This window comes from Lontra canadensis, unplaced genomic scaffold (genome assembly GCF_010015895.1).
Source record: "Lontra canadensis isolate GAN:19392208 unplaced genomic scaffold, GSC_riverotter_1.0 scaffold17, whole genome shotgun sequence".
Classification (NCBI taxonomy): domain Eukaryota; kingdom Metazoa; phylum Chordata; class Mammalia; order Carnivora; family Mustelidae; genus Lontra; species Lontra canadensis.
The window spans coordinates 6,200,963-6,273,051 of NW_022631011.1; positions in this window are offsets into that span (position 1 = coordinate 6,200,963).

Consider the following 72,089-nt stretch of genomic DNA (forward strand, 5'->3'; position numbering starts at 1 on the left):
CCTTTGAGCTATTTATTGCTGTAGCCTAACCATTAATATACAAATACAAATTCTTTTTTTTTTTTTTTAAAGATCTTACTTATTGGAGAGAGAGAGAGAGAGAGAGAGGATTAAAGGGGAGAGGGTCAGAGGGAGAAGCAGACTCCCTGCTGCGCAGGGAGCCCAACGTGGGACTTGATCCCAGAACCCTAGGATCATGACCTGAGCCGAAGGTGGTGGCGTAACCAGCTGAGCCACCCAGGCGCCCACAAATACAAATTCTAACTGGAGAAATTCCAGTCACTGTGGTAGGTTAATAGAGGATATAACTTTCAGAAAGTAGGAGATATTTTTTATTACATCAGATATATAGTGGTTTATTCTACTTGTTTATTGGGCTAGATTGGCTTCAGAAAAGGTTGTCTATTTTAAAATTTCTTTAGACTGAAATAGAAATTTCTCCCACTCTGTAACTTAGTTCTCCTCTATTTCCTCTGCTGCTTCTCAGTTTAAGGAGTAAGACTGGTTGAGATATAGGTTGGTAGAAGGCAACAAAAGAGTTTCAACACGTTTGCTTATTTTTTCCACATTTGATGAAATAGGACTGTATCTCCCTACCCAGTAGGTATTCAATGCAAGTGTAACAGCTGTTACATTTTTACTGCAGAAGTTGTTGGATACTGTACTTTCAGCATTATTATATTTTTGCAAATTCAGTTTATCTTTAAATTTCATAATGGTCTTGATATAAGGATTTGGGTAACCATTTGAACTTTAGATTAAAGGTGATTTCACATCCATTTTTGTCATTTAAATAATTAGATTTTCTGCATGATATTAGCAAGGAAGATATTCCTTCTACTTTGTTTTAATATAAATACCTATAATTAATGTATTAGTTATCACTGCGTATAAATTCAGGGTGTTTGGCTTCTGAAATACCTCACTGGTGAGATGGTTCTATGGGTCAGAGTGGTACACAGGTACCTAATTTCAACACTTGCCACATCATATCACACCTGTTATTCTCAATGGAATAATTAATCGATATGCTGTTCTTGCCAACATCTGGACTAGAGCTTTTCAACATGATGATTCACACCTTCCTATTATTTGGCATTGATTATAAATCACATCTTTAATGTATAATCAGTTAAGCCATTAGGAAGATAATCAGTTAGACACTTATTAACTCAAAATGGCTTAATTTTATCTATAAAGGTATTTCTTTATGGCATAATTTTAACACCTCCTTTTAGAAGATGATCTAATTTAATGTGCTTACCTCTTTACGGTTGGGAGATTTTACCTTTACTGCTATTGCTTTTCCAAAGATTCGACATTATTTATGATTCTGTTAAAGTTCACCAGATTTGAGATCTTTAGAAACTTCACACAGGATCCTGGGATCTACTGTTTTGATTTGGGCAATTTGAGCACATTAAGAGAGTCAGGAAAATGAAGGGGGTTGACATCTCTGACTGGAGACTACATGTCAAACACAATGTTAAGATGTACCATGTTGTTTAAGTTTTAAGTTTTATAATGCCTGGAGTGTACTATTATGTTTTTCAGGTGAAGAAGCTGCAGGTATAAGTTTTAGTGATTTGCATGAGGGAGCTATGGTAGTAAGGATTTTTACCCATGGCTGTTGGACTGGCTCAGGCATATGCTTTAACATCAAAGAGTTAAACTTTCACTTTTGGAATTCACTTCATTCTTCCCAATGTCTCTGATTATCTTTTTTATGTGCTTATCTGCCATTCATGTATCTTCTTTGGTAAAGGAAAGTAAATGCTAAATATTTTGTGCATTTAAAAAATTGTCATGTTTTCTCATTAAGTTTTGAGAATTCTGTATTTACTTTGGATACAAGTCCATTTTCAGGTATATGATTTCAAGTATTTTTCCATGTCTATTGCTTATCTTTTTATTCTTGTAACCATACCCTTTGGAGAGACGTTTCATGTCCTGAAAAGTCTCTCAAAGCAATAAGCTAAGGCAATCATAGTGTTCATTTCACTTACACGGTTTCTGTTTCTTAGTCATCACTTGTTGCTTATTGCTTGATAACCAGGGTCCTGAAAACCAGCGTTTCATATGTTTTGTTTGCTTCTTTCACTGTTTCATTTGGGAGGGTAAATCCCATTCCTGTTTCTTCTTGAACAGAAGGTAAAAATGCCCTGATCAAATAAATGTTTTTAGAGACTTTTTCATCAGCAGGATTTGCAAGTATTTTATCAGAATTTAATCTCTGTAAGACAAACCCTTACAATGTATCCTTCCTTTTGTCTCTTTTCCATCACCATTGGAAACTCAACTTTAGCCTAAAGCAAAACTAGAAGTTAAATGTCACCTTATGATCCAAGTGAGATTTTTCCTTCTCCGTAAATGCTGCAGCCCACTAATTTTAGAGGACTTCTCTATGCTGGGAAGTTCATGCCCAATACCGAGGTTCACACAGCATCTTAAGCTTCTTTTTGCCCAGCTTCTCAGAAATATTTGATACAATTGCCCCTCTTAGGAAAAAAAGATATTTTCCTCTATCTATCTACCTATGTCTACGTTTCTAAATATTTCTAATTTTTTTTTTTAAGTCAGACTTCTTTTTCTATACAATGTCTTCCAGTTTATTTTATCCAGATCCATTTCTATGAAGGTACTCTAAAATTATTTCTCTCTCTTTGGTCTTTCTCTGACAATCAGTCACCTACCCAGTGCTGACTTAATTTTTCTATTTGACTATCTACATCTCAACTTAATTTCAATGCTTCATTCTTTTTTTTTTTTTTAAGATTTATTTATCTATTTATTTGACAGAGAGAAAGAGAGATAGATCACAAGTAGGCAGAGAGGCAGGCAGAGAGAGAGGAAGAAGCAGGCTCCCCGCTGAGCAGAGAGCCCAATGTGGGGCTCGATCCCAGGATCCTTGGATCATGACCTGAGCCGAAGGCAGAGGCTTTAACCCACTAAGCCACCCAGGCGCCCCTCAGTCCTTCATTCTTAACACTAGTTTTTCCTCTCAGCACGCCACACCACTGGTCAGTTAGCAAACCTAGCTCTACTCTAAAATAGTTCAAGAATCTGACCACTACTTTCCTCCTCACAAAGTCTAACTGCAGCCTGTGCCACCACCAACTCTCACCATAGATTATAGAACTAGTTCCTTAGTGGCCTTTCTTTTATTATTCTTGCCCATCCTGTACTTCTATAACAGTCTTTCCACTTCCACTTTGCCTCTTTATTAATTCAACCTCATAATAACCAAATGTTCTTTTAAAATCCTTTTTGACCTGATAACAATGTTTTAATGGATTCTTGTTACACTTAGAGCAAAAGCCAAAGGCTTTACCTCATTCCCAAGACCATGGCTGTTTTCACCTTTCCCTCTTTTACTGCCTCACTATACCAAAAATGGGGCACCTACCATTCCACTGTCCTCCTTGATTTCTAGCAGTATCTAAAATTATCTCATCTATATTAATAACTTTTTTGTAAAAAAAAATAGAGGAAAAACTTTACTTCTCTTTTTCTTCTCATATACCCTATGCTTAAAACAAGGCTTGGCTCAATACATATTTTTATTTATTTTTATTTATTTATTTTTTGTACAAGTCAGTGACTTTTGTTTTTTTCACAAGATTGTGCAACTGTCACCACTGCTTAATTTTAGAACATTTTCATCATTTCTCCCCCACCCCCAAGAAACCCCATACCCCTTGGCCCCCATCCTTTCCCAGTCCCTGGCAACCATTAATCTACTTTTTGTCTCCATGGATATGCCTGTTTTGGGTATGTCACACACACGGAATCACACATCGTGTGGCCTGTCATATCTGGTTCCCTCACTGACCATCGTGTGTTCAGGGTCCATCCACAGGACAGCTTGTGTTAGCACCTTGCTCCTATTTGTGGCTGATATGCCCATGTGTGGGTGGACCATATCTTGTTATCCACTCTTTCATTGGTTGACCTTTCAGTTGTTCCCACTTTCTGATTATAATAAACATTTTTAAATAGAAAAAAAAATAGATGCAATATTTTCTTACTGACTTGAATTTATTTACTAGATCCAAAACCATGTCATGACCATCATTATGCTTTTCTCTTTATTATATTTTGATGGCATGGTTCCTTCCTTCTGGTATTTCTGTCATTTTCTCTTCTTTCCTTATGTAGTAGATTTATTGCAGAGATGGCCCCAGTTCTTCCTTCTTTCGGAAACTGCTCTTTCCTATGTACCTTTGTAGTTCTTTCCATCATGATATGGTCCTTCCTTCTTCATGCTTTGAATTTGAGTTGAACTTGTGTGGTTTTGGTCAATTGAAGGCAGCTGACTGTCTTCCAGTTCTGAGCATGGAACTAAAAAGTCTTGTTTTTGCTTTTTTTGTCTCACACTCTGTTTCTGTCATTTGAACAAGACTGAGATAACTTGCTAGAGGATGAGAGACCTAAGAGGAGAGTCCAGTTTTTCCACGTGAGCCATCCTAAGTTAGCACAGAGCTAACTGTCTGCCAGACATACCAAAATTATGAGAGGTGCTTACCTGATTGATACACATTTGAAAGTAAATGAATGAACACACCCCTAATAGGAATAGATACTCATCCCACACATAGATTTGTTAACAATAATTAATGCACATTGTTTTACATGCATGAGTTTTGGGGCCATGTGTTACATAGTAATAACTAACTAATGTACTCTAATTTCTTCTTTCTCCTTCTAGTCAAAATTAAGAGTCAAATAGCGACTCATATAAACAGTTTTGTGGATTTCTATAAAGATTATACCTTCTTGATATATAAGTATTTAAAAATTGTGCTTGGTTACGTATGTTAGAACCTCAAGTTCATTTTGTTCTAATGTTTTGTATATTTTCCTTATAAGTTCCATGGTGGCAGAAACTAGATCTCTTGTTCACCCAATGCATAGTTCAGTGCTTATATCATGATGAATGTTTAGATATATCTTTATAGAAGGAATAAAAAATGAATAAATATGTGTATTTAGTCTTCTCCCCAATTATATTTTCAAATAATAATTCATATTTTAATGACAGTATGATGTTTTCCATTGTGCATAGTTTGGAATTTTTTCTTCTTCTGTATTTATTTATTTAAAAATGTTAAGTAGCACTAGTTTTTACTAATGAACAAAACGGGCATGGTTTCAGCCCTTGTGAAACTTGGAGTGGCTTGTAGAAGATTTTAAGTATATGCCCTGAGAATTATTGTAAATAATACACATTTATTAGTTTCCTTTGATAATTTTTTCTTTCATATGATACATTATTGCATATGCTAATTTAAACAGACTTCCTCTGCTGGCTTCTGAACATAATAGTTGATAGTGCTTTTTGGATTACTTTCTTCCTTTGTCCACCTCAGTTTTATATCCCAATTCATTTCTCTCTGTTCATTTGTTCACAAATCTATTTTTTTTAAAAAGCATATAGCAGACTGGTAAATGTTGTCAAATTACACAGTTGGATGGACTTCCCTTTACCTTCAGTAATACTTTTCCTTTCATCATATACATTTATACTTTCTGTCTTGAGCTACCTTGAGCAGCAACTGAGAATTCCATCAAGGAGAAAGTGGAGTAACTTTAGGCAATAGTGATCACAGAAATGTGTATGTTGGCAGAGGACTGGTAGTGACATGCCATGGTACCTTTCCTGCGATAGGCTTCCTCTAGCATATGGCCTAACATAGTAGGTCCATTTCTTCCAGCTAGAGAATTTCACTTAAGACCTCAGCAAACCCTGGAGCTTGGGGTCTGTGAAGAAAGGAACTTAACTGTTGCTGATGCTTAGGAGAATCCTGCTATAAAGAAAGGGTCTGGAAGGAAAAGGTAAGTATAACTAAGAAGGTAAGTGGTGACTGAAATCCTTTTGACCTTGGCATTCAGAGCTGGAAATTTTCCTTAAACTCAGTTTGACTCAATTGTTGGGAATTTCAAGGTGACTTCTCCTGTAGCAGTTGATCTGGTTTTAATCTCAAAGAAAGTAAAAAGAGCCCAAATCCTTTTCTTATTGTCTCAAAATCCTACTGATACATTGGCATTTATCAAAAATGGATCAGAACTTCCTTGATTTAAGAATTGGAAAGAAATATCATGATCTAAGGCTTTCCTATACCCTTAGAAATCTATGTGCTTTATTAAAAAAAATCAAGAAGCTGATATTAAAATTGGTCTTTTTCTTATAAAGTGACTTCTGCTTCAGTCCATTTGCATGGACTGTACTATTACCTCAGTAGTATTTTTATTCTTATATAAGTTTATAGTTCCTGCTTTAACCTGAAATTAAAAGTTCCAGAAAATTGGGAAGTTGTTTTTTGTTTATGGATTTTAATTTGCAGTTAGAGATTTGGGGAAGTTCTATTCTCCAGAACATTTATGGAATAAAATAGAGTGGTTGCTATTTTTGTAACACCTTTCCCTTATTTCTGACTCAGTTTCCCATCCTAATGTGACATATTTGTCTTTCTTTCTCCTTCCATCTCTTCCTTTCCCCTTCCTTCCTTCCTCCGTCCCTCCCTCCCTCTCTGCCTCTCTTTCTCCCTCTCTTCTTTTCTCCTTTCCTTTCTTTCCTTTCATTTCCTTTCTTCTTTCCTCTTTCTTGGTTTGAATCAGGCTGTGTGCTAAATATCATCAGAGTATACTAACAGACCATGCTATTGTCTGTATCCTTTTGTAGATGACAATTTAGTTGGAAATTTTCATTACTCAGTCTTAGTGATTCCTGTCAAATCACATTGCACAGGAATCTACCATTTATGATTATGGCTAGTTATATTGAAAAGATCACATGCAAGTAAAACAATGACCAGCTCACTGTAAAGAGAAGACTTTGTAGAAATAATACAGTTTTGTACCATTTTTGTTTTAAGGTTTTAAAAATGATTTCATATGTATTTTCTTTCATCAACCCAGCATCACTCTGAGTTGACAGGATGTTTTAATAGATTTGCATTATCATGTTAGCTGAGCTGAGCCTACATTTTTCAGAATTTTCTTCCCTGTGTAGTTCCGAGTTAATGTAGGACACGAGAGATAGTTTCCTTTAGAGTTGAAAGGTGGGAGTAAAGCTGTGGCCATATTCCTTTAACAATCATAAGTTTGGTACAGGAGTTCCAGGACGGTTTCAGCTCATACTGTTGATTATCTCCTGGTTCACCCTACTGGCTGGGAATAGCAGCCAGGCCCACAGCCACTTCAACTAATGTCAGATCCCATGACACCTTTTCTACCTCATAGATCTTCATGAAAAAGTACCAGCTTCCCCTGTGAGTCATCTGTATCATCAGAGTGAAGACCCAAGGGTGGTGGCCGAGACATCCACATGGGTTCCAGTATATCCTGTGGGTACCTGCTTGTCCTTGCCTGTCCTCATTTTATATCTTTCCTTCCAAACTCCCAGCATCAGTCCCCAGAACCAAAGGCACAGATAACAGTCCTGCATAGTCTGTGTAACCAGCTTCTAAGTGGTGTAAAGTTAAATTCCTCTAGAAAATCCCTTATTCTATATCACTCATAGTAGTCCTGCTTCTCTGACAGAAACCTGACAGAGAGAGATATGACTAGGCTACATTTGTAAAGAAGAAGTGGAGTCTCAGAAAAAAATTATATAGTTGTTAAGTGACAGACATGGACCCAGACCAGGTCAATATAAATCTGTGTACTATAATAACTTAATGAATTAAGAGGTGATGGTGGTGTGGAATGGACTGGGAAACTTTCTGAAGGTATGGAGTTATTACTTATATTATCAAAAGTGAAATTAGAGGTCATGTACATAAAGAAGAATTAGATCATGAATATAATTCACACTTTAGAGCTTTTGTGTTTAATATCTCCGGTGAAGTCTATTTTCTTCTATTAGATTGCTGCTACCATTTTTACTTTCCTCCAGTCATAGTCTGGGCTCTATCAGGATTTGAACTTGAATATCTACTTTGAATAGCCATTCTTCTTTGCAGTATCTTCTCAGAATTAGCTCTATTGCTCTATATTTGCTTATTGCTGAGATCTGTGATATACATATTACTAATTGCTGAAATGTGTATGTATATATATGTGTGTGTGTGTGTAATCTCATTTTAATTTTATATTATCAATTTGGACATGGAATTCAAGGTTAGGAAGTTTCATCAGAAAAAACAAAGAGATTAACTATGCAATTCCTATTGGATGCTGGTAGACTGTTTTCAAAGGAACATTTCATCCTCATTTCAAGTAGGACACAGAGACAAAAGCAATTTCTTGAAAAAGTAGAAAAAGATAGTGAATGTATTTCTTGGAAAACAGTGATTTAGCTTTTCAGTGTATTTCTAGTTTAATTTATTCCCAAATCATTGGTCTTGGATAATAAATTATTCTAAATACATTTTACAGTTTGACATAAAACTTAGAAATACTTGTTTGATGTCTCAATTTATTCTATTTATTAAATTAAATATTACAAATATTTAAAATACTGAACAATAACCAGTGTTTGCCATGGGGGAAAACAAATGTAGTAATCAGAACTTGGTAGCAATAAGTTTATAATGGGTAGTTTCTTTCCTTAAATATGGTATAGAAAGGAATAAAATACAAATTTAAGATTAAGATAAATAATTCTTCTAAATAGACCTATATGCCTTTCTGAAAGCAAATTTTATAATGAGCAAATGATTAATTAGCCTAAGAAAGTCAGCTGGATGCAAAGTCTGTACTTCCTCACTTAGCAAACATTTTTGAAACCATGTTCTATGTCAGGAATTGTCATAGGTCCTAGGAATACAAAAAAAAGTCACACATCATCCCTGGATAGGAAAGGGCTACCTAAACACTTGAGTTGTATACAGGCTATGATTGGTAGAAGTATGCTCAAATAAAGAGCTTGAGGGGTCCCGTCCATACCTCTCAAATGGACCAGGGAAGGTAAATAGGGATAAGTTTGGGCTTTGAATGTAGAAGTTAGTCCAAGCTTCAAGTCAAGTGGGATTACAACATGAGAAAAGTCAATCTATGGTGAAATGTGAATTCTAATGGTGGGAGATGGTTCCTGAACTACTGTTCTGGGAAGATGTTATTGCTGATTACTAGCTCACATTCTTAGTTCTTCTACCTTCCATCCTTTAATATCAGAGTGCCACAAACCAGTGTTAATTGAGATCCAAATTACATGAATCATACCAGAGAAGTGAAGCCTATATCCCAAAGGATTCTACCATTTTGACTGTATGGATTATGGGGAAGCATATTGAATAGTAAGGTTATCTGGTACATTGCTAATCGGGGCAGGGGCAGGGAAATTTTAAATTTCCTGTTAGTGGCAGTAAAGCCAATGCAGAGTAAATCATTTGGGATTCATTTTTTGTCAGTGAGAGTTTAGGGAACAGACATATCACATGTCTCTTTAAATGAGAGTACTCATGCTCACCTTCCCCCACCCCAACACACACACTCACAATAGTGAAACAGAATTTATTTGAATCGTATTAACTTAATGGTAGAAATGGCAATAAAATGGCATTTAAACTTTTGCCAATAGAAACTCTGGCTAGAAATGGATTTCTTTAAAAAAGAAAAACAAAAAGGACTGTGTCTTTTAGATAGTCCCTCAGTCTCCTAGTTTTGCCATACTATAAGGCAGAGCAGGGAGGGAAAGAGGGAGGGAGGTAGTCGGGGGGGAGAGAGATACGGAAATGGAGAGAAAAAGAGAGGGAGAGAGATTTTTTTTTTCTTTCTCTTTTGCTGTTTGACCTTGTAGAGTTGCAGAAGTTAAATGGAGCACAGGTTGAGAACATCCATTGTTCTTATCCCAGCTGCTCTGAACTCATAGAGCACATTGTCAGTGAAATGGAAAAGAAATTAGCAGCTCATTTTGTGCAAAGTGAACTTTCTCTCTCTGTCTCACTCATGCTTGATGGGCACACTCTCTTTGATAAATTAGTCCTTAGGCCTTATTGCCATGATGCAAGAACTGGAAGTAAGAAATGTCAACAGCACCCCCTGCTTTCATTAGAACTAACCAAGTTTTTCATTTGCCAAGGTAGCAGTTAACTTTTATTCAGATGCTGCCTGTTTTGGGGGGATCAAGTTGAGAGGGAAATTAGAAAGATAAAGGAGGACAGATTGTTCAAATGCCCCCAATGAAGCATTGAAATAGTTATATGCTCTCTATATTAGTAATGACTGTGATAAAGGGCTGATTCCGCATGCTATTGTGAGAAGGCTCTACCTCGCTGCACACCTCTGGCCTCCTTGCACACAGAATTCAATTAGCAGTTAAGGAAGAGTTCAAATAGATTTTTTAAATTAGTCATTTTTTGAGACCTTTATAGAAAAAATTAAACTTGGTCATGTTTTTAGCTAGCCAAAAAGGGAAAGAATAGAAAGTCAGCAGGAGCTAGCTGAATGTGCAGATGTGGCATCACTGGAGCATCTAGAGATGAGGGCAGACTCAGTATCTGCTGAGTAGACAGCAGTTCCAGGACCGTAAAGGCTGTTTTAAGGTCAGGAATCACTGTCAAAATGTAGTGCATTGGCAATAGCAAATATTCAGGGAAAATTGGTGTTCAACAAAGACTGAAGGTCAGCATATCTAGGAAATTTTTTAAGTGAGTATGTTTCTTTGTAAATTTGCATTCCATGAATAATGCCTTGGAAAAGGTGACCTCCTCTAGCAATCCTGTATAGGGCCACTATTCTTAGTCATTCTATTCTGGGGCTCCAGGTACATAGTCTTTAAATGTAAGAAAAGATGAATTTCTGCAGCTATGCCAAAATCTGCTTACGGCCCACTGATAAGAGAATGTTTGGCAATAAATGTTCCACAGATTTGGATGGCTCTAGAACCTGGGAGATTTAGGATATCATATGTTTCACTTCTCCTTTATTATATGTCGGTTGGGCAGACCTAAACAGGAACTTTGTTCCTCATCAGCAACATTGTGGCCATCATTTGTATCAGTTAGAAATTATATTTGAGTGCGTGTAATAGAGATCTGAATAGAAAATCTAACCTTAGGTCTTAACACTAAGCCTCCGTGGATCCAAGCTCCTTTTCTGTTTATGCCCCATATTCCTTGGCGTTCATATTTTTCCATTTGCAGACTCAGAAGATAACTAATCACATTTGTATTCCAGGCAGATAGCAGGGGAACAAGGAAAACATAAAAGTGACGTTCATGTACTTTTTAAAGATGTCTGAGTTAGAATTCAACCCTACAACTTCTGATTATATCTAGTTAGAGTTTTGTCACATGTCCAAACTTAGCTATAAGGGAGGCTAGAAAATGTAGTCTTTTGCACAGTTCATAGCTAACCTCAATAAAATAAAGGTTCATGGGATATTGGATATTGGTTCATCAAACCACAATTTCCAGCATATCATTATTCATTAAAAAAAAAACAAAACAAAACAGTAAGCCTTAAACCAAACAGCAAATTTCCTTGCTAAGAACTTATAGTCTTACAAAGTGTTAGTGGAGATACTCACCATAATAAATGAATAAATATTTAAAAACACCTATACATAAATAAAGACAGGAAATAGCAGCAACAAAGCTGATATCGAATAACAGTTAATATTCTAAGGCCTAGAATAGTTCTAAGTATAAAGTGATGAAGAAATATTTATTAAATAACTATATCACTACATATATTTATTTATTTATGTACTTTTTATAGAAAGTCTACTAATAAATGCCAGGAGCAATGCTAAAATCTTTGTGAAACAAAAACTCAAAGATGATTATGACAAAGAAGGATATTCATAATGGTAATATATTAATGCATCAGGAAGATATAATAATTATAAATGAACATAATTAATAATAGGGCCCCAAAATGTATGAAAGAAAAACTGACAGAGTTGAGAAGAGAAATAGTCCATTAAGCAATAATAGTTGGAAAATTAAATATATTATTTTTAATAATTAATAGAACAAAATAGGTAAAATTAACAAGGACATAAAAGAACAATATTATCAATCACCTAGACCTATATGACTTTTATAGAGTGTCTCACTTAACATGAGGAAAATACACATTCTCTTCAAGTGCACATGGAATATTCTTCAGGATAGATCATAATCTTAGACCATTTAACAAGTCTCAACAAATGTATAAGGATTAAAATCATACAAAGCATATTCTACTATGGTAATGGAATCAAATTAGAAATGAGAAACAGAAATTGAGAAGTATCTTAACATTTGAAAAAGTAAACAATGTACTTTTATATAACCAATGAATGTAATAAAAATCACAAGAGAAATTAGAAAATATTTTGAAATTAGTATATATGAAATAAAATTATAATATATGAGATTCAGTCAGATCAGTTCTTAGAAGAAAATTTAGAACTTACCCTACAGTCCAGACCCAAATTCATAATAAATTCTACCAAATATGAAAGAAGAAATCATATCAATCCCTTATAAACTCTTTCAGAAAATGAAGAAGGATGGAAAATTTCCAAACAAATTTTAAAATTTCAGTGCTATCCCCAACAAAACTATATAAAGACTTCAAAAGAAAACAGTAGATAAGTCTTCCTAATGAATATAGATACAAAAGCCTTCAGCTTTTATTTTGGCAAAAATATAAAATAGATTATATACCATGACCAAGTGTGATTTATATACCAGAAATGCAAGGTTGTCTTAATATCTGAAAATCAGTGTGAAGAATATTAATAAACAAAGCTCAAAAAGCATTCATCACCTCCGTAGATGCAGAAAAGTCATTTGAAAAAAAAATCCCAACACCTATATGTAACTGGGAATAAAAAGGAACATCCTCAACCGATGAAAGGTGTCTATGAAAAACCAATACCTAAGTTTATACATACTGGTGAAAAATTAATGCTTTACTCTAGAATCAAGAACAATGTAAGAATGTCCACTTTTGCCACTTTATTTTTGCCCCTTCTTTTTTTTTTTTTTAATTATTTATTTTAGAAAGAGAAGGAGAGAGACAGCAAGAGCGTGCAAATGAGAGGAGGGAGAGGGACAAACAGATTCCACAGTGACCACAGAGTCTGATGTGGGCCTTAATCCTATGACACTGAGATCATGACCTTAACTGAAATCAAAAGTCAGATGCTTAACCAACTGAGTCACCCAGGTGCCCCCACTTTTGCTACTTCTATTTAATGTTTTATTGGCTGTTTTTTGCCAAGACTAGAAAATAAATATATAAATATAGATTTAAAGGAAGTTGCAAAGATAGTACAGAAAGGTAACTGTCACCCAGTGGTAATATCTTACACATGTATAGTATAATATCAAATCAGGAAATTGACATGAACACAATCTGCAGAACTTACCATATTTCCCCAGTTGTACATGAACTTGTGTATGTGTGTATATGTTTCTATGAAGTTTTACCAAATACAGATTTTTTTTTAAAGATTTTATTTATTTATTTATTTGGCAGAAAGAGAGAGAGAGGTCACAAGTAGGCAGAGAGGCAGGCAGAGAGAGAGGAGGAAGCAGGCTCCCTGCTGAGCAGAAAGTCCAATGCGGGGCTTGATCCTACGACCCTGAAGATCATTACCTGAGGTGAAGGCAGTGGCTTAACCCACTGAACCACCCAGGCGCCCCAGATACAGATTTATTTAACTATGACCACTATTTAACTATGACCACTAAGACACAAAACTCCTCCTTACCACAAAGATCTCCCTTGTGCTGTCCTTTTATAGTCAAGTACCTCCCCCTGTTCCTACGTCCTTAACCTCTGGTCACCACTATTCTAGTCTCCATTTCTATAATTTTGTCATTTGGATAATTTATATAAGTGGAATCATACGGTATGTAACATTTTGAGATAGACCCTTTTTCCCCCATTCAGCATAATTCCCTTAAGACATATTCAATTTGTTATGTATACCAGTAGTCTGTTCTTTTATTGCTTAGTTCTATTCCATGATATGGATGTGACAGTTTGTTTAATTATTCCCCCATTGAATGATATCTGGGTAGTTTCCAATGTTTGGCTATTATAGATGAAGTAATTATGAACATTCATGTACAGGCTTTTGTGTGTATATAAGCATATACATATGTTTAAGGTGTTTTCCAAAGGAATCATATTCCTCCCCAGAAGTTGTATTCATTCCCACAAGCAATGTATGATAAATTCCGTTTGACATTCTTTCCAGCATTTAGTGTTATCATTATATTTTTTAAATCTTAGCTATTCTAAAATGTATGTATTGATATCTCTTCATGATTTCAAAATTGCATTTCCCTAATGCCAAATGATGTTGACTATATTTTAATGTGTTTGTTTGCCATATATTATACATTTTCTTTTTTTAATAAGATGGCTGTACATATCTTTTACCCATTTTCCAATTGGATATTTTTGTTGTTGCTGTTTCTTTGTTTTTACTGTTGAGTTTTGAGGATCCTTTATATAGTCTAGATATAGACTATTTGTCATTTATGAAGTTTGCAGTTATTTTTCCCAATCTTCAGCTTGATTTTTCATCCTCTTAACCAAGGCTTTGGTAAATCTAACATTTTTAATTTGATGAAGTCCAATTGAGCATATTTTTATGGGTTTTCCTTTTTATGTACTATCTAAGAACTCTTCCTAACCCTAGGTCCTAAAGATTTTTTACCTATGTTTCCTTCTAAGAGTTTATAGTTTCACATTTACATGTAAATCTATTATCCATTTTGAGTTATAGTTGGTATAATATGTGATGTTTAGGTTGGGATTCAATTGTATTTTTCTATTTTTGCTTGTAGATATCTGATTGTCTGAGCTCCATTTATTAAAAGAGTATGCTTCATCTACTGAATCGCTTTTGCATCTTTGTCAAACATAAGTTGGTTTTTATGTGGATATGCTTTATGGATTTTATCTCCTGGTTTATTAATCTTTGTGACATCTCACCAGTAATATCACCCTGTCTTGAACACTGTAGCAGTTTTATGTCTTAAAAATCTGGTAGAGTTATTCCTTCACTTTATTCTTTTTTTTCCCCAAAAATCATTTTAACTATTCTAATTCTTCTGCATTTCCACACAAATTCTAGAATAAGCTTATTTACATGAAAACTTTTACTGGGATTTTGATAGGAATTACAATAAGTTTATAGATTAATTTTAGAGAATTGTCATATGCAACATTTAAGTTTGCAAACACAGTACATCTCCATTTATTTGATTTCTTTCACCAGTGTTTTGTAATTTTGAGCATATAAGTCCTGATCATGTTTTGTTAAATCTATATCTAAGTGTTTTATTTTGAATAATTGAAAAATGAATTTTTAAAATTTCTATACTTTCATTGCTAGTTTATAGAAATATAGCTGATTTTTTTCTCTGTTAATCTTGTATCTAATAAGCTTGCTAATCTGGACTTATTGTTTTAATATTTTGAAGTATTCTACACAAACCATCATGTCAGCTGCCAAAAGGGACAACTTTATTTCTCTCCTTACAATCTATGTTTTTGTTTCCTTTTCTTGCCTTATTGCACTGGCTAGGACTTCTGATTTTTTGCTTCAGCCCATTAATGAAATGGGTTGATTGACTGACTTTTGATTCAAACTCCATTTGTTGTGATGTATTATTGCATTAGATTTAATTATTTGTTGAGAATTTTTGCATCTGTGTTCATGGGGGATACTGAGCTATAGTTGTCTTTTTTTTTTTTTTTTTAAATTTTCTTTCTTTCATTTTGGTAATACCACCTTATACAATTAAGTTTGACATCCCCCACCCCTTCTTTTTTCTGGAAGAGATAGAGTACCACTAAAAGTGTGGTGGAATTCTCCAGTGAAATAATCTGGGCTTTGAGATTTCCCTTTTAAGAGTTTATTGATTGTAATTTTACTTCTTTAATGGTTATAGGATTATAACATTCTTTAATGGTTATAGGATTATTCAGATTACCTATTTTATATTGGAATAGTTTTGGTAATTTATGCTTCTCATATAATTGGTCTATTTCATTTACATTGTCAGATTTACATGTATAATTTTGTTTATAGTATTCCTTTATTATCCTTTTTATGTTTTTGTAATCTACAGTGATGATCACTAATTAATTCCTGATATTGGTAATTTGTATTGACTCTTTTTTGTCAGTCTTACTAGTGGTTTGTCAATTTTATTGATTTTTTTTTCAAGGAACTAGCTTTTTGTTTTATTTATTTTCTTTATTGTTTTTCTGTTTTCAATTTAATTGATTTGTGCTTTATATTATTTCTTTTACTGGGGTTGCTTTGGGTTCATTTCCTTTTTTAAGAAACATTAATGTGGGAGCTTATATTATTGATTCGAGACCTGTCTTTTACAAACTGAGCACAGTATTATAAATTTTTTCTTCAGGAATGTTTTAGCTACATTCTATAAGTTTTGATTCTACATGTTATGCTTTCATTTTTATTTAGTTCAGTGTATTTTTTAAAATTTCAGTTAAGAGTTTCAGTTTCATTGAAAGATTGGTTTGAAGTGTGTTATTTAATATCCAAGTATTTGGAGATTTTCTTCTTAATTTCCTTTTATTGATCTGTAGTTTGATTTCATTGTGGTAGAGAGACCCACTCAGATAATTCCAATGATTTTAAATATGCTGAGGCTTATTTACTGGCCCAGAATACAGAAGGTGATATTCAGTTAGCAAAATTATAAACTATAAATTCTTGATTCATCTAATATGAACCATAGACATTAATTGAAGTAAGGAAATAAATGAACAGTGTAAAGAATAATGTAAGGATTGTAAGGAAAGCAAATAATGGTTCATTTTGACATTGAAACATAAAAAATAGTTTGTGAGCTTCTTGATTACCCTGGCTATAAATATCATAAATTATTTGGACAGTCTTTCTATATCACAACTATGGATGTGGATAGAAGTCTTCATTGCTAGAAGGCTGCGTTAGTTTTTCTTTTTCAACATTTTCTGCTTTTCCCTAATAGCAGCCCAGTTTTCCTGTTGAGACAGTATCTAGTCTTTATTCTCTTTATATGGGGTCAGTGAAAGAACAGTTTAGTAACTAAGTTATAGTCATCTTGCTAAAGAATTTGAATCCTGAGCAAATTTATGGAAAGATTGGGGAATATCTGGAAGCAAATCATCTGAAGCATACTTATTGATGCTTTCTTACCAGCCTATTCAAGTTGTTAAGCAATTGTCCTAATAGTCTTTTTGTGGTCCCAATTCTTGTTTAATGTTCTGTCAGAATTTTCTGGTTCTTGACCATTTCAAAGAATGGACACTTAAGTCCCCATGTGTTTTGTGGAACTGGATTCCCACACTAGTAACCTTCCACCAAAGCCCTATGTTTAGAAAGAAATAAGTTGTAGTTACACAACCAAACTTGAACGTGATGATAAGAGGAGTTTTCTTATTGAAAGTGTTGTGCTGCTGGGAATATAGTGCATTCTTGTGTTTAAAAGTCTAGGTTTTCTTTGGGGAAAGAATGTGCTATGGTGATGTGCTATGTGCTATGGTGAATGCTGTAAATTGTGTAAGACTGATGATTCACAGACCTGTACCCCTGAAGCAATACATTATATGCTAAAAACAAACAAACAAACAAAAAAAAAACCCCAAAAAACCAAAAAACAAAAAAGAAAACAAAACAAAAAAAACAAATTCTAGGTTTTGGGATGCCTGGGTGGCTCCGTTGGTTAAGTGTCTGCCTTTGGCTCAGGTCATGATCCTAGCATCCTGAGATTGAGCCCCACATCAGGCTCCTTGTCCTTTCCTTGTGCTACTCCCATTGCTTGTGCTCTCGGTTCTCTCTCTCTCTCTCAAATAAATAAAATCTTTAAAAAAAAAAAAAAAAGCCCAGGTTTTGTTACATAGTGCCTGTGAAACGTTGGGGAAGTTACGTAGACTTCTCATTTTTCAATTGGGACTGTTAATGTTACTTACCTCAATGAACTATTGTGAGGATGGAAAGAGTTACTGGTAAAGAGCTGAGAACAGTGCTGAACACTTATTAAACATTCAAAAAAATATCAGAAATCTCTTTCTATCAGTTACTTAAGGAAAGCATCACAAAAGATGCCAAATTTCACGAGATTTTTGAATGTTGGAGGGAGTAAAAGCAGTCTATTTATTATCTTGTGAGAAGTTTTGAGTAGGAAAAGATGAAAAAAGTCAAGTAACCACAAAAATAGAAGTCTGTAGAACACATATAAGAAACTAAGGTAAAGTTGAACAAGCCTTTTCACATCTTAAGAAGACAGTGCTGTGGTTCAGTGAAAATCGAGAACAGTCTTAACTTGTGAGGCCAAGGAAGTACTGAGGACCACCATGAAAACTCCCACACATCTGCCCTTAGGCATCATTCAGAATTAAGCTTAAATCTGACTTTGTTCCAGACCTTTCCCAACAACTCTACCTTCTTCTTGAACTTAATATAGCATAATTAACCTGGAAATTAATTATTATTTGCAGAAAGTTTTAATTGACTTTTAGTTCACTTTGCCTTCTCTTTTCACATTATTTAACTTGGAGTTTCTAATTCATTCTCCTTTCTTTAATCTTATTACTATTTTTGTAATGTAGACCCTCATCATCCACACCTTAACTTCACAATAGCTGCTTAACATGCCTTCCCACTCGAAACTTGATGCCTCTTTCCCAGTGACTTATGTTCATTTCTCTTTATTTTCCAATATATATACAGTCTGTCACCAGACTAATGTGTCTCAAAGTCTACAATTGCCACCTTTGAACCTAAGCCTTTTCAGATCCGTATCTCCTACTAATCAGAACTGTTATCTTCCATTTGTATCCTCTTTAGCATTTAAATAAGACCTATCACAAACTGAAAAACATTCCATTTTTCCTATCACTTTTGCCACATTTTGAGTACTGATAAAGAGTATATTTTGTTCCTATTTGTATCCCTCATATCTACAGTATATTTTTCATATGGTAGTATTGCTTAAATCCACTCTAAACTGAAATAAAGTGCTATCTAATTGTTACTTATTTGTATATCTGATCTTCTTACTTTTCTTCTTTGAGGTAAGAGAGGGAGCATACTTAACTCATTCCTTTTACAGCACCTAACAAAATACTCTGCATAAAGACTCATTAAAGTGTTAAATCAAATTGAGTTGAATTGGAATAGGAACTGGAAGAAGAGGCAACCAAGTTTGTTTTATTTGATTCTTGTTGCTTATTTATTGTACAGCTTTGGACACTTTACCTAAATACACAGTACTTTAATTTTCCTCATTCCTTAAATGTCAATAATGATACTTTCTTTCCTCCCTTGGTACCTGTGGAAATAATTAATGTATTTTGTAAGGGTTTGGAGAACGCTGGAGAAGAATGCTATTAATCATCATCAGTAGCAGCAGGAGAAAAGACTTGCTAAGTACTGATACGTGTGTGATTCTCCACGGAGCAAGATAAGTAGGCAAGTTCCTTGTCCTCTGGGAGCTGACAATCAAAAATGCATGACACATCCAGATGTAACACAGTAAAAGAAAATATACTCAAGGGCACCCAAAGACAAATGGCAAAACCAAACTGTGAATTCTTGAAGTCAGGTATAAATATATAATGCATTAAACAAATTAATAAACTGATTATGTCTTGAGAAAATAATTTCATCATTGGCATATATTAGGTAGTCTTGGTACCAACTCAAAGATGTTAGCAACAAAGGCCAAGTGAAGACAGGATACAGGCATAGAAAAAGACTTCAGACTAATAATAAATCCTAATTTGACTAGGCTGCTGGACTGTGGCTAGAATGGGGTGTTTGTGTGTGTATGCGTGTGTGTGTGTGTGTGTGCATGTGTGTGTGTGCGCATGCATGCTCACACAGAGGAATGCTCATTGGGAGGTGGGTGATGTAGAGGGCAAGGATTTAGAACAAAATGAAGAAGCAGTTTGTCCCATTAATAATTTTTTATGTGGGCCATTAGTGATTTTTTAACCTCACCAACTTGTTTTAAAAAGAAAAATGTCATAATGGTGCTAAATGTGACAGAAGAAGTTCTTTGAGAATAGAGGTACGGCATAAGTGATTTGATTTGAACAAGACTATAGAGCGATTCTGACTTCCTACTGGCTAAATAGGATGCCTGTTATCCTAGAGTAATGCCTTGGACAGATCTTCGAATTTTTAGGAAAATAAAGAATAATCAAGAAACTGAGTGTTTCACTGAAATTATTACATAATTAATTGACTGCATAGACAGAAAACAATAATGAAAAATCAGACTCAGTAGTGTGATAGAACATTCAGTTTCTGACCAGGCATTCTTGCCATGTATCGACATAGAGCTACTGCACTAGTTCCTATTAATCCTGAGTTTAAGATGGTCCATAATGATGTTAGTTCCAGAAAAATTGAATAGGACTACTTAGCCCCTGGCTGCAATGGGCAGCTCATATCCAAAGTGACTGCTTTTTGAGTCTGTATTCCAGGGGGCTGGCAGGACCCCAGGCACTTCACAACTGAATCACTTTGACCCAAAGTCATTTGTTCAATCATGGTTGACAAAAGGTAACAGAGACTTTCTACTATTTGGAAAACAAATGGATCTCTTGGCTGTTTTCATAAAGATCGACGGGGACTTAAAATAGCCTGAGGTTAATATTATAAATCTTTCTAAAAGAGATTTTCAGAACATATTCTTTATCCTAGCATTGGATCAATCTTGCAAAATGACATATTTTCAAACTACAGTAAAGCAAAACAACTTATTCTTGAAAAAGTTGAAAATATTAAGAAAGCTTTTCCTTTCTGTTTTTGTTTTGTTTTGTTTATCTTTTTATTCTTGAACATCAACCAAAGAAAGAACTTTGATAAAAATGTGTGATGAATATGGATTGACCTTTTCAATAGCGTTGTGCCTATTCATCTAATCTTTATTGGTGTCCAGGGAGTTACTTGGATGCCCACAGTGGGTATGACCCTATGGTAGGCTAGCATGCAGTGTCGGCTTTTAACACTGTATGGGATAAGAAAAACCCAAAACAGAAAAAGAATATGAGTAAGGAATCCAGTCTCTAACCCAAGTAACTATAAAGATCTGCTACAAAATTAAAATGTACTGGGAATTTGGACTAGTAAATATTTTTGGCACTGTCCTTCGCATGCCAATTAATAAAAGGAGAGTTAATAATAAAAATTAACTTTGGTCTTTGGATGAAAGGATATTTTGAGGAGATAAGAGGAGTCTAAATTAAAATCGAAATAGTGAGCATAGGGACAAGACTTCAGGGAAAGAATAAACACTAGACAAAATGGAGCAGACTATATCATATTTATACCACTTCTTGATAGGTCTTAACAGTCTTATAAGTACTAAAACATTTGCCCTGTTTTCCCCTCTTGTATATTTTATTCAAACTTGTTGACATTTTTTTTTTTCTCTTGTATTGGAAAGTTTTGGGAAGCAGAATGACCTGATTTGTAGTTGTAGCAGTATCATTTATTGGTATAACCAAAATGGATGAATGTGCAGGTTGTTCTCTGAATAACAGGAAGCCATGTTTATAGCACTGACTTCGCTTTTCCTGTTACATGGCTTACAGTCTCTGTTTATTATTCCTGACTCTGTGTGTGTGTGTGTGTGTGTGTGTGTGTGTGTGTGTGTGTATGTCTAGGGATATGTGAGAATTGTTTCTATCCCATCTCAACTGTAACTTGGGACTGAAAACAGGGTCCAATCTCTTTACCTTTGAGGTTGGAGGACACCGTAATAGTTACAGTGGTTGGTTGTTTAAGAGTGTTTTATCTGTTAGCCAGACTGTCTGACTGGGGACTGCATTATGAAAGAAGTCTGAAGGGTGTCTCCACTATCCACTATATTCTGGGCGTAAGGATATTTTAGGAAGGTAATCCTCATTTTTTTTTTTTTTAATTAGAAAAAGAAAGCTTGACCAAGAAAGCTCTCTATGAAACTGATAGACTAAAAGCCACTTTTAGTGATAGTGACAAAAATGAAGACACAGTGAAGAGGTCTACTAAGATGGTTTCTATACAGAAAATATGCAATTTAGAAAAAAAAATTAAAACTGGCATCATATTTAATGACATTTTGAATTTATGGTATGTATATATCACACACATGTGTATGTGTGTCCAAAAAATCACAAACTGACCAGTACAAATATTCTTATAAGTAAGAAATAAAGATTGATTAACATTGGAAAGTCAGTCTACCTATAGTATAAGAATATGCATAGGAAATTTTTGTGTCTCAGTGAAAAAGTAATTCAAGAAAAAATTATTTTAATGGTTTTAGTCTTATATGTACAGAATCACTAAGAGTGTGAAGGGGTGCCTTAGATCTGTAATACATTATCACCTTTTACGGAGGAAATTCCATGAGAATGGTATCCAGTTTGAAGACTAAAGGAAGATTCACCTTTCTAAATTTCTGTGAAGGTTGCTTTTTCTATCCTTGCTATTACCTGCTACATTTTTATAGTGTCTATTATAGAATCAGCTGAATGGATTTTTCATTGAAATGTTATTGACTCTAACAGAGCCTCAGGAGAAGTTGCTCTGACCCTTTTTTAATACTTGTGGATCAAAGCTGTCTTTAGGTTATAGTTTCTAATTCTGGCCCTCCTTTGCCACTTACTAACCTTTCTGAGCCTCAGGTTTATCACCTGTGAAAAGAAGTAACTGAGTGTAATTCCTAATATTAGAAGAGAAAAATAAAAAAGAGAAAAGGAAAGAGAAGGAGGACACAAAGAATATTTGAATACCTTTGCTTCATGGTCTATTAGAGAGAGAGACCATTTGTCATCCACAGATTATGCACTGCAGAAAATGCAGTGTTGAGTTAGCAAGTGCAACTCAGAGCTCTGAGGCCCTGAATGCATGCACATTGTTATGTAATTTTTCTTTGGTGCCAGGTGGGTGCACTGTTTGCCAGGAATTCATACTTCAGAAATACAACGTTGCACACCCAGACAAAGAGCTTGGTTGGGATGTCTTTGTTCAGGCAACAATTAAAATGTATTTGTACTGAGTGATAAAAACCTTCCCCAAATGTGAGGCACTGCAGCAAAGCACAATGTGTGGTTGTAGCTTTCTGGTGACAATGTAAATGCTATTCCCCTTCACTTGCCAGTTATGGAACTAAGGTAGTGAAATTTTAAAAAAAGAAAGAAAGAAAGAAAGAAAGAAAGAAAGAAAGAAAGAAAGAAAGAAAGAAAGAAAGAATTAAAAGAATGGCCTAAGTTTTCATGCAATGCCCAAATGTTCAATATTTTGTAATTTTTAACTATACTTAGAATTAGAAATCTATGGAAATTTGCAACATAAGAGGAAGAGACATAGGATTGATACTTAGAGAACTGTTATTGCTCCTGGAAGTCTCTTGGGCAGTCCTCTCTTTTATGGAATAGGAACTGTATTTCTTAGTCCATTTCTAAGTGGCTTTCACAAAATCATGGTCTCTGGCCCAGGATGGTTCATTGACCACATGTATCATTTTCCTTGGCAGTTTTACTCCTGAGATAGAGATGCTCAGCCCAAGATCCCTAAAACTAGTGAGAAGAGAAGAAAGAATTATATTTCCTATAGATGAATCGTCCCACTAACAGTAAGCTAGGCTTTCTTCACCAGTGACTTCAGTCACCACATTAAATGTTGACTAGGCTGTTGTAGAATTGTATAGGGCTTCCTTGCCTATTGCAGCCTCAGAACAAGAGTTCTGGAAGAACTTTTTTGGACCCACAAGGCAACCCTTCTGACATGATTTCTGTTTGTCAGAAGGTTGTACCCTTTCATGGCTTGAACTTTGTTCAATACTTGAAAAAGTATCTCAGCCATAGCCACATTTTGTTTTCTTCAGAGCAAATTTTGCAAAATCATTTGTGATAGGAGCCACTGTGTGTTCACTCAAGCCAGATCATCTCATTCAGAAAGAGAAAATTAATTTTAATTCTTCAAAGAAGAGGAGCAAGTGGTATTTGTTATTTATATTTAAAGAAGGGTCATTAAGCACTTCCCCCCCTCTTTCTACCTGGAGGCTTAAAGAGGGAATTTACAGGAAACAATATATGTGGATTAGATTATATATAAGGTCAAATACCTTACAAATGTCTTTAATATTCTGAGAACAGTCTTAAACTAAGGGTTGAAAATAAAGAGAGGGTGTACCTGAAGATCTGTTATTTTAGTGGCAAATTCAGTAGATCATACCACTTAACTTAGATTTGGATTATAGCTTGTATTTCTATGTGGCAAAGTTTAGCTTTCACACAGGAAAATTTTGTTCACAGACAAATTGTCTTGGAATGTCACTTTCAGCAGTGAATGTTCATGTATGTTAGACAATCACATTCAGTTATCAAAAATAGTAGGAAATAGGCACTTGAATGAATGAATGATTATACAATGCATTTTCTGGGGAATGTGGGGCCACAGGTAGCTTCTTTCATGTCAAAGACAGAATATCTTATTTTTCAGCTTTAGTTGACCTTTCATTCTTGATCTTACCTTTTCTTTTCTTGGAGAGGCTATTTAATTTTTCATCCAGTGAACATAATAATAAAATACATAAACAATAAAGACATGTACTTATAGGACTGGGGTAGTTAAAAGTACTGACTAGACTAGAATTTATGCCTCCATTCAGGGGCCAGGAATTCCCTAAACATATCCCAGAAACATGATAGAAGCTTCAGATAAAGTGTGTTCTGTTGGTGTCCAGAAGTAACATGCCTGAAAATCAGGCAGTAGAGTGTACAGAATAGTATGAACATATCCACAGGTGACAGAGAGCAAGGCAAGTGGATCAATAATCAGACATTCATTTTGAGTACCTAGAGCATACTCGGCATGAATTAAGGTATAATTAATATTTGTTAAAAACGGACAAATATTTAGATAAAAGATTGATAGACTAATAATATAACATACAATTCAGTGTGAGACAGATCTAAAGATTGAGTCTAACTTTAGGGACTTCTACTTTTGCAGTCTAGGTTCAGTAATTTTGACTTTTACCAACTTCCCATTTCTCATCTCTAAAGTGGGGATAATAATATTTATCTTCTGAGGATTAATGAGAAAAATATATGCATATGTATACACATACATACCTAATTTTAGGAAAAGGCCCAACAGGTAATATATGCCAGCTAAATACCGTTTTTTCTTACTAATTTCATTTTTGTCATTACTGATATTTTTAATAACCACCAAGCATAAATAGAAGAAAATTACAATTTCTAGTTATAGAATTTAAAGTATATTTATGAACAGAAAATTATATCTTAGAGAAATGCAGGTAACTAGTATTGGACAAATGACCAAATATACTCTGAACTTAATAGTCCATTAACTATTTCTCTGCGTATATGTTCTGCATCTCCTAGGAACACTGTTGTCACCTATATAATCATGTAGTTTCTGAAGAACTGCCCCAATTTAGCTGGAGAGATAAAAACTTAACATATTAGACCTGTGAGACGCTTTACCTGGAGCCCAAAAACCTCTCAAAAGTTTCATGTGTTGATTTCAGTGGGTTATGAATTTGGACAGGAAAATACTGTGTATTTCTCTTCATTAACCTATAACTAAATTTAATCATTTCCCTCAATTATGACGTAGGCTACAAACCACAGAATTATTAACAGTTCTTGAGGCTGTCAATAATAGACACCACAGATATATTACATTGCTATTGTAACATAACCTTGAAATATCATTCAAAATTATAGTAGTTATTAGACCTGCTGCTAAATTGCATTATATATACAACAATCATACATAATACTGCATCATAAATTCAGTTTTTATATTTTTAATTATATTAAAGTACATCTATAATATAATTGGTTTTTGTATAGACTTGTAGTTTATTTTATCACTTAGAGTCATTATTCTAAGAAGGAATTGTAGCCTTCACCAAACTGCTAATGGGATTCATGGCACAAAAAAGGTTAAGAATTTCAAAAATAAAGAGATAAGTTGAGGGAGAAAGAAACATGATTATTGTGTAATGATGGAGTTATATTATGCAAAAGACTAAGTATGTTAGGTAGTTCCAGAAGGAAACCAGACTTACTGAATGTTAACAAAAAGTGGTCACCTATGAGTGTTAGGACAACCTAAAAGCAATGGAATAGATGAAACAATAGTTGGTAATGTGCTCTGGCAAAGGGATCTTCATACTGGTTTGGTTATGTATCTCTTAAAAGGATAGTTTAAGTTGGCTTCAAAATTTACTATTATATATTGGTTAAAAAGAGTGTAAATTCTGGTATACTTAAAATAATATTTTAAAATGAAACTTTTAAATCATTCTTTTAACATTTCCAATGAAATATAATTACATAAGTGATTTTAATATTCACCAGTGTTTATTTAACTAGGCTGTACAAATGAGCTTTGTTTACAGTTGGAAACTTTACATCCATTTTTTTTTTCTTTTTAAAATCCTATTTCTGTTCCTCTTCCATCATGGAATTATATGTTTTAGAAATTATACAGATGGCATTCACTGATATTTTATTTCTCAATTAAAATATTTCTTCGAAATGAAACAAGTACATAAGTTGAAGTTTTAAGATATTTCTTCAACTAGAATGTTCTAAGTGTTAAAATTATACTTTTGGGATATATTATCATTACAATTATTATTAGGAACTTCATCAAAGCATAAATATTATAAAATTTTTAACCGATAATCACTTACTGTAAAAGGTAGTATACAATTTGAAATATCATTTAATGAGATGGTTAGAGACATGTGGTAGATGGTTTGAAATGATGATCGCAATCTTCCCTCCCATCCTGCAGCTCCTCTGCTGTGTGACTTTGTATCTCCTCCCATTAAGAGGAGGAGGAATCTATTTTCTTCTCCTTGGATATGTGCTGGCTCAGTGACTTGCTTTGACCATCAAATGCAACTGAAATGTATGCAACATCCAGGATTAAGTCTTGAAAGGATCTGAAGTTTCTTTCTTGCCTTTTTCAAATCTGCTCATCAAGTCAGGAAGCTCCAGTTGAACTACTGAATTAGAGGAGATTATGTAGAAAGAAGTCCTGAGACCATATGGAGAGAGTAAATCCAGCCCTTCCAGCATATAAGCAGGGCCCCTCCCTAGCCAACTTATCAGCTGAATGAACCCCAGCAAGATGGATAGAAACAGAATGTATAGAATAATGAGAAATAATTATTGTTTTAAACCACTAGCTTTGGGTATAACGTGTTATATGACATTAGGGAACTATAAAAAGAAAGGGAGGAGGACAATTACAGTATCTGACTTTAAAAATTATCTAGTTTCACTTGGTTTGGTGCTCTGTTGGCTTTTTCCCCAGGTCAGTGAATCAGTTTAGGACTGAAATGAAAGTAGGAAAAGAGAAGCTTACACTACAAGTAGTTGAGGCTCATCATTAGTTGAGGATCTGGAAATTCTCTTAAAATCTATCCATGTCCTTTTACTTCTTTAGAAATTCTTTATGTGTATTCCAGCTGAGGACCACTGCTCCAGTCTGAAAGGCAAGATAAAAACATGCTGTAAAACAGTGATAAGGTGTCCCTGAAGCAGGAGTAATAGAAAAAGCATCAGCATTGGAACATTTGAGGGGTTGTCCAAACATAGTCTTGAGAGAGGTCAGAAGTGGAAGCTCCATTTGGGCAAAATATAATCAGAAACAGAGGGGGTATAAGCAACAGAGTATTTGATTTTACCCGAAGATTTACTCTGTCTTGGCCAGCCTCTACTTGTAATGCCATTAATACAATGTGCGTCCTCACGGTTATGTTGCAGGCACTGTGGGGTCTTCAGTGAGGTATACTGGTACAAAACATTGACATTTCTTGATCAACTGATCATAAGTTATATATCATTTTCATATCTCAAAACAGTCCTGCATTATGGCATTATTACCATTTCATGGGGAGAATAATCAGAAAGTTAAAAGAAAGCAGTTAATGACTGAGGTGGACTTTAATTCCAATTTTACATGGTGCCGGTGTCATGCTCATGCTACTGTGAGTAGAATATTGGATTAATTCCCTTCTGTGTTCTTACCAGGTAGAAAACCTACCTTTATGCCAAGGTGGATAATGTGCCAGTATAAGGAAATCATCTTGAGCATATGGTGCTGTGTGAGGTCAGTTAAGGACAAGCAACTGTAGGCTGGCTATGTTGGAGAAGGTTTATGGAGGATGCATGGCCTGAAATACATTGTCTAAAATGTGTAAGTGTGGATAAATGGAAAGATATACGGACAATTCAAAGTAGTGGAGTAAGGAAAGGCAAAAAGCAAAAATCAGTCTTGCTTCTAGAAGATTCATTAAGAAACTGACCTGACTAGAAAAGAAGGATTGCATAGAGGAAAAGAATGAGTTTGCATATGACAGACTAACACAGATTACAGGTCTTGAAAGCCAGACACTTATAATAATGTAACTAGAAAGGAAATTTTAAAATTAAATCATTAATGATATTTTCCCAGCAGACACTGAGAAAAATATTTGCTTTTTGCCAAAGACCTGAAGGAACATTTCATTTCAAAATTTTATTTTCACATTGATTCTAAGGATAGTACTTAATATGTAACATCATCAATTTCCAACATTTCACACACACACACACACACACACACACACACACATGATTTCTGTTCTTGAAGTAGTGGGTTTGCTCCTGTACCTTTAAGCAGCAGAACAAGTGTTATCAGCCAAGGGAATTTAAGGTAAAATAAAAATAGAATGTCTGCAGTCCAAAAGAAATCAGGGATTGAAGAGAAAGAAGCTAAGTAAGAGTGTAGGAGGTCTCAGACAAACGCCAGAGCATGGAGAAGAAAGAACTGCAACAAAAGGCAAGAAAGAGCCAACAGGTAGCAATGCTGGGAACAGCTAAGGAGAACTCAGAGAAAGGCCAAAATGATTACTGCTCCAAAGCAAAGAGATATATTATTTTTTTTTCTTTCTTTTTTTAATCTTTTTTTTTTTTTGAAAGTCTGAATCTTTAAGATTAATATGGGGAGAAACAGCACACTGGTCTGACTTTTGTGGATAAAGCTTTAGGTCTTAAATGATGAAGATATTTTCCTTTGTTGTTTTATGTTTTAAAAGCTATAAAAAAGTCCTATTTTAAAGTACTTATTTCCTTGTCTTTGCAAAGGGAAGAATAGGTTCCCTTTGTACTGCCTTTGTGAAAAACTGAGGATCAGAGAGCAGAAAGTAACCTCAAACGGTTACTCTGTCTCTGGCAGAAGCAACAAGGAAGGCCCCAAAATTTGCCTTTTTGTATGCTCACTCCTTTCTACAGGATATAATAGCATCCATTAATTGAACAACTGGTTTGTACCAGGGACCTTGCATATCGTTTAATTCTCACCATTATGCCATTGCCCTGCAATGTGTATAATATTCCTTTTTAATGTTAGAGAATTAATAAGGCAAAATAAATAGCTGGGGTATGTAGCAGAGCTGAGGTTGAATCCAATGGTACCAGTTTTCCACTTAATCACATCAACTCCACATAGGGTGGTCCAGCCATCTTCATGGTGCCTTAAACCTTCTGTGACCTCATATTCTGCCATTCCTGTTCTCCCCAACTCTACTTTTCTCTCTGGCAAGGATGAGAGAAAATATAAATAGTGTGATTTACCTCAATGCATGTTACCTACTGTGTTTTAATATGGTGAATTAGAAGACTCCCGGTATTAGAAGATTCTGTGTTGGTTGCAATTTTAAGTTTTAACTTTAAAGTTTCTTAAACCATCCACATATTGAAAGATCCTCAGGGATGGGCTTTTTTTTTTTTTTTCCCCATGAGTTATTTATTTAAATGTTAAGATTTTATTTATTTATTTGACAGAGAAAGCGCGCACAAGCAGGCGAAGCAGCAGGCAGAGGGAGAGGGAGAAGCAGGCTTCCTGGAGGGAGCCCATGCAGGGCTTGATCCTAGGATCCTGGGATCATGCTGAGGAGGGCGGACACTTAAACCACTGAGCCAACCAGGCGCCCCAGGGATGGGCTTTGTATATACTCTCTTGGTTACCTTCCAAGTCTTTAATTACTCTTTAGAGCAAAGCTAACAATACTGTTTTAAACCATATCCATTTGGACCTACAGAGTTGTTTCTGCAGTTGTAAACCTGTCCTTGAAATGCTGTTGTCAGCCTATCGGTCTAGCTAACAGCCTCGTCAAGCTGGAACAGCTCCTAGATCTGCTTTCTTTTCTCTCAGAATTTCTCTCTACTTTCAGAATTGACCTAGAAAATGGGGGGTGTTCTTGTAAATATTTGCCCCTCCCCCATCACATTGTAAGTACATAGCACTTATTCTTGCTTGAAAGTTAGCAGTTGTTTGTTAATTGATTAGTTGTTTGCATGCCTGGCAACACTATTAGCCTTCTTAAGCCTGGACCCTGTTTGAGTAATTTAGGTAATAGCTATCTGGGTGTTCAGTAATCTTTCAGTCCTATCCTGTGAACAATGGAAATTCCAGTGATTTTATAAACTGCCAGGAAATTTTAATTTTACAGTCTTCTTTCATTCCCTTCTCTGTTTTGATGATCTCTCAGTTAAGTCACTACTTACTTTGGCCATGCATTTATTCTCTTTGCTTCTGCCCTTTTCTAAGATTAACCAAAGCCATAACTTACACTAGATATTTAGTTATATTCAGCCAAATACTTCTGAAAGTTTGCACTCAGAGAATGGGAATTAAATTCCTGAATATGTAGCAGAACATTATAAAATCTCGTTTCTAAAGCCTCAACCACTCTACCACCCCAGATTTCTTCCTTTGTCATTTTCTCTGGGGATCCTCCATTTTTGCAATATTTCTCCCATTCCAAATTCTTCCTTTCTTTTTCTCAGTTTCTTCAACTATTCCCTCTTAGTCTTTCTTAGGCATAATTACCTCTTTTCTCCCAGGGCGTCTTGCTTAAGGATATGTCAAACTTGTAAAAGCAACAATAATAAACCAATAAATAAGTCAATCCATATTTAATAAAAATTGATAAAATAGTCATTGAGAATAGTTTGTGTGTCCTTTGTTTCACAGTCCTTCTTTGACTGGCTTCCCACAAATACAAGTTCATCAGGTAATTTAGAATCATGTTCCATCTTAAAAATATATTCTTTCAAATAGTATACAATTATAATGAAAAATACTATATATGTATAGATATTATAGATACTGCATACATTATGTATTTCACATAGATACAGAGAGATAATTTCAATTTCTAAAATATATTAAACTTTGGATGCATGGGTGGCTCAGTTAACTGTATGCCTTCTACTCAGGTCATGATCCCAGTGCCCTGGGATGGAGTCCCACATCAGGCTCCCTGCTCAGCCAGAAGCTGGCTTCACCATTTGTCCTGCCACTCCCCCTGCTTGTGCTCTCTCTCTCTGACAAATAAATAAGATATTTAAAAATAAATAAAATAAAATACATTAAATTTTTAAAGAAACATTTTAACTCTTAATAAAAGGAAATGTGCAAATAAGAAAACACATCATTGTTCACCAGAAAAGATACATCAATTTATATATCTATCTACAGCATTTAAAAGTAGTCTGCCCGTGGGGCACCTGAGCGACTCTGCCTTCGGCTCGGGTCATGATCTCAGAGTCCTGGGATGGAGCCCCGCATTGGGCTCTCTGCTTAGCAGGGAACCTGCTTCCTCCTCTCTCTCTGCCTGCATCTCTGCCTACTTGTAATCTCTGTCAAATAAATAAATAAAATCTTAAAAAAATTTTTTTTTTAGTTTGCCCAAACACCAAAATTGTTTTTATAACTTGAAAATATAAATATTTGACAAGTTAATTAGTGAAATGATTTGCTCTCATAATTTAATTTATTGGTTATTAGGAGTTTTCTATATTTAAGGATACTAGCTCACTGGCAGCCATGTGTATTTATGCATTGTTTTCATGTTAATTTCCTCAATGTGGGCCTATAGTCAAATTTATTCAATTTTTTTTTCTTTATAAACGTAATGGTAATAATATTTACTGAGTGTTTTTTATTAGCCAAGCACTATGCTACATACTTTACATTCATTGTCTCCTTTAATTTTCTTAACAACTCCATGATGAGAGTCCTGCTGTTATCCCCAGTTTATAAGAGGCAAATCAAGGCTCAGGGGGGTTGAATAGCTTGCCTAAAGTTACATAGTTTTTCAGTAATAGAGACAGAATTAGAATGGTTTGACATCTGAGAATATATTTGTAAGTACTATATAATATTGTCTTTATAGTATCTATTTTTGTGTCATTGCTTATATAAGGTATTCTTCATCATAAGATTGAGTACATAGCTATATACATTTCTTTCTAGCTTTCTTTTGGGTTTCATTTTATATTTGGATATTTAGCCTATTTTATTTAATGTTGGTGTAAGTTGTGAAGTGTATGTCTAACTTTACTCAATAAATTATTTTGGGCAAACCAACCACCTTTTTGGAAGAAAAAGCATCTATCCTTTATGCATTGAAAAAACGGGAATTGAGCAGAGACTTAAATAATGCATCAAAATGGAGATAGAAAGGTATGATAGAATATTCACAATCAGGGCTTGGTATAAGCTGATAAAATGATAAAAATGGTACTATAGGGTAAGAAAATTGTGGAAGCCAACGTAAGTGATTTGCAGGGATGCACATTAATGCTGGATAAATTGGGGCCTGGTCTTAAATGCAGTCTTTCCTGTGGCACTCCAATTAACCCCAACATACAACTTGGAATCTATTGAATAACAATTATTTCATGTGTATACTCAGAGCCCCAGAGTGATGTTTGAGGTAAATAGAAAATGTTTCTGTTATCTCCTCTCTCAATTATTCTGGGAAGTGCCTGTTCTTATTTGACTAGTTTCTGGCAGAAAATAGCCTAAAGATTGACTTCCCAAGCGAAACAAGTGTTTTGATAACATGAAACAGAAGAAAAGGCTGGAGATTGAACAAAAACATTGTCCTACTATAATCTATTCAGAGAGATGAAAAATATAATTTTTATTTACAATCATGGTTAATCTTTAACATTGATTTTTTTTTTTTTCCTTGAGAGCCCTCCCAGCATAGTGAAATAAGTAACAAGCTTCCCCGTTTTTCTCTTCTCTCTCTCTTGTTCTTTTCTAGACAAATAAATAAAGGTAATTTTGCTACTGGGATCCTGCAAAGTTAGGTTGCTTGTTTAAGCCCTGAGCATACCTCTCTCAGAACCTAAAATATACCTCACTAATTCTAGAGGAATTCTTGGCTTTGGTTACATTTTTAAATATGGCTTTGCAAAGTCACAGTTGGCCTTCCCAGATGCAGTGACAGCTTCCAAATTCATGGCAACCATAAGAAACACAAATCTGCCTTCATGGCTTTATAGACCAAGAAAAGGGATCTATTTCAGATTAAAAAAAAAAAAAAAAAGACTCACTGAGGCAGTTTTTGTTGGGCTGATTGAAAGGAGGAAATATTTCTATTACTAACCCTTTCTTGAGGAATTTTTTCTTTTACCTAATTAGTTCTGTTGCAGGTAGACCTTTTTGGTTTCAATTGGCTCTGGATAGAAAGGCAATGAATAGTAGAGCATCAAAATTATTCTGAACAACTTATGATTTATGGCTTCAGAAAACCTGTGCTGTCATCTTAGGTAGTCCATGAGCTATTGTCATAATCATTAGTGAGAACATATTTTATAATGACAGTTATCTCTGCTTGCCATTTAGAAGCACTGCAATGTGTGAGATAGGACAACAGAAAGATGAAGTCTTTTTAGTGAGAAAAAGGGGATTACGTTAAAGAAAAAGAAAAATGAAGAAAATATTTAAACTAATTTTTTGGGCAGATTCTCACTCATGGAAAAAATTTTGGCTAAAAATTTTAACTGGAAGTTGACATGACAATAGAGCAAATCCCTCAAACCTTGTTTATTTCTATTTGGACTAACTTTAGGTTTGCATGAGAAGGGACAGCAAGAAGCAGAGTGTGATTTTTTTTTTTTTTAAGATTTTATTTATTTATTTGACAGTCAGAGATCACAGGTAGGCAGAGAGGCAGCCAGAGAGGAAGGGAAGCAGGCTCCCTGCTGAGCAGAGAGCCTGATAGAGGGCTCGATCCCAGGATCCTGGGATCATGACCTGAGCTGAAGGCAGAGGCTTTAACCCACTGAGCCACCCAGGCGCCCCCAGAGTGTTATTAACCTCAGGCATTTATCAGTGTAATTGTCCACAGGGAGATGACACAACTTCGAAATGTTAATTCCCCAAGTTCTGCGTAGCTGTATTGCCAGTTTCTTTAGAGAGATATGCTATTTGCATGTCATTTCAGCTTTAGGGGCAAGATTTTTTTTTTTTTTTTTGGATCAAAATTCTCCTAAGAAAAAAGTCTAGGAGTTACTTTATGCACAGATTTTAAAACATGGGATCGTAATGAGATGAAATTAAATGTTTTTATTTATTATAATAAATAATTGTTGAAATAAATGGATGGATAGATACATAAGTAGGTAAGTGGGTAGGTAGATAGGCAGACAGATAGTAGATGACAGGAAAATGCCTGGGTTTGGAAGATATTGTAATATTTTATACCCTCTCTATCTTAACCTACATTTATAGGCAGTTATTTTTTGGATGAATCCCTTAGATTCAGAAAATTTTGTTAGAAAAATTTTATTTTCAGACTTCAGGCTTTAACTATTAATAAAATGAAGAGAACGAATATTCTAATATTATAGTTATATATAAATTTGTGTTACCATAAGTACAATTATAAAATTAGAACCACTTTTAATTGTTTTAGAATGATGCAGAATATTATCATTTACACATGATTTGGAGTCAAACATTTCTGGGTTCAGGATCTTTCTCTTCACTTATTTACTGTATGAACTTGGACATATTACTTTATCCCCCTGATGCTATTTTTTTCCTACTACAATAGATAAAATACCTTGTAGAAATCAAAAGTAAGTGAGATAATACTTATAAGAAATAGTGAATGCAGTGCCAATCCTATAGCCACTATCTCCAAAACATGTTCATTTTATTAGTAATAAATAATATAAAAAATAATAGTAGGGGAACATACAGACTAGGTTCAATTTACATATTAAATTTACATATAAATTTACATATTTACATACTAAATTAATACAAATTAAACAACCATGAGAACATTCATTCGTTTAAGAAACTCAGCTCAGACTGATTGTTGATGTATTGTTGATGTATGTATTGTTGATGTATTTACTCTCAGCCCCCTTTGATTAAAATTGGGTTTAGTTGGTTTTGAATAGGAGGACTAAATGGGACAGGAGCAGAAGTTAAATTTCATGATAGAATTGCCAAAAATCATTGCTAAAATGATGGTTGTGCTCTTTCCACTCAATTGTATGATTTAATTACACTCAGGCACTATGATACTTCATTTTACATTGTCTATTTTTTCCCTCTGATTACTTCATATATCTACCCCTATCCCTGCCTACCCCCCAACTATATCTCATAGAGCTTGAACTATGGAACACAGATGGTCAGATAGTAGTTGGTCAATAAAAATTGACTGACTACTTGATGGCATCCATCTTTCTTGCTTGCTTTAGGGAAGAACTCCCCACTACCTTGTACCTAGGGGAAAGTATTGCATCTTCATGTAACATAGGATGTGGAAGGACATCTATTTGCTCAGTCACAATCACCCTACCTCTTAACTATCATGAAACACATGCATAACCTTAAACAAGTTTCCCAATTGCTGTTTCATGGTAATGGAAAAAGGGGCTCCAGACTTCAGGTCTTCTGTTCTGAAGTTAAAAAACAAATACTTTCCTTCCTTCCTAAAACAATAACAAAAGCTCAGATAACAGTAACAGAGGAGCTCATATCTGATTATGAAATCTCTTATAGTTCACAGATAGGCTTATAAACCCTAGAAGGTTCTTCCTTGTAATCTGAATTAGATTTATTAGAAATTTCAGACTTGGGAGTTGGCCTTTTGTAAATGTGTTAGGTTGAAGTGACTGTTCCTAATCCCCAGTTTTTTAGACCTGGAATGGAGGATGCTCTTATCCTTAACTTTCACCTACTTCTTTGTTCTCTTATAAAAGTTTTTTCTCAGTTTAATTTGCCAGGGGAATGAGAGATAATTTTCAGTAAGAGAATGAATATATGTCACCAATATGTAGGTAATCAAGGGTAAGAGAAAATAAACACACTTGATAGTCCTATGGCTTTTATTAAAACTTTTTTTTCCCCCTAGAGATTTTCTTAGAGTGTCTGGAATCATACTGTAACAAAGTAAATAAACTTAGGCTACTGTAACTAACAGAAATATAAATATGAAACTAAAACTGACAAGAGTTCCAGAATAAAGAAGAAAATTGTGTGATTATTTTTCTTTCTTGGAGATCTTTGGTATAGGAGAAAAGAAAAATTATAACCTCCATTGGATATGTCAGTATAAAATGGTGTTTAGTGACAGGTTTGAATCTCAGATGCAAGCAAACCACCATAGGAGGATATTCTGATAAGGCATGGAAAAGTCCTTTTATAGAGGCAATGAAGTGTTTTTCTTCTGTAGTTCAGAAGATGACTTGCAGTGAACTTTGACAAGTAAGTCATCTAAGACTTTGAATACATAACAGAAAATTGCCTGCTTACACTATAAGAGTAGTGGTGAGATGTGTGTGTGTGTGTGTGTGTGTGTGTGTGTGTGTGTTGGAGGTAAAAAAGGACTGGGATGACTAAGGAAAACATGTTAGCCGTTGGACAAAATTAATACATATTTTTATCAACCTCAATTTTTTTTTAAAAGATTTTATTTATTCATTTGACAGACAGAGACCACAAGTAGGCAGGGAGGCAGGGAGAGAGAGAGAGGAGGAAGCAGGCTCCCTGCTGAGCAGAGGGGCTCGATCCCAGGACTCTGGGATCATGACCTGAGCCGAAGGCAGAGGCTTCAACCCACTGAGCCACCCAGGCGCCCCAATCAACCTCAAGTTTTAACAGATTGCAAGAAATGACTGGATAAAAGGTCACTGCATCTCTATAGAACAGAGGAAAGCAATACTAGGCCCTAGTGAATTATTAGATATGGTTAAGTAGAACTGATTTCTTATAACCCTTAATATATACTCCTATGTCACAGGATTTCTAGTAGATTCTATAAATGTAATGCATAAAGTAAGGCAAAAATATTTGTCCAAAATAAAATAAGGGTAGAGAATAATTAGGTCCATTTGAAAATGAAAAATGATCAAACATATATTGTCTGATTCCAAATTAAACAAATAAACAAACAAACAAACCTAAAGAATAGTTTTGCTGACTAAATTCTATAGATTGTATTAGAGTCTGTCCATGTCACACTGTACTTACTGAGACAGTTCTGGTCAGGTCAATATGCTACTGTTATCTTCAACCCACAGATCATGGGTTTAACATATTTTTTTTTTTTTTTTGAGTAGGTGAAAATGGTTTATTCCTAAACTCTTCTTATGGTGGCAAACTAGTCAGATTCCTGATCACCCCTCATCAATATACCTTGGCTTGACCTTTGGCACTTTGGTATTTCTTATCAATAAGAAAAGATTCTCATCACATTGTTTAATTTGAATTTTGAAACCTATGTGGTTTGTTGGGGTTTTGTTTTTGTTTTGAAACCTATGTATTTCTTTTGTTTTTCCTTTTTAATTATTTTTATTAACGTATAATGTATTATTTGCCCCAGGGGTAAAAGTCTGTGCATTATCAGATTTACACATTTCACAGCACTCACCATAGCACATACCCTCCCCTATGTCCATAACCCAAGAACCCTATCTTTACCCCACAACCCCCTACCAACCCTCAGTTTGTTTTGTGAGATTAAGAGTCTCTTATGGTTTGTCTCCTTCCCTATCCCATCTTGTTTTATTTTTTTTCTTCCCTACCCTCCACAACCCCTCTGCACTGCCTCTCAAATTCCTCATATCAGAGAGATCATATGATAATTGTCTTTCTCTGATTGACTTTATTTCGCTCAGCATAATACCCTCTAGTTCCATCCATGCCATCGCAAATGGCAAGATTTCATTTCTTTTGATGGCTGCATAGTATTCTATTGTGTATGTGTGTGAATATATATATATATATATATATATATATATATATCACATCTTCTTTATCCACTCATCTATTGATGGACCTCTAGGTTCTTTCCATAGTTTGGTTATTGTGGACAATACTGCTATAAACACTCAGGTGCATGTGCCCCTCGGATCGCTGCATTGTGTCTTTAGGGTAACTATCCAGTAGTGCGATTGCTAGGTCCTAGGGTAGCTCTATTTTCAACTTTTTGAGGAACCTCCATACTCTTTTCCGGAGTGGTGGCACCATCTTGCATTCCCATGAACAGTGCAGGAGGGTTTTCCATTCTCCATACCCTCACCAACATCTGTCTTTTCCTGGCTTGCTGATTTTAGCCATTCTGGCTGGTGTGAGGTGGTATCTCACTGTGGTTTTAATTTGTATTTCCCTGATGTCGAGTGATGTGGAGCACTTTTTCCTGTGTCTGTTGGCCATCTGGATGTCTTCTTTGCAGAAATGTCTGTTCATGTCCTCTGCCCATTTCCTGATTGGATTATTTGTTATTTCATTGTTGAGTTTAATAAGTTCTTTATAGATTTTGGATACTAGCCCTTAATCTGATATGTCATTTGCAAATATCTTCTCCCATCTGTCAGTTGTCTTTTGGTTTTGTTAACTCTGCTTTGCTGTGCAAAAGCTTTTGATCTTGATGAAGTCCCAATAGATCATTTTTGCCTTTGCTTCCCTTGCCTTTGGCAATGTTTCTAGGAAGATGTTGCTGTGGCTGAGGTCAAAGAGGTTGTTGCCTGTGTTCTTCTCAAGGATTTTTATGGATTCCTGTCTCATAGTGTGGTCTTTCATCCATTTTGGGTCTATTTTTGTGTGTGGTGTAAGGAAATGTTCCAGTTTCATTCTTCTGCATGTGGCTGTCCAATTTTCCCAAAACCATTTGTTGAAGAGACAATCTTTTTTCCACTGGACATTCTTTCCTGCTTTGTTTAAGATTAGTTGACCAGAGAGTTGAGGGTCCATTTCCGGGCTCTCTATTCTGTTCCATTGATCTCTGTGTCTGTTTTTCTGCCAGTACCATCCTGTCTTGATGATGACAGCTTTGTAATAGAGCTTGAAGTCCAGAATTTAGATAGCACCAACTTTGGCTTTTTTTTTTTTAAACATTCCTCTGGCTATTTGGGGTCTTTTCTGGTTTCATATAAATTTTAAGATTATTTGTTCCATCTCTTTGAAAAAAAATTGATGGTATTTTGATAGGGGTTGCCTTAAATGTATAGATTGCTTTTGGTAGCATAGACATTTTCACAATGTTTGTTCTTCCAGTCCATGAGCATGGAACGCTTTTCCATTTCTTTGTGTCTTCCTCAATTTCTTTCATGAGTACTTTATAGTTTTCTGAGTACAGATTCTTTGCCTCTGTAGTTGGGTTTATTCCTAGGTATCTTATGGTTTTGGGTGCAATTGTAAATGGGATCGACTCCTTAATTTCTCTTTCTCTGTCTTGCTGTTGATGTAAAGAAATGCAACTGATTTCTGTGCATTGATTTTATATCCTGACTCTTTACTGAATTCCTATATGAGTTCTAGCAGTTTTGGAGTAGAGTCTTTCAGGTTTTCCACCTGAAGTATCATATCATCTGCGAAGAGGAGAGTTTGACTTCTCCTTTGCTGATTCGAATGCCTTTTATTTCTTTGTCTGGTTGCTGAGGCTAGGACTTCTAGTAGTATGTTGAATAGCAGCGGTGATAAGTGGACATCCCTGCCGTGTTCCTGACCTCAGGGGAAAAGCTCTCAGTTTTTCCCCATTGAGAATGATGTTGGCTGTGGGTTTTTCATAGATGGCTTTGATGATATTGAGGTATGTACCTTCTATTCCTACACTGTAAAGAGTTTTGATCAAGAAAGGATGCTGTACTTTGTCAAATGCTTTTTCAGCATCTATTGAGAGTATCATATGGTTCTTGTTCTTTCTTTTATTAATGCAGTGTATCACATTGATTGATTTGTGGATGTTGAACCAAACGTGCAGCCCAGGAATACATCCCACTTGGTCATGTTGAATAATCCTTTTAATGGACTATTGGATCCTATTGGCTAGTATTTTGGTGAGAATTTTCACATCTGTGTTCATCAAGGATATTGGTCTGTAATTCTCCTTTTTAATGGGTTTTTGTCTGGTTTTGGGATCAAGGTAATGCTGGCCTCATAAAATGAGTTTGGAAGTTTTCCTTCCATTTCTAGTTTTTAGAACAGTTTCAGGAGAATAGGTGTTAATTCTTCTTTACATGTTTGGTGGAATTACCCGGGGAAGCCATCTGGCCCTGGGCTCTTGTTTGTTGGGAGATTTTTGATGACTGCTTCAATCTCCTTCCTGGTTATGGGTCTGTTCAAGTTTTCTATTTCTTCCTGGTTCCATTTTGGTAGTTTATATGTCTCTAGGAATACATCCATTTCTTCCAGATTGTCAAATTTGCTGGCATATAGTTGCTCATAATATGTTCTTTTAATTGTTTGTATTTCTTTGATGTTCATTGTGATTTCTCCTCTTTCATTCATGATTTTATTTATTTGGGTCCTTTCTTCTTTCTTTTTGATAAGTCTGGCCAGGGCTTTATCAATCTTGTTAATTCTTTCAAAGAACCATTTCCTAGTTTCATTGATTTGTTCTACTGTACTTTTGGTTTCTATTTCATTGATTTTGGCTCTGATCTTTGTGATTTCTCTTCTCCTGTTAGGTTTAGGCTTTCTTTTCCGTTCTTTCTCCAGATACTTTAGATGTAGGGTTAGGTTGTGTACTTGAGACCTATCTTGTTTCTTGAGAAATGCTTGTATCACTATATACTTTCTTCTCAGGACTTCCTTTGCTGTGTCCCAAAGACTTTGAACAGTTGTGTTTTCATTTTCATTTGTTTCCATGATTTTTTTTTTCAATTCTTCTTTAATTTCCTGGTTGACCCATTCATTCTTTAATAAGACGCTCTTTAGCCTCTATGTATTTGAGTTCTTTCCAACTTTCCTCCTATGATTGAGTTCTAGCTTCAGAGCATTGTGGTCTGAAAATATGCAGGGAATGATCCTGATCTTTTGGTACCAATTGAGACCTGATTTATGACCCAGGATGTGATCTATTCTGGAGAATGTTCCATGTGCATTAGAGAAGAATGTGTGTATTCTGTTGCTTTGGGATGGAATGGTCTGAATGTATCTGTGATTTCCATCTGGTCCAGTATGTCATTTAAGGCCTTTATTTGCTTGTTGATCTTTTGCATGGATGATCTATCCATTTCAGTGAGGGGGTGTGTTTATGTCCCCTACTATTATTGTATTATGTTAATGTATTTCTTTCATTTTGTTATTAATTGGTTTATATAGTTGGCTGCTCCCATGTTAGGGGCATAGATATTTAAAATTGTTAGATCTTCTTGTTGGACAGACCCTTTAAATATGACATAGTGTCCTTCCTCAGCTCTTATTATAGTCTTTGGCTTAAAATCTAATTTATCTGATAAAAGGATTGCCACCCCATCTTTTTTTTTTTGATGTCCATTAGCATGGTAAATTGTTTTTCACCCCCTCACTTTAAATCTGGAGGTGTCTTTGGGTCTAAAATCAGTTTCTTGTAGAAATCATATTGATGGATCTTGTTTTTTTTTAATCCATTCTGATACCCTGTGTCTTTTGATTGGGACTTTTTCACCCATTTATATTCAGTGTAACTATTGAAATATATGAATTTAGTGCCATTGTATTTCCTGTAAGGTGACTGTTACTCTATATTGTCTCTGTTCCTTTCTGCTCTATTACTTTTAGGCTCTCTCTTTGCTTAGAGGACCCCTCTCAATATTTTCTGTAGGGGTGGTTTTGTTTTTGCAAATTATTTTAATTTTTATTTGTCCTGGAAGATTTTTATCTCTCTTTCTATTTTCAACGACAGCTTACTTGAATATAGTATTCTTGGCTTCGTATTTTTCTCATTTAGTGCTCTGAATATATCATGCCAGTCCTTTTTGGCCTGCCAGGTCTCTATGGATAAGTCTGCTGCCTGATAATATTTCTTTCATTGTATGTTACAGGCTTTTTGTCCCGAGCAGCTTTCAGGTTCTCTTTGTCACTAAGATTTGTAAGTTTTACTATTAGATGATAAGGTGTGGACTTATTTTTATTGATTTCGAGGAGGTTTCTCTGTGCCTTCTGGATTTTGATTCTGTTCCCTTTGCCATATTAGGGAAATTCTCTACTATAATTTGCTCCAATATACCATCTGCCCCTCTCTCTCTTTCTTCCTCTGGGATCCCAGTTATTCTAATATGGTTTTATCTTATAGTATCACTTATCTCTCAAATTCTCCCCTCATGGTCCAGTGGTTGTTTCTCTCTCTTTGCTCAGCTCCTTTATTCTCTGTCATTTGGTCTTCTATATCACTAATTCCCTGTTCTGCCTCATTTATCCCTGCAGTGAGAGCTTCCATTTTTTATTGCACCTCATTAATAGCTTTTTGATTTCAATGTGGTTAGATTTTAGTTTTTTTATTTCTCTGGAATTGGAATTTTTTTCTCCAGAACGGGATTTTCTAGTATCTTCCATGCTTTTTTCGGGCCCAGCTAGCACCTTGATAATTGTCATTCTGAACTCTAGTTCTGACATATTTCTAATGTGTGTATTGATTATGTCCCTAGCTGTCAGTACTGCCTATTGTTCTTTTTTTTGTGGTGAGTATTTTTTGCCTTGTCATTTTATCCAGATAAGAATGTATGAATGAGAGAATAAAATACTAAAAGAATGGCAAAGACCCCAGAAAAATATTTGCTAGCCAAATCAGAAGAGACCCGAAACCAGGGGGAAAAAAAGGGTGACAAAAAATAAAAAAAGAAAAAATATATAAAAATATATATATTAGACTGGTGACTAGAACAGAGCCACCCACTTGATTCTGGGTATATTCTGGTCTCTTAGAAGAAACTATTCCCAAAATTTTACAGAAAGAAAAACTTATATACATATATAAGTATATACTTATATATACATATATAAGTATATATAAGTATATACTTATATACATATACAAAAATAAGAATAAACACAATGAAGGAAGAAGTATGACTGTAAAAATGAAAATTTAAAAAGATTCTAATAAAGGAATTGATAAGGTGGTTGGAAAAAGAAAAAAAAAAGAAAAAGGAGAGAATATGATTAGGCTGTAGACTAAAACAAATCCATGCACTAGATTTAGGGTATATTTTGTTCCGTTAGAAGAAATTGTATCCTGGGGTGCCTGGCTGGCTCAGTGGGTTAAAGCCTCTGCCTTTGGCTCAGGTCATGATCCCAGGGTCCTGGGATCGAGCCCTGCATCAGACTCTCTGCTCATCAGGGAGCTTCCTTCCTCCTCTCTCTCTGCCTGCTTCTCTGCCTGCTTGTGATCTCCATCTGTCAAATAAATAAATAAAATCTTAAAAAAAAAAAGAAGAAGAAGAAATTGTATCCCAAAATTTTAAAGAAAAAAAACTATATGTATACAAAATATAAGGTTAAATACAATGAAGGGATAAAATATGACTATAACAATGAATATTTTAAAAGATTTTTAAAAAGTTATTGATAAGATAAAAGTTAAAAATGTTAAAAGAGGGGGCACCTGGGTGGCTCGGTGGGTTGAGCCTCTGCCTTCGGCTCAGGTCATGATCCCAGGGTCCTGGGATCGAGCCCCACATCAGGGTCTCTGCTCAGCGGGGAGCCTGCTTCCCCCTCTCTCTCTGTCTGCTGCTCTGCCTACTTGTGATCTCTGTCTGTCAAATAAATAAAAAAAATCTTTAAAAAAATGTAAAAGAGGAAAGAGGAAAAATTTAAAAAATAGAATAAGAAAAAATAAAATTAAAAAAACATTAACTTTATAAGACTAAAGGATAATGGGGACAAAGCAATGAATTCTATGTGTTGCTTTCCCTTAGCTCTGGAGTTCCATAGTTCTCATTGATTGGTGAACTTGGTCTTGGCTGGATGTTCTTGCTGATCTGCTGGGGGAGGGACCTGTTGCCATGATTCTCAAATGTCTTTACCCAAGGTGGAATTGCACTGCCCTCGGCTAAGTAATCTGCTTGGTTTTGCTCTCAGTAGCTTTTGTTCCCTGAACGCTTTCTATAGAGTTTTGGAGGGCAGAAATGAAAATGGCAGCCTCCCAGTTTCCTGACAGGAGAAGCCGAGAGCTCGGGGCCCCACTCCTCAGTGTGCCTCAGAGAAAAGCAGTCAATGCCTCCCATGTCCCTGGTCTCTGATCTCACTCTGTGCTCACCTGGCCTGTGACCGAGCATTTTTATCTCTGGCACACAGCCCCATTTGGAGTCTCCACACCCAGCACAATCCTGCCACATGCTCCCACATCACTCCTCCTGGAGGAGGAAGGTGAGTTTCCCCGGATCTGCTATTTGTGGGGTCCCTGCTCCAAGAGTAGTGGTCCGACTGTGCCTCAGATCATGGTTTAAGGTTACTCTGAGCTGAGAGCTCATTTCTCAGCTCTGTCCCTGTATCCAGCTTCCACACTCTGATACCCAACAGCTCTGCCACACTTAGTCACCCCTGGTCTTTCTGAGACCTGCAGGTCCTGAGACCACACTGTCCCCTTGAGGGCTCCACCCCACTTAGCCTCTAGAGTGACATCCCTTAGTGGGGCAGACTTCTAAAAGTTCTCATTTTGTTCTTTGTTGCTCCAACCACTTACCAGGAGCCAGCCCCTTCCCCCATGGTCTATCTTCCCATTGCTTTAGGTTCACTTCTCCGCACATCCTACCTTCCAGAAAGTGGTTGATTTTCTGTTCCTAGAATTGCTGCTCCTCTTCTCTTCTATCTCCTCTTGTGTTTGTAGGGGTTTGGAATGGTTTGATAACTATCTATCTGAACTCCTGGGACCTAATGATATTTCAGTTGCCTATTTCTCCACCATCTTGCTTCCTCCCTTGAAACCTATGTATTTGTAACTGCTACCTGTCTGCCACCCTGACTCTATTCTAATACAAATTATAAAAACTCTTTGGGTGTGGTTCATTTCATGGTTGGTTCATTCATTTTATTTTCATCTTTACCTAACAATCTTCAACTGGAGATCACAGATGTGCCACTTTTACAAAGTGGAATATATAAATAATTTTAGATAAGTTGATATCCTGTAATAGACATCCCTGTTGTGTAGTAGACATTCCTTCTAACTTATCTAAAACACATTATTATTCTCCATCTAATCTTTTGCTTATACTGCCCAGCTGGCTAAAATAATTCTCATTTAACTCCTTTTCCACCTGTCTTTGTCCCTTCTTTACTTCATTCTTTTCTCATTTTTGAAGATCTACTATTCCCTGTCCCCTACTATTTCACCCTGCCTTGATTGTAGATGTTCCATGTCAAGCTCTAGCAGTATCTAGTGAGCAAGAGGTAGCAGTCATGGGACTGAAACCATCCCACAACAAACATGGTGTCTGATTATGAATATGGGAAAATAACAAAAATTCTATTTATTTTAACCAATCATGTGTTTTCTACTAATTTCAGCTGTATTTATTTCTGATAAAATGGTCAATAAATATTGTTGAGTGGATGCATAAATGATGAATTTAGATTTGATCATTGCTAGCTTCAGTTTCCAGTGATATTTCCTTTGTAAACTATATATTTTGTTTGATACCATTCTATATAGAATTATTACTGGGTCCTCTATGCATATGTGCTATGTTATCAGAATGAATTATAGACTCTTCAGAGGCAGAGGATGTTACTTACTCTTCTTTTTATCTCCACTAGATCAGTATATAGTAAAAGCTTGATGATTATGATTATAATGATGGTGATGAGGCTGATAAAGATAATAGCAATAAAACACCTGCAGTGAAAAGAATTTAATTCTACTGTCAACTGCTCACTTACTTCAAGCCCATGACTGGCTATATTCTATTTTCAAACAATGCCATTATGACAAACATTGGAGTTAAATTTGCCACTGCTTTAGTCTGATGTTGAAGAGATCTTTGAATAAGGTCTCTGATGGACATCAGCTTTGGCATGACCCTGAAGCCCACCAAATGTGACCATACAAGCTTACAGACAGCCTAGTTATTCTCAAGGAGAACAACAGTTAGTCCAAGCTAAATTTATTACTAGCACAGTCTGTTCTCTTAATTAAAGGGTTTTTTAACTCTCAGTTTTGCTAGCAAAAATATGGTACTTTTTTTCCCCTAGTCTATTTAAGGTCATTCTGCCCTAAGTAGAATAAAAATGATTAATAATGGATCCAGAAATATAGGAAAATTAGAGAACTTTCTCACTGAAATGTACCAGAGCAGCCAGAATCTTTTTACAGTGTCTGTTGAAAAATACAGTATACTTCCTCCAACACTCTATTAGTGTACCACCCGTTATGTCACAGCTCCTTCACTGTCAAATAGTTCTTAACTAGGTTAGCTTAAAGAGTTAACATGCTTTTAATGGGTATTCTTAAGTCTGGGGCTCCTCATGAAATCTACTTTACAAATATCAACTCACTAAAAGTAAAACCTTCTAAAGTTACTACATTAAGTCATTTAGAGCAAAAGGTCGTGGATTATTGATCCCCTTTTACCTTTACTGTTAGTTGTTTTTGTAACATATACATTAGGCCATAGTTACTGTGGACCAGGCATAATCTTCATAGCTTCTTTTGTTGACCAGATAATTTTGCTCCAAGTGACTATTAAACTCTAGATATAAAACTATTTAAGGACAAGAGATTGTGGGGTTTATTAAAAAAGACTCAGGATGAGGTTTTGAAAATTTGTCAATTTGGAGCAAGTTTTTATCTCTCTTATCAACTCAAACTGATACCTTAAGCATGAAACAGGAGTTTCTCTTTGCAGTTTTTTACCGCATGCATATAGTGCAAACACAAGGCACCGTTTTTTTCTCCAGGTACCAGAAGACCTCAGCTAATTTCTTTTTTGTCTTTTCCCATCTCTATTTTTTTGATGACTTCTAAGTGTATGCCTTTTCCAGTTCCTGAAAATAAACAATTTCTGAGCCACTGTAGCCTGAATTATTTTTTGAATTTTTAAGAGACTGAAAGACATATGAATGAATCTAAGTTATTATAAAGCAAAGCATATGTGCATTGATGGTAATAATGCCTTCCTTTCTGTTTTTCAATATGACAAAAAATAATAAAGCAAAACAAAACAAAAACTTTTTTTTTTTTTAATTTATCCTCAGAACAACTCTGGGTGATAGGTAGAAAAAGAAAGCTAATTGGAGACTTTATATAAGAAAACTGAGATTCATAGAAGGACTTTTCTACAGCCTTGCAAATATTAAATGGTGAACCTAGAACATCACTTGGTTTTTCTGATGCTGAAATAGCTGCCCGTCTCACACAATGCTGCTGTTCAACCTCAACAAAATATTAGAGTGTTTGCTCCAAAACCCCTTGCAGATACCAAGTGCATTTTAAGTACTCATCCAGGATTAATAAAAGTTCCAAATAGTCCCCTTTTTAGTCCTTCAAAAACAGAAGGTGTTGATAGTCTTACAGCCCTTCCAAAACCCTATTAAGACACTTAGATTAGAATAATATGAATACGTAAAAATTTGCACCATAGAATTCAAATTCATCACTAAGCTTCTTATCCTGAATCATAGAGGTTTCCACTAATTATGAATCCACATATCTGCACTATCATTTAACTCACATTTTACCATTTAATGATAAAAATGTTATGTGAAACTTTGAGAGATGTTACCAAAAAACCCAAAACCAAACCAACAAAAACATAATCTGTATCTATGGAATTTACTTGTTCTAAGAAACTGCCTTGTAAAATGTTTGCAGTGATATACCTTTGGCATGACAAGTCCAAACTGACTCATTCATTATCTGTTTAATATACTATAGAATGTTAATATAGTAAAACAACAAAACAGCTCCTCTAATTCCCAGTATTCACTTTTTTTTTTTCATTTTGTTTATATTAGTTTTGGCAGGGGATAGAGTGGTGCGAGTTGAAAGTTAAATGGTATATATGTGTTTGTTTGACATATTCTGTTTTTCTGTTAATCAAGTTTTTAGGGAAAATGATCTTTCTCCTCAAGATTTTTAAAAATTTGGTCAGTGTTTCCATGGTATAGTTTCCAAATACCTTTCCCCCCTTGGTTGTTGTTGCTGTTGTTTTTATTTCTTTGTTTTAATTTTTTTTATTTAAGTATAGTTGACACACAATGTTACATTAGTTTCAGGTATACAACATAGTGATTCAGTATCTCTATATATTATTCTGTGCTCCCCGCAAGTGTAGCTATCACCTGTCAAAATACAGTGGTATCACAATATCATTGACTACATTAGCTATGCTGTGCCCTTTATTCCCATGACTTATTCACTCCATAACTGGAAGCTTGTCTCCTGCTCCTCTTCACCTGTTTTACACATCCTCCTCCCTCCTTCCCTCTGGCAGCCGTCAGTTTGTTCTCTGTATTTATAGGTCTGATTTTGTTTTTTGGATATTTATTCATTTGTTTTGTTTTTTAGATTCCACATGTTGTTTTTAATTTGGAGGTTTAAAACTCATTAAATATTGAAAGACTTCCCATATTGGGGCACCTGGGTGGCTCAGTGGGTTAAGCCTCTGCCTTCACCTCAGGTCATGATCCCAGGGTTCTGGGATTGAACCCCACATTGGACTCTCTGCTCACTGGGGAGACTGTTCCTCCTCTCTCTCTCTCTCTGCCTGCCTCTTGGCCTACTTGTGATCTCTGTCTGTCAAATAAATAAATAAAATCTTAAAAAAAAAAAGAAGACTTCCCATAACATGGCCTCATTTTCTTCCCACTGTTTAAAATGTGAGTAAATATACCCTTGTGAGAGACATACATATTACTCTGCTTTCTCTCTAACTTTTGAAGTTAACTTGTCTTCTTCAAATGTTGGTTCCTTTAAGGTTTTCTTTTTCTTCTCTCTTAATATGGGCTTATTTGACTTTAACCAACTAACCAACCAATAATAATAACACCACATTAGAGATTTTGTGAGTTCATTGATAACCACATTGATTTTATCAAGCCTTGCTCAAAATGTTAAAAAATAATTCCCTTACTCCTTTTTTTCATACTAGAGTCCTTGAGTGTGAAATATGAAAGAAGGAGAAAAATACCTTCTGCACCTTTAACATTTATTTTTCTAGCCACCAAAGCCAGGATGGAAGTGAAGGAGCGAAATCATGTATATCTACTTGCACAGATTAGGTGAATAGGATAATAATATAAAAATACTTAGAAAATATGTATCATGAGTATGGACAGCACCACTATGAACAATGTAGAAGAGAAAGTGTAAATAAAATGTCTTTTGGGATATCTATTGCCAGGTGGTCAGTTCTTCCCTACTCTCTTTCTGGTATTGTGATAAAGTGAAAGTTTACAGAAAAGGGAATAAGACCATGAAGGAAGGAATCAGAAGAGAATGAGAAATGTGTCCATAGATCTTTGTGTCCCCATTTTTCAATTATTATTAGGTCCAAGGTTGTATTATGGGGCCATTGGACTAAGCTTTTAGAGTCCAAACACTAAACAAATTGCCATAGTATAGATGCATAGCTCTGTCTTTTTAAGGATAGCATCCAAAGAAAAGGTAAAAGACCCACTCAATAGTTTTACTAATATGCAGTTGGAAGAGGAGGTAAGCGAGGAGGCAACAGGTTGCAAAGAGTGGAAAAAGACACATGGCAAAGAGGAGGAAGAAGGAAGACTGCACAGATCTAATTACAAAGCAGAATTGAGTGCCATCCACCTAACACATTACAAATATGTATAACACTTCAAATATTTTTGGACTAGATTCTTTTAGGGGTTAACATTCTTGGCGTTACGGGAAACTTGGCTACTTACACTGGCACTGCAAATGGATTTATCTCTGTTATTATCTTTATTTGCACTCACTCATTCTTTCTCTTTCACTGTGCTCCCCATTTTACCAAGAAAATTCACTTTCAATTACACATATATCATAATACTTAAACATTAATTTCACTTGCCTCTGGTTAATAACTCACCTTATATTCAAACATCCATCAACATAAAATCAGCATAACAACTTTTATGAATCCCTTTATCATCAGCACATTCTAAATGCTTATACAATTCACTCTCTGGATTCATATAGGAACTTGCTTAATAGCCCTTAAAGTTACTATAAACCTTGGTTGCTTTCAATCATAGGAATATTATTCATGTTTTCAGAGTGAGCTCAGTTTTGGTAATTGTTAAAGTTTAAAACCACTGGGATATAGATGTAGTAATCTCTATAATAAAAAAAATTCTTTAAAAAAAACTGGTTTATGGGATCTCTAGAATTTTCAACTGACTTCTAGCTACTAAGAATTCTTTATACTCGTCTTGATATAGGTTTGAATCTGGAGACAAATATTTATCGTGAGAATTTTCAATAGGGAGAACTTATGAATGTCCCAGTTTCTGGTTTGGCAGGACAGTAGAGCAGATGGTTCTATTTTGACTTGAGGTTAATTCACAGCCCCTGTGGAACCTCACCTCAATTGCACCTTGGTGGAGATCATGTTCAGGTGAATGGAATTACTAAGTACTGAACTGGTTTTCAAGCAGCCAAATAGCACCAAACAGGTGCTAGGTGTGAACAAAGGGCTATAGCTGGAAGGATTAAAGGAGCATTGAAAGGGAAGTTTGAAAGATGGCCAATGACATATTTTTTCCTACTTAATTTATACCCCAGGCCATTCTTGAATGATGCTAGCTGTTTTTTCCTAGAATTCAGCAATGATGCATATGGAAAATGGTGTAAGGTATTTAAAAATAATTACATTCATTGAAAATGGCAATAAATATGACAATAAGAAATAGAAAATGAATTCTAGATGTCATAATTTTTCTGCCTGCCACTAGCATTTTCACTTTATCTAGATATTCAAGAGTAAGAAATAATTTAACAAAGTCTGATACCTATAATCAAGCTGTAACATTTCATATTAAGCTCAGTTCATATCCTCAAGATGATATAGAAATTATATGGGAAAAAAAATGAAACATAAGCAGATCAAATTTTCCCTTCATTCTTTCAACATGAACTTGGAAATGATCACTGTATGTTCACAGTATATATACTTGGATTAATTACTGTAGGAAAGTTTGGAGAAGTTGATGTCAAGGCCCTTATCATTAAAAACTTTATAATTTAACCAAACAGCACAAAAACTAGATATTATCATTATCAATGAAATAGGTTTACCTCATTGACACAAACTGGTGTGATGACTTTGAGTCACAACTCATCTGATTTGAAGTTTTTTTGTCTCCAAGTTTTCGTCCATACCTAATTTTGATGATTATATGCTTTTATATCCTAATAAAAGAGTACTTATGTCAACTCCTATGCTAGTTTTTGGAGATAAAAAGGAAATGCTTATGATATTTACTCGCCTTTAGTTAAGTAGACAGGGTATATGTTTTCCTTTCTTTGTTGTTCTTATTTTACAGTTCTCTTTTTGCTTTTATTTATTTATTTTTTAATGTAGAGAAGCTGATTTTTTTTTTTTTTTGCCCCAGGAAGTGTTGTGTGTGTAATAAAATTTCTTACTGTAGGATGCATAGGCTTCTACTATTTAATGAATTTGTTTTAAAAGAAAGTTGTGTGACTTCTTCAATGTTGACACTCTAAGACTCACGGTAAACAAAACTGATCCTTGCAAGGAAGGTGAATTGTTTTGCCTAAAGTTTCATTTTCCTAAAGATCTTCTGTAAGTGAAGAATATTGATGCCTAATGTACAAGATCTGAAGTATAACTAGCCAATAAGCAGAGAGACCTTCCCTAAAGGCAGTGGAAATAATAGACAGTGAAACTCCTGGATGCAAATTGCCCTGAAAATGGAGATGTTAATTCTAGATCTAGGTTTAAGATAAAGGTTTTGGAGGCTCTTAATGGAGAGCTGGTTCCAGCTAAGGAAGTGACTAAGATAAGAAGTTATCTCTGAGCCAGTCCCTTTGACAAAGAAGACCCTCCAACATGTGTACTGAAGCAGGATAATTAAGAATGATCCACATGCTCGCTTTGGCAGCACATATACTAAAAAGAATGGTCCATTATTGGGGGGTTGGGGGGCTCATTCATTAAGCATCTGCCTTCAGCTCAGGTCATGATGCCAGAGTTCTGGCCCCACATCGGGCCCCCAGCTCGGTGGGAAGCCTGCTTCTCCTGCTCCCATTCCCCCTGCTTGTGTCCCTGCTCTTGCTGTCTCTCTCTCTCTGTCAAATAAATAAAATCTTTTTTAAAAAAAGTGATCCCTTATTTTGTGATCATCTTGTAACAGAACAGAAAATGGGTATACATGGGCATATAATACACAGGGAGTCCACCTATGGTACACTATTATTGGAACTTAGTCCTGAAGGAACGGGATCCTTTTTCCTTAAGAAATCCCATTGCCTATGCAGAGATATGAACCAGTCAGAGAGATAATGTTGCATGACCAACTTCTAAAGGATCACTCTTTATCTGAGGGCAAGAAGCAATATTGGAGGTAGCCTTTTTAGACTTAGTCCTTCCTCCAGTCCCCGGATGGGATTATAGGGAGTCAGGGTGTCTGAGTCTCTAAAAGGGAATAAATTCCTGTTGGGAACTCTTGAGGGAAATAAAATATTAATTAGAAATATTTAAGTGCTGTAACTATATTTGTGCTCCATGTTGTAAAGCAGGCCATAGCCGTTATAAAATTGGATAACCAGAGATATAAAAAAATAGAACAAATGAGATGCCTTGAAATATTGTTTAAGAGCTGGATAAAATATGGATGTTTGAGTTCCAAGACTGCCCAGAGAAAGTTAAGATTTGTGGGGGTAGAAGGAAAAAGGCACTCCAATGAGATAGGAGTTTAGAAATGAGCTGGTCTTTGCAAGCCTGGAAGACTTCAGAAAAACAGAGAAGGTGTGGAAGAATATACCAGTCAGGTAAGTGGCATAAAGAGAGATAAAGAAAAAAGGAATGTATAGGTATATGTGTGTAGGAATAAGAAGAGAAGATAGTAAAATTTAAAGTGCCAGGAAATAATTCATGTGTAATTGCTGAAAGGATAGAATATAAAGAAATTTATGATAAAAATTGATTCCATTTAGCTACATTTCATCAAAATGGATATTTTGTTCTAAACTGCTATAGTGCAAGGCACTGATAATACACATCGTGTCTGATTTACTATCAGTGGTCCTTATATAAATGAAAATGTGCCAAATTGTTATTCATATCACTGGACCAAACCCCAGTTCTGCTATTTAAATGACCATTGCTGATTTCAATAATTCAGAATCCAACAAACCCTATTCAGCGTTATTGCTTCTCAATTCCAGGGGATATTATTCACCTTGTGTTCTTGGTGTATGACACCCATGGACTGAGCACTGCACAGCATGTGTATCAGGAGGTGGTGACCCTTGTTGCACACCACTTCCATTCCATATGTGTGTCAATGTGTGGGATATCAAAGAAAGAGGTCTAACATTTCTTGGACAAAACATTTTTTGGGATTTTTTTTACAGATGTCATTCTGTGTAATCTTCACAAAATCTTTTATTGGGTAGTATTATATCCCTCACTGAACACATGAAAAAACTGAGGTTTACATCATCTCCTGGCCACAGTCACAGTTTTATGCTTGGTGAAACTGGGTTTTGTACCTGGATCCCTTTTAATCCTTGATATTTTTGTGCATGCTTTCTCAGGAGATAGGTTGTAATTACTGTGTGTATAGTAGTATTTTATGGTCTGAATAAAATTCCAAATAATATAAAACAACTTGTTCTCAAAGAGCTCACCCAGAGAAAACAAGGACAAACAGTTGTGAAGTTTAAAATACATTAGATATTGAAAAGAAAAGAAAAAAAGCAATGCATAACTTACTAAGGAATGAACCTTAGTAACATTAACTGTTAAAAGTTGTATATTCAAGGAGAGAAGCATTATAGCACCATTCATCCATTTATTCATTTATCCAATGTCTCATTTTTTGGCTGTTATATTGTTGTGCCAAGCTTGTCATATCAAGATAAGCAAGGCATTATTTAAAGAATTCTTTTGTTGTTGTTGTGTTGCTGGCAACACCTAAGTTCAGTCTTCCCTAAACCTTTTCCATGAGAATATTCCATGAAGGCTAATTGTCTTACAGGAGAAGTAACACTGCAAAGCCTCTATTCTCCTGGGTCTTCATTTTATTCTTTTATTATTGTTGCTTTTTTTTTTTTTTTTGTAAACATAATGTTCATGTGGAGATCAGATGTAGCTAGTGCAAAGCTTGTCTTTAAATGATATAACAATCTGTGCTTATGACAATGTACTTGTACTGGACATTGGATTCTAGCTTCTTGTCTGTCTCTGCCACTAAAATGTGAACTTTTTGAGGGAAGAGATCGTGCCATATTCATTTTTAAAATCTCCCTCACCTATTACAGCAGTTACTAATAAATATTTAATGAATAAATATTTATGTAATTGGGCTCTTTTTTTTTTTCCTTCCTAAGCAACTATACTGGTAGGATGTAATATACTGGGCTAAGAATCACAGAGGTAGGGATAATAATTGTCTGGGCTTTTATGCCACAGCTCTTATTATCCAAGGCTTTGGATCAGATTCTTTTTATGAATTGCTGAAATAGGAAGTGTGTGACACTAAATATATAATGCAGTTATATATTATTTTGCAATGTTCTCTGATTGTTTCATGTGTATGCATTTGTCCCCTAATTAAAATGCAGGTTTTATAGGGAGCTGAGTGTAAGTGATGAACTTTCCTGCATCTACTAGCCCATGGAGTTGTGTCCATATGGTATTTGTGTGTGTGTGTGTGTGTGTGTGTGTATGTCTACATAACACACACGTGTACATATGTACTTGTATATATTTTACACAGCTTGAACACAAATTTGATGGATTTTAACTAAATCATTTGACAATACTTTACCTCACAATCAGTGTAATTGAACTACTGGGTATTTACCCCAAAGATACAGATGTTTGAATTAGAAGAGAGGAAACAAACGAGCGGTGCATTTATTTCACTGTGACCTCCATGGAAGACAATTCTCCTCAAACTGTTTGGAATTCTGGGTTTTCATAAACTTGCCTGTGAGACTTAGAGCTCTTTGATTCCAAGGCGCACCAGTGTAATGGAGAAAATAAGCAATTTGGGTATGGGACTGCTGGCATAAATGTGAATTAGACCTTTGTGATATAAGTAACACTGTGTCTTTTTACATTTATCCCAGCCATCATGTGCTAAAACTGCTTTATCTGGTGATACACTCACCCAATTGCTCCTGCAGTACACATCTTCCTAAATATCCCCTGGCTTGAAACAGAGAAATATTGTCATGATCAAATCTAGTTCTCCAGTTTGCTTCAGTGTAAACTTTACTAACTTCAAATAGAATTTTGCTGAATAAATGCTACAGTAATTATTCATTTCTGGGCCACGGGCATTATTTCACCAAGACAGTACTTTTCCAGACTGATGGACAGTATTTTTGTAGTTGTTCATAGAAAAATGAAATCACTTACTACAATTTGATTTTTATGTTGCTGTGGTTCAATAGAGGTTGGTGTCAGCCACCTTGCTTTTAGAATTGAGCTCATTTGAAACATTTCACAAAATATGGTGTTCTCACAAAGGAAAGAAAGAAGTATAAGTATTGGGTCTGATTATAGGGCAATCAAGACTCTCAAATATACAGTCTCAACATGAATACTGAAATCTGTTTTTACAAAATTGAGCTTACTAAACACATCTCTTATTTGACTTTGAGATGCCATATTTTTCAATACTATTGTCTTTAAAACTCCCTTATTGGGGTGCCGAGTGGCTCAGTGAGTTTAGTGTCTGCCTTCGACTCAGGTCGTGATCTCAGGGTCCTGGGATCAAGCCCCACATAGGGCTCCTTGCCTGGCAGGGAATCTGCCACTCGCTCTCACTCTCCCTCTGTGCTCTCTCTCTCTTACTCTTTCTTTCAAGTAAATAAATAAAATCTATTTAAAAAAAAAAACTTATTTTTCCATGCAATGCTTGTCTCTTCTATAAAATTAGTCATTCATGGAAATGGAGGTTTATTAAAGTAAAGCACTGGTATAGATAATGATTCTGGAAATGGAAAGAGTTACAGGAAATTATTCTGCAGAGTCAGCAGGGACCTGTGTCATGGTATCCAGGAAAGTCTGGTATGTCTTTGCTTACTTATCTAGTTTTTGGGGTGAAAATCCTAAATTGCTTTAGCACATAACCCCTATGCCACACAGCATCACTAATGAGTATACCAATGAATGTTGTCATTTTTATTTATATTAATATACTGACTCTTCACTTCAATCAAAAAGACCTTGGGCTTTGGAATCAGTTTTAGTAACTGTATGTCCAAGTGCAAATCATTTCACCTTATTGTAGACTTGTAAAATAAAGTTTGTGAACATTAAATAAAATATTTATATAAAATCCTTGCAATGTCTAGTTTATAATAAGTGTTCAACAACTACTTACTATATTTTTAACCTGAAGATCCTTAGGTAGTTAGTGGGGTAGGTGTGTAGCAGAGTATTAAAATTACAGGATCTGGAGCAGACTAGGTTCAATCTAGTTTCTACGACTTACTAACTCTAAGACTTCGGACTTCACATCCTGTGTGTCAGTTTTTCATCTATAAAATGGGGACCATAAGACTTTCTGTCTTATAAGATTCTTATGGAAAGCCCATGAAATAATAGGTGTTAAGTGCTGATAGCAGTGGCTGGCACATAGTATATGCCATTAAAATGCTTGCTGTTTAAGAGAATGATTATATGCCCTGGCACTCTGGTGTTCAGAATTTGTGGTTGATGAGAACAGAGCTACTATGGTGAGTAATGAAGGAGAACTTCAGGAACTGAATAGAGCCATGATCTTGAACCAGGAAAGGCAAAAATATGTTAGTCATCTCTTTTTGCAAATGAGTTGAGAATTCAAATATTTAAAAGGTAGACAAGTGGCCTTAATAAAAGACTGATGGGAGTGTGTTAAGAAAAACTCAAAAGTTTTTTTTTTTCTCCTGATTGTTATAGAGTTTGTATGTTGAAAATAAGATCTAATTCACATAAATCCTTCCCCTGAGTAACTCTCTCCCTAGGAATACTGGGCTGCATCCAGCCTGAAAGTCCAGGTCAAGAAGTTAGACCTCAAAACCAAACCAAACCAAACCAAAACAACAACAACAACAACAAAAAACAGGCTTATGACTGACAATAAGCTTTGAGCAAAATGTTCTCAGGATATGCTTTTGAGTATGTGAAGTATTGAATCAAGGGCAAAGTAGGATTTCTAGAACCCAGAATCAGAATGAGATATACCATGGTGGATGAAAAATACAAGAAAAAGTCTTACTTCATAATTTGATGCCATGAATCCGATGAAACTGAAGTTGTGTCAGGACACAACAACAACAACGATAGCAGCAACAATAAAAAGCACTAGAATGGAAGGCCTAGAACCAGTTATAAAACCGTCCCACTTGCCTTACCTAGTATAATGGTAAAAGAAACATGAAATGGCTGTTCTTTAAAGGGTGCGAGACAAGGTCATGTGGGAGATGTAAAGCATTTAATATGCAATGTCTAAGAAGAATGAAAAGAGATATGGTATGTGAAGACATCAGAATTCAGTTCAAAGTCAAGTTACTTAATCCCTCTCTCTGCCTTGTCTACCACCATGAGAAACTGAGACCTTCTCTTCCTTCCAAACCATCTCCCACTGACTGTACCAAGGACCGCTTCTGAATACATTATGTGATAACTGTATCATCACTGGTCATATGGGATCCTCCCTATAATGTGTGATGTTTGCATATTCTTCAAGACACTCTTGGGGACAGAAAACTGTTTAAAACACAAAGGAATTGCCCTTCCCAAGGTGGACTTCAAAAAAGGGTATTTCCATTTGAGGAAAAAATGGTCCTCCCAAATGCATTTACTCTGCCTTCCCATAAAGACCAGTCCCAACCCAGGCCACATGCTCTGTCCTCTCACAGAGCCCCTCTGTATGAGAGAAGAACACTTAGGTCACTTCAGTCTGGAACATTAAAACAAATGCTGATAGTTCAAGGTTAATAGATGCATAAAACAAAAGTAATTCCATGTCAAAGCTGAGATGACAGGCGATTTGACTTGAGGCAGCCTTACAATCACTCTTTTACATGTGCTCCGTGCTGAGACCAGGCAAAGGCGTTATGTTTCTGACATTTACTTGTCAGGAAGGTATGACAATAGAGATTGTTTCTATCTCTTTGCTGCTCCCAGATGTTAACCTTCCAGCTTTAGTTTGTAATTGGGGTTCTGTGGAGCTTTAACATTTTCTATTGATTCAATAGAAGCAATAACATTTCCAATCATAAGACAGCATTATAGAAATATCAGGCAATTCACATATCAGAATGTTTGATAGCTGGGCTCACCGCATTAATTTCTGTCACCTTTGCCAGGAACCCTTTTCCTCTTTTTAATACTGAAGGACACCTGGGAGTAGTTGCTGCCACTTTTATTGTTCAATAAAGTAGACAAAAGTTTCAATTAACAACCAAGGGGCCTCTAGGAAATTGTGAATGAGAATATATTTGCTCATTTTACTATATTTCTTTTTTCTAATGTGCCATCTGTGACTTCGAAGCTGTACTTCATTCAGAAAGTGTGTGTGTGCGTGTGCACACACATATATGCATGCAGACATACGTATACACACACACACACACACACACACACACACACACACACACACGTTTTCAGTCCTCCTAATCCAGTTTACTTCATATTCAACAAAGAAAGCCAAGATGGGACCAGTGAGGATATGGAGAGAAATTGGAAGTAAGTCAAAAAGCTCAGGCAAATGTGAGCAGAAGGATGAAGATTTCCATATCTGCAGGGCAGTGAGGCAAGAGATACCTGCACTGCAAGCCCCTGTCCTTGACCCTGAAACTGAAGTACCAAAGAATCCTCTTCTACTGCCTAACAAGTACCTCTTCAAGAAGGGAAAAAAAAAAAAAAAAAAAAAATCCTGTGTCATTTATTCACTTAGATTCTCATTCTTTTACTAAATATTTATATTATGAGTTTGAAAAAATTATTAGCTGTGTTTTGAAAATAATTCTTGAACGGGAAGAAATTGAGATCTAAAAAGTGATATTAAATGTGGTAATATTATAATTTTTCAAGATGCTCTGTTTTGTTTCACTTCAGTGTAACCTTTGTACCTCTTCCTGAATAATCTCTTGTATGTTTCTACAGAGGCCATTTTTGATCCTACAATCTTCCTCAGTACATTCCTTTTAATTTTAACTAATTTAAACAAGCACCCACACTTGCCACTTTTGTTCAGCTGTCTACCAAATACCTGCACTTTACGGACAAGCTTCTGCTCACCTACAAAACATTTCTTCACTCTCTCCTTTCCAAGTTTTAGACTGTATGAAGAGCAAGTCTTAATTTTTAGAAGACAAAGACCTGAGAACCTGGTTGTTTTTCTCATAAAATTATGCATTTGTTATGTGTTAATGTATTTAAACTTTATTATTGGCCTTAAGGACTATTAGACAAAAGCATTCAATGACGTTATTTATACATAAGTTCAATACATGACTTGTTACTTTAGCCTGTTGCTATCTTTGTGATTTCTCACAGTTCAATGCTACATAAATTGTTGATGCCAATGTCTTCTTTATTATAATCATTATCTACTACAGTAACAAAACTTTAAATAAAATTGAACTCATTAGTCTAATTTTAGACTTTTAACATAGAGTTTTAGAGTTTTAACATAACTCATTAGTCTAATTTTAGAAACTTCTACCCAAGATACCTCAGTAAATTAATCAGCCTCACTTTGATATGGTTTTTCAAATAGTAATTGGTAAAAAACAAATTTCCTTACATTTAATTTATATTTTTACATTTTGTTCTTAAATTCAGTGGTGGAAAAATTGTCAAATGTCTTGTGGAAATCGAGACCTGTCACATCAACTACCAAAAAAAGAAAAAAAAAAGGCTTTTGGAATGTGATTGTGCTTAGTAAATGCTCTGGTTGGGGGGGAGGGTCCTGCTTTTGTGAATGCCTTTTCTTAGGCACTTACAAGCTAGCTCTTTAATAATTTCCTAGTATTGTATCTGGAAGTTAGATTGTTTTTACTGGTTTGTATAGTTTGTAATAAGTTCTTTGATCCTCCTTTTGAAAATGGTAATGACATTTTTAAAAATCTTCCATTTTTGTATGAATGAATAAAGCCATGCCTAAGTAAAAGTAAAATAATAATGCTATTACACTTGAAGAATAGGGATTTGATATTGTCATCAATACAGAGATAAACTCTGACTGTGGATACACTGGAATTGTAGCAAAGAAAAACAAAACAAAGTTTCTAGGTCAAATTTATTTAACTCATTTTGCACTACTCACATTGCACATTATTTTACCTTGCTTCTCTAAGTGTGGCCAATAGTCCAGTGCCATTGGCATCACTGAGGAGCTTGTTAGAAAAACATAGGTTTGGGTCCCATCCAAGAAATCCTTATCAGGTTTGGATTTTATCACAATTCCCCAGGAGATTTATATCCATTGAAGTTTGAGAAGTACTGGTATAGATGGTCTCTCTGTTTTCAAACATATTCCATTTTTTTGCTCTATATATCCCTGTGGCAGTCATCTACCTGATTATCTCTTATCTGACAACAAAAATGCATCATATGACTTGTTTTGTATATTGTCCAAACATTCCTTAACAAGAACAAGACATTATACTGGATATAATCCTTATCTTGTAATTAATTTGAAGTGTGCCTTCCAGAAAAGCTCTTTTAACTTCTAGTATATGTAAGAAGTTAAACACCTGATTATTCTTTTGAATCACTTGACCAGTTTTCTAAGAGGTAGTTCTTCTCCAAAAGCTAGTTGCACTCTTTTAGTCATTTAGGAATCCGGGTCTGTCTCCTTAATCTTTACATAAAAAACATGTATGTTACTCTACATGGTCAATATTTGGGGGTTATGTTAAAGACAGATTGATCACGTAATTGAAAGTTATAAGTGGTCAAAGAATCTTAACAGCAAACTAATTCTTAATATTTTACACAAAATTATGTGTTCAATAAATGTTTATAGAAATATTAGAGAGCTGAGAGGGATTTGGGAGTGTAGCAATATAGATAAGCTACCACATTTCAGATGGAGAGACTGTGTGGTCTTATTCCATTCAAAAGTAATTATATAGACAAGGGCCCTTTTTCTTTATGGTCCATTCAGTTGACCTCTTCCACCTCTGCAAAGAGGAGAGCTCCTCCATCTCAGGAACCCTGTCATGCAGGAGACAGACATTTCTCTCAGTCACAGTATAGAAGCCAGACACCAGTTTTTTGAAACCAAACAAATATGCAATTTGTCAGTCTGCAGATAGAGTGTTTCTGCCTTCAGATTCAAAATGGTTTTCATTTATTCATGTAAAGAAGAAGCATTTCAGTTATAGTTGTAATATTTACTTATCTGGTTTCCTCATGATGGATAACAAATGTATCCAGAACTTCCATGCATCAAAAAGATGCCACTTCATAAAATGGCAATACAATTCCATATTACAATAAAAACAGATACAATTCAGAATGCCTCAAATAGTTCCAAAAGCAATTATGGCATTTCAGAAGTAAACATTACTTACAAATTCATAACCACCCATCAAAATTATTTCACTAGGGTAAGTTAAGGAAGCATCTGCTACTATTTATGCATTTTGAGTCTTTCTTATTTTTCATATCCGACTATGAAAAAAAACTGCTTCCAGCAAGTACTGTAGTCCAGAGTAAAGTCAAACAGTTTGCCATTTACCTAGGAGCACATACTCCTTTTTAAGTTGCAGCTCAGTCCTTTCACTATAATAAAGGTATAAAATTCACATTTTCATCCAAAGGAACAAGATCTGACCAGTACCATCTGCAGAGAAATAGTGCCTAAGATTAGCAGTCTTATTTCTTTGCCCAAAAGAATAGCAGAATAGGCTCCTTTTAAAGGCTAAAAAAAGCCATTCTTCATATCCTGTCCAGAATAATGCTGAATTATTTCTCAACTACAAGTAGTGTTTCATAAATCATAAAAAGAATAAATCTTATTAAATCAGTTGTAGATTACAAAAACCTAAAGGCAAGGTCCATTCTCCAAAGTACAGTGCTGTCCGCACTGATTTTTTATCTTTTTACTTATTTAAGAAGAGACAACTTCTTGGAGACTTCCTTAACTGAAATAAGAGCCTTTTTTTTTTTTTCCCTTTTTATAAGGAGTCAAGTGGCAAATAACCATAGTAGACCAGTTCGTCTACTGAATGTCTAAATTTATGCAGACACATATAATGGGGAGTATAGATGTCTAGCATGTGCAAATAAATCATTTTTACATTAAATTTTTAAAAAAAATGATTACCATATCTATCACATTCACTCAGAAGACTAAAGGAACAATAAAATTTGATATACTCTAAGCATGCTAAAAAATAAAAAAAAAATCTTTACAATTAACATAAAATAATATACCAAAATCTGTTTTTGAATAGTCAAAATATTGTATACCTATAGCTCTTAAACTGATGTGGTATAATATTCACAAAAGTCTAGTTTTATGTTTTAGGAAAAATAAGCTCACTTTTGCATGTCACAGAACAAAATAAGAATGCAAAAGTTATGGTTCTCTTAGCGAACTTTGCACATTACAAATAACATATCCAACAAGGTAGATATTTTATAGTCAGCCTAGTGATGAAAAATTCAATATGCATATATTTATGTATTGAGTAGATTTATAGCCAACACGCCCACTGCCACTTGGCCTCAGTTCACTTTCACGTCCTTGAAAAGAACACATTTCACACATTTAAAAAAAACATTTAGAAAATTTAAAAGCATTTGCCAGTGTCACAAAGCAACAGCAAATGGTGTACGCATCTCTAATAAGTTAGTCTAGAAATATGGAATACGAAATGTGCAACGAGGTGTTTTGTATTCTGAAGTGAAAGGCCTTCTAACTTTATTGACTCATATTGAGGATGAAGACTGGGTTCACAAATTTGGTAATATGTGGATTTCATTCTACTCCAACCTGGCACAAATGTGATGCCATTTTACCAGTAGTTGAGGGGGTAAGCTTCATTGAGGTGTTCCTTCACAACAGGAAGTGGGGTGCAGGCAGTTTAAGAATTATTTTTCACTGTACACAGTATGCTTTTATTCAACATTTTGAGATGGTGATATAAAATGTGACCTACCAGAGATCATAATTATAAGGGATTATCACCATATATAATTAGTATTAGTACATGGAAAAATGTAGTGGTGGGAAAAATGTTAACTTTGTCCCCCATTGCCCATTCTATCAACACTTTAGTCCCACATGTTTTCCCATAGTTCATTGCCCATTCCATCTGTGGATTAGAGAAAATACATCCTTCATTAATGCTTTCAACAAACATTTATTACCACCTTTTATGTTTCAGTCACTGAATTAGACTTTGGAGATAGTATAATGAATGGGCTAGCCACAGTCCCACTCTTATAGTTTATAGCAAAGTGCAGAACACACACAATTAAATGGGCACTTGGAATATGGGGTTTCATTAATGTTATGGCAGGAAAAGTACAAGGTCTTATGAGGGTAGATGGAAGCAGTACCTAACACAAATTTGGAGGATCAGAGAACAATTTCTTGAGGAAATAAAACTAAAGTTGAGAGGTAGAGGTTGAATAATTAGGAATCATTCAGATAAAAGTGTAGTTGGCATGTGCAAGAGGTAGAAAGTTTAGAGAGGATGTAATCCAGCTGAGAAAATGGAAGACATTCAATAGGGTTAGAATTCAGCATACAAAGGGGAAGGTAATAAGAGATCATGGAAGAGGTGTAGAGAAGGGCCAAATCAAGAAGAAGGGCCAAATCAGGAATTCAGGCATGTGCACCTGGGTGGCATGCTTTTGGCTAGGTAGTGATCTCAGGATTATGAGGTGGAGCCCCACATGGGGCTCTACCTGGGGTCTGCTTGAGATTCTCTCTCTCTCTGCCCTCTACTTGTGCTCTTTCTTGTACTCTTTCTCTTTCTCTAAAATAAATAAATGAAGTGCTCTTGTGTTCTTTCTCTCTCTCTAAAATAAATAAATGAAGTCCTTTAAAAAAGAAATATGGAATTCAGAATTTATCCTGAAAATACTGAAAAATACCACTTAGAGGGTATAAAATAGTGGTATAACAAGATCACATTAATTTTAAATCGTTCTATCACATTGCAGTGTGGAGATTAGCTTGGTGGAAGACAAAACAAAAGACAATGGAGAGACAGTTTTAGCAACCTGGGAAAGGATTATGGTGGCCCAGAATGAATAAAGGAAAAAAGAAGAAATGAAGGGAGGTTGGAAGGGGATACTCTATTACATCAAAGGAAGGATTTGACCATTCATAGGTAACTAGAGGGTGTTTCTTTTGTGTGATAGAAATGGAACATTTTAGGGGCATCCAGGTGGCTTAGTTGGTTAAGCGTCCAACTTTTGGTTTAGGCTCAGGTCATGATTTCAGGGTTGTTAGGTTGAGCCCCTGGTCAGGCTTCACCCTTGCTGCAGAGTCTGCTTGAAATGCTTTCTCTTGCTCTACCCCTTCTTCTGCTCTCTCTCTCAAATAAATAAATCTTAAGAAAAAAAGAAGAAGAAATGGAACACTTTACTTTCCTGCTAGTAGTGATGATTGTACAAATTTATCACATGTTAAAATTTCATAGAACTATACATCCTACCCAAAAAATTTATGCATGTAAGTCCTGGTGAACTCCAAGTAAGATCTACAACTTAGTTAATAGTCTTATGCCAATAACCAGTTTTCTGGTTTCAATAATGTACTCTAGTGGGGTATTTTGTCATCAGGGGAAGTTTGGGAACTATCTATACTATTTTTGCAACTTCTTAAGAGTCTAAAATTATTTCAAAACAAAAAGTGATTTTAAAAAATCAAAAAAGGGGAAGAGAATAATTTTGGGAGGAAAAAGAGTTTGTTATGATCCTAGCCCAGGCAGCCTCTCCCAGATCTTTCTCAGATTCCCTATTGCTGAAGGAGATTAAGGCTCTTTCCATGTTGTCCTGATTTGAGATAGTTGAAAAAGGGAGCTAGAGGATAGTATCACAAAAGAGAGACAGACCATAACTCTGATACTTTGTCCCATTCAATTACCTTGACCCTGATCCATTCTTGTCCATGCACCTTCTCTTTGCATCTGAATTGGTTAAGGGCAGGGAAAGAGGAATAATCTGGGCCTTTTTCTAGTGACCTGGTTAATGTAAAGGAACATGGAGAGCTACTAGAGAACTTTATAGAGATGATTGTAAGTGTTTCTAATGTATTAGACTCAACAAACCAAAAGCAATGATGCCATGGAAATAAAGAACATTAATTTTCTTTTTTTTAATTATTTAAAAAATTTTTATAAACATATAATGTATTATTAGCCCCAGGGGTACAGGTCTGTGAATCACCAGGTTTACACACTTCACAGCACGCACCATAGCACATAGCCTCCCCAATGTCCATAACCTCACCACCCTCTCCCGACCCCTTCTCCCCCCAGCAACCCTCAGTTTGTTTTGGGAGATTAAGAGTCTCTTATGATTTGTCTCCCTCCTGATCCCATCTTGTTTCATTTATTCTTTTCCTACCCCCCAAGCCCCCCACGTTGCATCTCCACTTCCTCATATCAGGGAGATCATATGATAGTTGTCTTTCTCTGACTGACTTATTTCGCTAAGCATAATACCCTCTAGTTCCATCCACATTGTCGCAAATGGCAAGATTTCATTTCTTTTGATGGCTGCATAGTAGTCCATTGTATATATATACCACTTCTTCTTTACCCATTCATCTGTTGATGGACATCTAGGTTCTTTCCATAGTTTGGCTATTGTGGACATTGCTGCTATAAACATTCAGGTGTACATGCCCCTTCGGATCCTTACGTTTGTATCTTTAGGGTAAATACCCAGCAGTGCAATTGCTGGGTCATAGGGTAGCTCTATCTTCAACTTTTTGAGGAACCTCCATGCTGTTTTCCAGAGTGGTTGCATCAGCTTGCATTCCCACCAACAGTGTAGGAGGGTTCCCCTTTCTCTGCATTCTCACCAGCATCTGTCATTTCCTGACTTGTTAATTTTAGCCAATCTGACTGGTGTGAGGTGATATCTCATTGTGGTTTTTTGATTTGTGTTTCCCTGATACTGAGTGATGTGGAGCATTTTTTCATGTGTCTGTTGGCCATCTGGATGTCTTCTTTGCAGAAATGTCTGTTCATGTCCTCTGCCCATTTCTTGATTGGATTATTTGTTCTTTGGGTGTTGTTGAGTTTGCTAAGTTCTTTATAGATTTTGGATACTAGCCCTTTATCTGATATGTCCTTTGCAAATATCTTCTACCCTTCTGTCAGTTGTCTTTTGGTTTTATTGACTGTTTCCTTTGCTGTGCAAAAGCTTTTGATCTTGATGAAGTCCCAATAGTTCATTTTTGCCCTTGTTTCCCTTGGCTTTAGCAATGTTCCTAGGAAGAAGTTGCTGCGGCTGAGGTCGAACAGGTTGCTGCCTGTGTTCTCCTCAAGGATTTTGATGGATTCTTGTCTCACATTGAGGTCTTTCATTCATTTTTAGTCTATTTTCATGTGTGGTATAAGGAAATGGTCCAATTTCATTTTTCTGCATGTGGCTGTCCAATTTTCCCAACACCATTTGTTGAAGACGCTGTATTCTTTCCTGCTTTGTCGAAGATTAGTTGACCATAGAGTTGAGGGTCTATTTCTGGGCTCTCTATTCTGTTCCATTGATCTATGAGTCTGTTTTTGTGCCAGTACCATACTGTCTTGATGATGACAGCTTTGTAATAGAGCTTGAAGTCCAGAATTGTGATGCCACCAACTTTGGCTTTCTTTTTCAATATTCCTTTGGCTATTTGAGGTCTTTTCTGGTTTCATATAAATTTTAGGATTATTTGTTCCATTTCTTTGAAAAAAAAAATGGTTGGGACTTTGATAGGGATTGCATTAAATGTATAGATTGCTTTAGGTAGCATAGACATTTTCACAATATTTGTTCTTCCAATCCATGAGCATGGAACATTTTTCCATTTCTTTGTGTCTTCCTGAATTTCTTTCATGAGTACTTCATAGTTTTCTGAGTATAGATTCTTAGCCTCTTTGGTTAGGTTTATTCCTAGGTATCTTAGAGTTTTGGGTGCAATTGTAAATGGGATGGACTCCTTAATTTCTCTTTCTTCTGTCTTGTTGGTGTAAAAGAATGCAACTGATTTCGGTGCATTGATTTTATATCCTGACACTTTACTAAATTCCTGTACAAGTTGAACTGTCATTTTCTTGATGGAAATTGTGTCTACACTGTATCACTCAAACTGACTTAGTTTGTTCACAGAAACCGATTTTTTAAAATAAAAACTATTTAATTATAATAATCAGATTACCTGATGATATTTTTAACAACCCATTTTTCTAGATTTGACATTTTTTTCTCTCTAAAATATTCCCCATGGAGAAACTAATAAATAACTGAAAGTCTGACATTCTTCCTTTCCTACTCTTCAGATTTACTAATGCTCTGTTTCTCTGGAACAGAACCAAGATTGTGAGGCTGGTCCCACAGAATTACATTCTGGGGCCATAAGGAGGGCTCACTGAAGGCTGGTCTGTAGGTAGTACCACCTTAGATCAAGTTCATTTTGATACTTGAAAAACAATCTTTTCTCACTTATGCTTTTCTATTGTTCTTTTCTTCTGTAGGTCCGGTGTCATGAGCTCCATAGTAGTTTCCTTTCTGTGGTGAGTAAGTTTACATAAATTTCCAGCATGATGGTAGAAATGCTAGCCTTCATAACTGAATTCTAATTTGTAGGAAATAATGTTCTAATGTGTTGTCCCTATAATAGTATAAATGCTAATCATTTTTTATACCACTGAATTCCTTTCTTTAGCAAAGAGTTCTATAGTAAGATTCCAAAGGAATAATAGAAATGCTAATTATTTTGATTAACACAAAGGGGAAAGTCTATTAAAAGTTCCTGAAAATGCTTCTTTAGTTTTATATATTTTATGGCTTCTTTTAAGACTGACCTCAAGCTATATGCTAGGATTTTATTTTTTATGTAAATGGTTTCACTCAGAATGTCCTCCCACGTTCTTATTTTTAAATGGTCTCTATATGAGAAACTGAATCAATATCTATTGTGTATTTCAAGTCTCCATAATTGTATTGAATAGATGGAACAGTCAAGTGGAGAAATTGATGAATATTACTTTGGGAGAAAAAGCTGGTATTATTTGAAAATTTGTTTGGTGTGTATGTGTGATATGTGATTGTTTAAAATGCTTCAAATGAAAGTTTCTTTGAGGTCAGTCTCTTTTCAAGGTATTTAGGATTTTTTTTTAAAGAAAATCTACAGGCGAGGAGTATATCTATACAGAGATAAATGTTCTGGGTCTAAACAAATCCAAAATAATATGCTGTTTTGGTATTTTCAATAAAAAATGATCTGTTTGATGAAAATGTAATTTAACTAGTACTGGGAAGGGGGGATTGAGGAGGAGGGATAATTAATGGTTAATAGAACAGACTCTGAAATCAGATAGCTATGGATTGACTCCTAGTTTCACTACTTTCTAACAGTGTGATTCTGAACAGGTTTTTGTTTTGTTTTGTTTTGTTTGTTTAAATTCTCTAACTAGAGTTTTAGTTGTCTGTTGTCAAGATGAAATGGGATAATTCATGCCAAAAAAAAGGGAAAAATAAAAGAAAGAACTAGCACAACATCTGGTACATAGGAAGAGAATAGCATTTGTATTACTATGACTAGTTACTCTATTACTAGTGTTAGCATGTGATACGACTATTATTATTTTTGTTATCTCTACTGAAATTGCTTTAATATAAGCAAAGTACTTCCAAAGGAGACATGGTTTGTCTACCTTTTTATTTCTAATTTTCAAGCACTTCTTTCAGTTTTACCAACTTCAGTACAATTCATAAAATGAAAATTACTGAGTGCCTACAAGATGTCAGGCTTTGCAATAGGAAGCACATTTACAATGATGCAGGAGAGGGGGAATGGCCATTTAGACAAACAGTACACTTTGAGAAGTGTTGTAATGAAAGTATCTGTGAAGAAAAGGAAATGAAAGAAGGATGGCTCTGTTGAGGGTGACAAAGAAAGATTCTGAGGGAAAATTATGTCTAAATTGATCCTTGAAAAATGACAATGAAAACTCTTTAAGGTGACAAGAGAGGGAGTGGGAATCCAGGCAAGGGGAACAGTATGTGCAAAGGCCTGGAAGTTTAATAAAGCTGGCCTTGTTGAAAGAGTTTATTATTGTAACTAATTGTCGTTGGATAAAACATACAAGATTAGAAAGCAGTAGCATGTGCAATTGGAAAATTAATCATGGATCCGTTTATGGAAGGAATCAGGTCTTGATGAAAGCCTTGGCTTTACTCAGTAAAAATACAGAGCAGTTGAAAGTTATAAGTGGGTCAGTGGTAACTGTGGATGGCCCTATAGGGAATGAGCTGAAAGATGTGTGTAGTGGTCAGTTAGTACTTAAAGTGGAGGAAGAAGAAATTATGAAGCTGTGACAAAAACACTGGAAAAGAGAAAGAGAACAGTGATAGGATAATACAAAAAGATTCAAGAAAAAATTAGAGGATGATATAAATAGGCCATGATGACTGACTTGGCATGAGGAGTATGGGAGCTTAAAAAATGAGGTGGGCATGGCACTGTGGCTGTCAGTCACAATCAGGGGAACAAGAGGAGGAGTAATTTTAACTCCATGTTTGGTGTGAGGGGTCACATGCAGGATCTGAGGGGCTGAGCCTTCCATTTCTTTATGCTTGATAGTGTTTTGGCTGTAGACTGTGAGGCCTGGAGAGGTCTGGACCAGAGAGTTAGCCCTCAGATATGTTAGAAGTAGATAAAACTGCTCTGGGAAAGAATGGAAAGAAAGAAAAGGAATGAAGTTGGTAATGTTAGTATCATTAGTTTATAGAAACTGAGGCAGCCATGAAAGAGGGTTCACAAAGTCTCAAAAAAAGGAATTTCTAGGTAAAGTTTCTAGATAAAGTCAGTGGAGTCCAATTCCTCAAGAAGGTCAGATGAGATTAGGTGTGAAAATTTTGCCCTTTGGAACTGGCAATTACTGTGATCTGGATGAAGACAGGTTTAATAGAAGGGCAGTGAGCAAAATCCAGATTGCCACATGTAGTAAATGAATGAAGGGGATTGAGTATGTCAGTAACTCCTGGGTGTGGAGGTGCAATTCAGTATCAGACAGAGCACTAACCTAGCTAGCTTCAGGTGAAGCCACATGTCTAATACAGCAACTGCTCTGCTGAACCTCAATTCACTTATCTTCTTGGTCACTGTAACAGTAAATTGTCAACAAGAGCATAGTTTTGTTATGTCATCTGTTATTAAGGAGAGTAAATGGATAGACATTGGTGTTCTGCTTTCTAATATCAACTAAATATTTGAATCCCTGATTACTTAACTACCAATGGTAAACTTGAAAACGGTTGGTCTGGAAACGTTTAGGTCTACAGCCACAATCCCAGTTGGAATGTTCGCATCTGAACGAAGTTTGTCTTTCCAACTTTCTAAACTGTTCTTTTGGCCTAGAAGGGTAAAGTACATTATCTCCTGCTATTTCATTTTTATTAAAACTGTTTGAACTTGGAAATGAGGCCTGATGGTCCCATTTTCAGAAGGCTGAAGGTCACTGGGTGTTTCTGTTCAAAAAGAGAAAACAATGTGTAACCCCTCTGGCACCATAATCGAAAGAAATAGTGTGGTGATTACAGCCCTGCGCTGAGCTGGCGGCTGCTACAAATATTGGAACTGGGTTTGATAGGATCCTGTATTACCTTATAACAGAGTATCATTCCTTACAGTTCCAAGGTCAATGTCTCTTTCTCAAATAACATTTTGGACCTATAATTGTTCATCTACATGCCAGCAATTATGGGGGAATTGATCAGCCAGTAATTAATGCCATGCTATTATACTTTTTAATTTGTAGATTATGCAGCTGCAAACGTTCTCACATTTTTAATTTGTATATTATACAGCCACAAATGTTTACAATGCCCTTTTTAATCTCCTTACACTACCACTGCCATTATTCACTATAGATTAATGATACCCTGGATGCTGGGGTTTATTTCATTTACCACTCTTACCAGGAGAGCAGTTAACATTACTGTGCTCTATTACTTAATGTCTTACTGCAGCTGCTGGTGAGCATTGGTTACCCTTTAAAATATTACCAGCCAGTTATTTTTTCTTTATTTTTTTAGCTCTCTTGTCACCAACAATACGACTCTGTGGTAATATTATACTTTATTTCCAAATTTATTTCAACTGGTTCTATCAGAGATATTTAAAGAATTCACTCTAAGTAATACAATGAACTGAAACCCTCCCTACCCACCCCTTGTCTATCTTAGAGCCTATTTGGGGTTATGTGACCAATATAAATTTTTTTTTTCATCCAACTCTCAGTTTTTCTTTGTACTTGCAAGATGATAGCATTATAAAGAAAATTTCAAATAGTACCTGACTTCTTTTCAGTTAGCTGGAAATAGTCTCAATACTGACTGAGGATAAGTCAATAGTTTGAGATGCTGCTGCTCACGTGGCTAGGATAATTGTGGAACATACATCTCCTCTGGGTTTCCTCAAGTATTCCAAGGCTTTAAGGAGAGGGCTGTATCCATCTCCTTGATAAGACATAGTGACAGCTTTAACACTGGCACTACACTAAGCCACCAGGCTTAGGTGCACAACACCCACATCACAGAAGAATTCTATAAAACAGATCATGTGTACAATATTGTGTTAGTTACTGGTCAGGATGCACAGAAGTAAAAGATATTGTATCTATCATCAAAGTATTTGTATTCTTCTTGGTAATAAATATAAAATAAATATGTAAAAAACTAATAATAAGGTCTACATAACTAAA